This window comes from Ochotona princeps, chromosome X (assembly GCF_030435755.1).
Source record: "Ochotona princeps isolate mOchPri1 chromosome X, mOchPri1.hap1, whole genome shotgun sequence".
NCBI lineage: Eukaryota > Metazoa > Chordata > Mammalia > Lagomorpha > Ochotonidae > Ochotona > Ochotona princeps.
In genome coordinates this window covers 56,961,291-57,033,379 of record NC_080865.1, presented here as the reverse complement: position 1 = coordinate 57,033,379, position 72,089 = coordinate 56,961,291, and positions in this window count along the sequence as shown.

Sequence of the window (72,089 nt, the reverse complement as noted above, 5' to 3'; positions counted from 1 at the left end):
ACTTATTTTATTTATTTTTTGGAAAGGCAGATATACAGAGAGAGGGAGAGAAAGAGAGAAAGATCTTCCATCCGCTGGCTCACTCCCCAAATGGCCGCAACAGCCAGAGAGTTGAGTTGGAAGGGAAGTGGAGCAGCTGAGATATGAACCGTTACCCATATGGGATCCTGGCACATGCAAGGCAAGGACTTTAGCCACTAGGCTACCACACTGGCCCCTATTTTTTTTTATTTGAAAGGCAAAGTTACAAGAAGAGAGAGCGTGAAAGAGAAGTCTTTCGATTGCTGGCTCACTCCTCAAGTGACTGCAATGGCCATCACCAGACCAGGCCAAACTCAGAAGCTTCATTCACATCTCCATATGTACAAAGACTAACACCTATACCACCTTCTACTGCTCATCTCAGGCCATTAGCAGAGAGCTAGTTCAGAAAGAGGCAGCTGTGGATTAAAGCATTACCCATATGGGTTGCTGATACTGCAAGTGGCAACGTAATTGGCTACACCATTGCACCAGTCCCATTCAAATATAGTCTTACTTTTTGCTTTCTGACTTCTAAGAACTTTTGGGGGTTATAATTTAGATTTCATAAAATTTAATCATCTAAAAAGGTGCATTTCAATGTTTTTTGGTACATTTAAAGACTGTGCAAGCACCACAATCTAATTTCAGAATATTTTCATAACTCCAAAAGGAAATCTCTTCCCGAATTTAGCTCTCTCAGAATGTAACTTTTTAGGAAACATTTTCATGAACCCTTAATTATGGAATTATTCCAACAAGACACTTGAAATAGCAAATACTCATGTTTACATTTTAGTTTCTTCAGAAGAGAAATAAAGAATTTATGGAAAATTTATTTTGATATAATTAAAAATGAAACCAACCTGACACTACCATCTCTTGACATTTACAAATTGTGAAAAAGAATTCTTTTTTCTTAAAGATTTATTTATTTTACTTAAATGTCAGAGATACACAAAGAGAGGTAGAAATATCTTCTACCTGCTGGTTCACTCCCCAAAAGCCTGCAAAAGCTGGAGCAGAGAATACAGGATCCCAAGGCCTTGGGCCATCTATTGCTGCTTTCCTAGGCCATGATCAAGGAGTTTGATAGGAAGTAGAGTAGCTATGAACTGGTGCATATGTGGAATGCCAGCACAGCATGTGGTGGATTAGGCAATTATGTCACTGCACCAGCACCAAAAAGAATTCTTTTTGCTTTTTTTAAAGATTTATTTTTTATGGAAGTTCAGATATACAGAAAGAAGAGACAGAGAGGAAGATCTTCCATCCAATGATTCACTCCCCAAGTGAACAGAGCGGCCGGTACTGCGCCAATCCAAAGCCAGGAGCCCGGAGTTCTTCTGAGTCTCCACGCAGGTGCAGGGTCCCAAGGAATTGGTCCGTCCTCGACTGCTTTCCCAGGCCACAAGCAAGGAGCTGGATGGGAAGTGGCGCCCATATTGGAAAAAAAAAAATCCTGGTGCGTTCAACGGGAGAGCATCAGCTGCTAGACCACAGTGCAGGGCCCGAATTATTAATTTATAAATGAAAATATGCTTTTACCTCTTCAGAATGATCTTTTCATTGCAAGCTCAATAAATTACCCAATTATCACTTGTTCTCCAGAATCATATTGACACTAACTCATAAAAGAAAATAAGTTAATTATTTAAGCATTGGCATATATATCTTCTTAGATATATTATATCTACATTTCAAAAATTATGAAGTGCTTATTGCATATAATATGGTAAGCCCTTCCTTAATTATTTATTTTATGCATAGCATATTAATGGTTTATTTCAAATGTACGGCAATTCTCCAAATGGATGAATCTCTGACAGGTAGAATAAGCCTGTGTATTGAGCTTATTGTCTGTATGAGCCAGATTATTTGTGCACTCCACATATTGCCTGTAAAAGCAAGTGTAAGTAAAATGTAAAATAATTTGCCCAAACCACCACAACTAATAAAAACACCATGGAGAAAGAAGTCAGTGGAAAGAGTTTTTCATAGGCACACTTTGGAAATTAATTTTTATGGATACAACTCACTGAGGTCAAGCAATTCAAATGAATAAACACCCAATGGATGATTCACTTCGGCTCTGCTCTGCCGAACAGGCCTGCCTGCCTGCATGTTGGAACAATACCTCCTTTTTACCCTAAGGGGGAAGTCTGTCCTGGAAGTTTTGAAATTACAGTGAGTTGTTAGGTCCAAAATGTTTTTCCTCATCCACATCCACATGTGATCTCTAATCCACAATAAGAGAAGGGGTTAGAATTAAGCCAGCTAGTTGTGGGAATCTGATCCAATGACAACTAAATAATGGAATTCTGTTTGCAATATTTCAGTGAAACAAAAACAAATATTAGAGACCTTAACACTCAATTAAGGTTTCAAATACCTCCCATATTAGTGCGTGAATAAGTATATAAACAACTGTTCATGTATAAACATTTAATAAAGGTGCCTTGTTTGGGAAAACAGTGTATATGGCTAAATAGCTAGTAAATATCTTTTTAAAAATAGGTTATTTTCAAAAGAAAGTAGGAGCTTACATTGTGGCACAGTGGGTTAAACAGCTGCTAGAGACGTCCACAACCCATATTAACAGTATTTTGGATTAAAGACTTTTTCTACTTCCAATCCAATTTCTTGGGAGGCCTCCATAAATGATGGTTCATGCAGTTGGGTTCCTGCGACCTAGCTGGGGAACAGAGGTTGAAGAACATATTACTGACTTCACCCTGGCCTAAATCTGACTGGAGTGAGTATTTGGGGAGTGAAACAGCAGATGAAAGAAAACCCTCTCTCATTCTCATTTTTCCAACAGATGTAATTTTAATAAATGATAAAACAACATTTAAACTGTGCTTTCAAAATCTGTGAGAGTGACTTTACATGTGTAATGCATCAAAGTATTTCTATTACAGGTAAATTCATTTGGAATAATAAAAACTCTCATTTGTTTCCTGCTTTCTGGACTATACGGAGTACCATAAAAAATAATGACCATGTGACTCTTTTCCAAAATCATTTAGTAAAATTCAGCTGCTATGCTTCTGATTTGACTCACTTCTAGTACATTCTAGGAGGCAGCAGATGATAGCTCAAGCATTTGGACTCCCGCCACTCATGGGACATCAGGATGGAGTTCTGAGTTCCTTTCTTTGGTCTGGCCTAACCTTGGTTGTTGCAAGATTCTGAGAGCGAACAGCAGGTGGACAACATGTCTCTATCTGTATGACTCCATCCTTCTCTTGCTCTTCGCTTTTCATGTGAAATGAAAATAAGTAAATATAATTTAAAGCTGCAGATGGAGAATCCAAGTATGTGAAATCATCAGAATGCATACAAAAACCATGAACAAAATTTTTAATTTCCTGTGGAACTATATCTTAATGCCTGTTAATCTTCCTTCACTCTTCCCTTCCTGCTGCTTTCCTCAGCCTCTGATGACCAGGAGACCAATGGGTGTCAATTTTTTTTTCATTTGTTTGTTTTTTGTTTTTATTCCATGTAGCATAGAGAACATTAAGTACTTCTTACAATTTTTAAAATACACAACACAAATATAACAACTAAAGTAGCATGATATAGGCACAAAAGTAGGCATATAAACCATAGAACACATACATACAACCTATAATTACTTACAGATCTGTGCACTTACAGGTGCTTCTATGACATCAAGGGTGTGTATATATTTCACATATCAGAGAGAACATTTAGTATGAATTTTGGTGTATAGGATTATTTCAATTAAAATAAGGCTTTCATCCATTTTTTAAAAGAAAGATTTATTTATTTTTATTGGAAATGCAAGTTTACAGAGAGAAGGAGAGGCAGAAAGAACTTTCATCCATTGGATCACTCCCTAAGTGGCCACAATGGCCAGAGCTGAGCTAATCCAAAGCCGGGAAGCTGGAATCTCTTCCGGGTCTCCCATGTGGGTGCAGGGTCTCAAGGCTTTGGGCCATCCTCTACCACTTTCCCAGGCCACAAGCACGGAGCTGGATGGGAAGTGAAGCATCCAAGAAATGAACCAGCGCCATATGGGATCCCAGCACATGCTAGGCAAGGACTTTAGGCACTACGCTACTGCACTGGGTCTGCTTTTTTCCTTTTTGTGACTAATAACCTTTGGTGTATATTTTCCTCATAGTCTTTATCCATTTATAGGCAGATGGACACATAATTTGCTTCCATTTCTTGGTTACACATAATTCCATTTATCTATTTCTTACTTTGGTTTCCTCAGCTTCTGGGGTGTGACCCCAAAAATTCTTGCATCAGTCAATGTCCTCATGAAGTTTACTTATGTTTTCTTCTGGTAGTTGAATAGTATCAGGTCTTACATTCATTACTGTAATCCATTTTGAACCATTATTCTTTTTTTAACATAGAGAGGGAAAAAGTGTCTACATTCATTCTTCTGCATGTGATACTCTATTTTTCCAGCATCATTTATTATGAAAACTCTAAGGCATGGTCTTAGCACATTTCTTAAAGCTTAAGCCTTTGTAAATATATAGGTTTAGTTCTGGGCTGAAGATATTCTGTAGCTTATGTGTGTGTTTTCATGTCAATACCATGTTATTTTAATTATTATAGCTCTGCAGTATACTTTAAAGTAATATACATCAAGACTTTAATTTTTTCCTTCTTCCTCAAAATTTCTTGCTTATTTGGAGTACTTATATTTAGCTAAGATAAATATATATGCTATTCTGTTTTTTGAGAACAAAGAATAAATGAGTGCTGTTACAAGCTTTAAATTACATTTATATAACACTATGAAAAAGGTAACACTGTATCTGCAGAAAACAAACCAGTGGTTATACTGGGCTTAGTCAGAGGGAAAAAGAGGAGACACTTTATTGGGGAGAGATGTTGGACTCAGCAGTTAAGATGTCAGTTGGGATGCCAATGTCCCATATCAGAATGCCTGGGTTCTAGTCCCAGTTCTACCCTCAGTTTCAGCATCTAGCTAACGGATACTCTGGGAGGCAGCTGGTGATGGAGGAAGCAATTGGGTCTCTGTTACCCATGTAAATGACCCAGCTTAACATCCCAGTTCCTTATCTCCACCTCATTCAAACAGCCTTTGGAAACATTTGCGAAATTAATCCAACAAATGTGAACTCTTTCTCTCTATATCCCTCTATCTGTATCTCTGTCTCTTTATTCCTCAGAAAAAAAGATTTAATGAAAGAGGACATCAACTGCAACTGTCCATAACAAAGCCAAACAAAAATACAATTTAGCAAAATTCAGTTGCATGATTTGTAGATGACATGATCTTACATACAGAAAACCTGAAAAAAAAAAACGCTAGCAAGAATTCTTAGAAATTTAGCAAAATTTCAGAATACAAAATATATATACAGTACATATACAGCCAGAGTTTCATTTTTCCCTCAATACAAATTCACATGCATAAATAAGCCCTTATATACAAACGAAATAAACCCTATTTGAAGTAAACAAATTCAACAAATTGGCAATGCCTTGGACATGGTTTGTATGTGTCACACATGGATTCATATGTTAAAGGCTTGGATCATAGTGTAATATATCAAGTCATGGAAACTTTAACAGGTGGTACCTATGACACAGGCATTTGGCACAGTGGCTGTGATATTGATTGTGATAACCACATACCATGTTGGAGTACTCGGCTTTGAATTATGGTGCTGTTCCTGATCCTATCTTATTTGTTAATATGCACCCTGCAAGGCAGCACATGATGGCCCAAGTGACTGCTTTCCTACAACTCATGTGAGAGTCCAATTTAAGGATTCAGTCTGACCCACTCCTGTATAGAGGCCTTCAGTCTCCTAACTAAATTATAAATAGTTTTACATAAAGGTGGGACATAGTGGGAGAAAATCAGAACATTCAGAGAATCACCCTCAGAGGGATCAAGGCTGGTCTTGTAAAAACTTACTTCTTGCCAGAATGGGTTGCCTATAAAGGAGCAACTCTGCTCCCTCCTTGCCTTCCAACTTCCTGTTTCACCATATGACTTCTCCCTGTCACATTTTCCTGCCATGAGGCCATCTGCCATGTTAAGAAGTAGTCAGAAGGCCTTCACTAGAATCAAGCAATAGGGCCACTTTATCTTGGACTTTCAACATCCTAAACATTGAGCTAGATAAACCTCTGTCTTTTATATATCAATATGCCTCAGTTGTTTGAGGAAGGAACAGAAAATTGACTAATAGAGAAAATCGGTACTAAGTGGTGAAGTTGTTTCTGATAACCAGACCTGAAACGTGAAAGCAGTTTAGAAACTGGGCTAATGGTAGAGGCTGCAAGAGTTCGAAGAACAGGCCTGACAATGCCTATATTGCTCTAACTGGATTGCAATGGGCCATTCTGGTGTTGGTTTAAAAGGAGACTAAGGAAGTAGTCTTAGATTGAAATGACTATCTTGTTGGAAATTGGAGAAAAGGTCATCCTTATTATGAGCAGCAGAAAACTTGGCTCTCTATGCCCTGGAGCTGTACAGAAGGTAAAATTTAAGAATGATGAAAAACTTACACATCAAAACTTTGAATAGCAAATCATTCATTGGTTATTTTTAGCTCCGTATGATAGAATTCAGGGATAATGGCATCACCTAATGATGGAATTCATAATTAGCAGGACAGAGGAGTGGGGAAAAAAAAAAAAAAGAAAACCTTAGCCGAGAGGGAAGGGTGAGGCCAGACTGCTAAAGAAAATAGCATGGCTGTATGGCTACCGATTGCTAATAGTCAGGAAGTAGGACAGAGAACTGTCAGTTATTTCCAGTATTGCTGAGTCTGTCTCTTTCATCACATGCCCAGAGGCCTAGGTTCCATCAGTTACAAGGAATGGAATCTTAACACTCTTCTTGAGCTCATTGCCCAATGTTATCTCAGGAGTCTACTCCCTGATTTTTGTCAAAGAAATTGATGACCATTCTTGTTGTTTAAAGTGATCCCAGGCATAATTCATGCTGGTTGCAGACTTTGGTGGTATTCACTTGGTGCTGATCCTGCAGGTACAGAGAATGTAAGAGCGAGTGGGAATCTGACAGATCAGACAGAGGTTTGCTGCAGGGACAGAGCTGACAGCAATACTGAGTAGAACCATGGGAGCACTCCCATGCAGCCAGGACCTCCAAAGTACAGAGACCAGAATGATTCAACAGTTACCTTGGAAAACAGCAGACAGCAGTTTGCCACCTAAGAGGACAGTCATGTAGGGTGTAACCAGCAAAACTGCGGAGGGGCGATGCCAGATGCCTTGGGGACCTACCTTCAGTAGCAGTGGGAGCAGAACATCAGACTTACAAGTTTAGTGTCTAATATCTGCCTTGGTTGAGTTTTAGTCCAGTTTTGGACCTGATACTCTTCCCCACTTCTCTGTTACTTCGAATACATTTTTGCTTTTTGCATGTCTTACAATTTTTCTTATTGAAACTTGAACATATCAAATAATAAAATGTGGAAACTCCAGAATACAAGTTATCTTTCTCAGGGCCTGAGTTGTTGTCCCTGAATGTAGAGGTATCTTTTGTTTGATCAGTGGTTAAATAATTTCATTCTTTGAATTATTTATGCTTTGTCATGTATGGTGATAGAAGTTTCAACACAATTAGGTTAAAGGTCAGATTTCTTTTTTTTTTTTTTTTTTTTTTTTTTTAAAGATTTTATTATTATTGGAAAGCCGGATATACAGAGAGGAGGAGAGACAGAGAGGAAAATCTTCCATCCGATGATTCACTCCCCAAGTGAGCCGCAACGGGCCGGTGCGCGCCAATCCGAAGCCGGGAACCTGGAACCTCTTCCTCCAGGTCTCCCACGCGGGTGCAGGGTCCCAAAGCTTTGGGCCGTCCTCGACTGCTTTCCCAGGCCACAAGCAGGGAGCTGGATGGGAAGTGGAGCTGCCGGGATTAGAACCGGCGCCCATATGGGATCCCAGGGCATTCAAGGTGAGGACTTTAGCCGCTAGGCCACGCCACCGGGCCCGAAGGTCAGATTTCTTTAAGCAACCAATTAATCTCTTTCTCTCTGCATCCTGATTCTCTCTTCTTTTTTTCTCTTGCTGTGTTGCTTTGTATGTGTATTGGGGAATGTCTTCAATATTCTCTGAGGTAGGTCATTACTCTGCCTTAGCCTTCACTGCAGCAGATCAAGGTCTGCCAGACATGACGGTTTAGATCATTCTTACATCTTTTCAGATTGTGTGCACAGCCTTATATGTGTGTACATTCTGATACATCCGCTCTGAGGAACATGTCAAGACTTTTCAAAGCCCCTGCTGTTTCCTCTAACACTCACGTAACATCTCAGTGAAAGGTGCTATTACAATGTGGTTATAACTGTCTTAACAAACTAGAGGGAGCAGGTTTTTGTACTTGGTAAGCTCCGAGTTATTTTAAACATAGACAGCCTTGTTAGAGATTGCTGTTCCAACTAATCCTGAGAAAGAGAAGCAATGGCAATTCATTGAAAACGTGAATTTGAGAGTGCTTCACCTCTATTCCATTTACTGTTGTGGCTGTCAGGCTGTGCCACTGACTTCCATTGTTATTGTTTTTCAAACTCTTTAGGGGTGCTGTCTTTATGGAAGATTATTTTATTACTTCCTCCAACATCCTCCACATAGTTGAGCCTTGCTCTGTTCTTATTTTGACAGGCTATCTTTTGCTTGATGTATCTAAACCTTGTCTTTAATATGATTAATCAAAATTAATGATTAATCAAAATTAATAATAAATGTACTATGTGTTATTATATATAAAGTTGCAATCTTCCAAGGTGTTTTTCTATCTCTTCCATCCGGCATTTGTTTCTGTGCCCTTATGTTTGTATGTCGGTATCTTTCCTCTTAATTCAACTATTGGCTTTTGTCACATTCCTCTATTTTTTATTGTGTGTATGCTTGTTTATTTTCAATACACATCTTTAAAGTACTGATATATGCTATGAAATAATATTTTCCCATATTTGTTATAGTGCACATTGGAAAGAATATTCACAATGCCCTCTTTCCATTATTTATGTTATTGTCATGCCATTTTCTCATAGGCATCAGGTATTTTTCTCATCTCAAAAACATAATATCTACATACTTTTAACATTACACAGTTGTTTATAGTAACTGAAGATAAGGAAATGAATTTTATTTATCATATTATGCTATTGCCACTGCTTCTCAGTGTGTATGTATGTGTATTGATAAAGTTTCTGATAGTGTTGATTCTCTAGCAATGAATTTTCCCCCTTTTTAAAGTTTTTCTGAAAGCTGTATTTACTTCTTAAGTTTAGAATGCTATTTCAGTAGGTATGGAATTTTTGTCTACTAATGCTTCTGCCCAATTAGGATTTTAAGCTTGTCATTCTGTTGTCTACTTACTTATGAGGTTTCCAGCGAGAAATGTTCTGAATCCAGACCTTCATTCCTCAGAAAATGTGTAATTTTTTTTTCTGATTCTTTTTCATTTTCTGTTTCTCTTTGGGATTCAAAAGTTTGAATATGATATTCCTTACTGTGGTTGTTTTTAGCAAGGGAAAAACAATCTTACTTCAAGTTCTCTGACCTTTCAGTTGTAGATTGCTCTTAATTTTTTTAAATTGTTCTTGAAATTTTAATTTGTGCATTTAATCTATCCTATTATTTCTTTTGTTCAGGTGTACCACAAAGCACATACTGGACTATTTAATGTTGTACCATAGCTGTTGAATATACTCTGTTAATTATTTTCTTTAATTGTTTCTAGTTTAATTTTCATTGATTTTAAGTTCAATAATTCTTATGCTCAGTTTATTAGTAGGGGTTTTATAGTCATACTTTATTTCCCATTTATAGAAATACTTTTGGATTCTTATGGCTTCCATTTGTATTGTAAATGTACTTTAAAGATTATGCATATTGTTTTCTGTGAATAAATGCTAATAATGTATTCATTATACTTATTTTCAAATGACAGCTTTGAATATGCCAACGCTACATGAGTCTTGCTTTGTCTCTATTGCATGCTTGTTCCTAACTTATTTAAGTTCTGATTTCTTTTTACTTTTTTGTTTTTTAGATTTTTTTTTTTTAATTTCAAAGCGAGAGTAACAAACAGAAATGAGGAACTGCATGAGAGGGCATGAGAGAAAGAGATATCCTCTATCGGCTGGTTCACTCCTCAAGTGGCTACAACAGCTGGAGCAGGACCAGTCCAAAGCCCAAGCCAGGAGTTTGTTCTGGATCTCCCACAAGTACACAGGGGCCCAGGTACTTGGGCTGTCCTCTGCTGTTTTTGCAAGCCCATTAGCAGGGAGATTGATCATATGGGATGCTAAAACAGCAAGCGTTGGCTTAAACCACTACACTGCCAACTCCCTCCCTCATTCATTCATTCATTTTTAAAGATTTATTTATTTTTATGGGAAATCACTCCCAAATTGACCAGGGACCTGAAACTTCCTCTGGGTCTCTCACAGAGACGTAGGGTTCCAAGGCCTTGGACCATCCTCTACTTCTTTCCCAGGCCGCAAGCAGGGAGCTGGGTGGGAAGTGGAGCTGCCAGGATACAAACCAGTGCAAGGTGAAGATTTTAGCCACTAGGCTATTATGCCAGACCCACTCATTTATTTTTAAATCAAGATATCTTTTGTAGGATAGTGAATATGATACAGAACAACCCCGAAACTGATTTGAGAAGCAGTGATAGATTTCTCTCTCCCCAACAAAACAAAACAAAACAACCGGGTCAATTTAACGAACACACAGTGTGCCAGCAAAGGGTACTGAGGTGACCGAAGAAAGGAGGTATTGATTGAATAGCACAAAGGAGCAAGGTAACTACCACGTCACTCCCTAGCTCCCAGAGGGATTAGATGGGAAAGTTCTTACAGAGTAAAGCTGCAGCAGGGAGGGGAATGGGTTGTGTTCAAGTTGCTGCTTGGTTTATCCTTCTCATGGCTCTCCTGTTTGCAGGCAATATTGTGTCCTCTAGGGAATTTGATGACATCCAAGTAGGTACGAGGTCTTCTGAAACACACACACACACACACACACACACACACACACACACACACCTGGAAGGAAAGACTGAACATCAAAATGGCATCTATAGGGAAAGAAGCTACCTCCTGAGTCCAGTGATTAGGATCTTTGAAGGGTGAGCTACAGTACCCTCCATCAATTAAATGAGTTAATTTTACTAAGGCATTGGTTTGCAATTCTAAATGCTAGGCAAGGAAACTTTAAGCTAACAGAGGAAAGGTGGGACTCTGTGTGCTGTTCACACGATGATATGCCTGTAACCAAGATCCTGTATAGGGACCCAGTCTCAGAGGCAAAAGGCAATAATCTCTATGTGAAGTTGACACTTCTCAACTTTTGCTGTCTTTCGGGATTTGAATCATGCTACTCAGGATTGAACTCTTGAGTTTTTTCAGTTTTGTGGTTGCTGCTTGTCCTCACCGTGTCACAAGCTTTAAGTTTCTCCAGTGTTTACTTCTGTTTAGCTTAAGGGCTGATTCTCAAGAGACTTTTTTCAGCTTCTACTCTACCCTTGTTAGGAAGTGTTCCCTTTGCAATTGAACCTCAGGGACTGGTCCTGTCCCCCATTCAGCAGGTTCCCAAACTCTTCCCAAGCACCAAACTGCTATGTTTTTACTCAGAGCTCTTAGCAAATCTGGAGAGCAAGAGAGTTTTACCTGATACTGTCATCCTGCATTAGCCTTAGGTGGTGTCAACGTTCCTGAATTTCATGGTTGATGTCTCCCTAGTGATTCTATAGAACTACAGTGGTCAAGATGTGGCCATAACCTTAACCCTCTCCACATTCATTCTTGCTGGATTCTATTCTTTCTGCAGCTGGTAACGCGTCTCCAGCTGTGTTCTAATGAAACAATTACTTACTGTCCTTCACTGAGCAGCTCCTGTTGGAGGATCTCTGTGGTACTCAGTGCCTTTCATAAAACAATCACTCTTTGCTTCAAGCAGGGCCTACCACATGAAGGAAGCATTCGAAGAGCTTTAGTCTTGCCACAACCCAACTCGCAAAAAATTGCTGAGGTCCAAACTGAAGAGCCTGTGAGTACATATTAGTCTTTTGTGTATAATTCTCTATGACTCAATATTTAATTTCCAAACCACACTTGCTTTATAAACAGTTTAGAAAAAAATTATGCTTTCCTCTAACTATATTGCTCTATGTCCATTTTCTTGCATTTGATGCATCTAAATAATCAAGTGAACTCATTTAACAGGCAAATTTGAAATCTTGCTTGACAAAGTTGAGGTTGGTTGGCTTTTTTTAAGGCTACCCTCCCTTTGTCATTTTCTTAATCAACTGATGAACAAAGTAAAAATGATTATTTTTGTTTTCGCTATGAGGCCAAAACCTGTGCTACAAGGGCGGAACTCCATGTTTCATCTGTGTTCTTTAGGTCACAGTGTCCTTGCTTGTACTGTAACAAAGGATCCGCTGAATTGAAGAGGAGATCAGGTAGCCCTGTAAATGTCTAGCCACCAACTCAAGGAGTCTCTTTCTTTGCAGTAGGTAAAACCTTGTTGGCCAACATTGTCCAGAGGAGTTTGTTTAGGAAAATTCCAGTTACAGGAAAGAAAGTTCTAGGTCAGTGGCAGAAGGTAACTGCCACCTTCGTTACCTTTCTATAACCCCAGATCAACTGAAGCTCACCTGGCCATCATAAATTCCCTGTAGATGACAGCATTACCGAACAATCAAAGGAAGATCAGGGACATCACTGACAGGGACATCACTGACCAAGCAGGAACTTGAATCAAGCAATATACATTCCTCCCAGCCCCAACTGCAATCTCTAAAATCCTTTATGCCTAGTTTCGCAGGAAACTCAGGATTTAGGCGCATGGCTCCATACACTACACTTTCCAATCAATGCCTACTTTCTTCTACTACCCCAATGTCAGTGATTGGCTTTCTGGGTGCCTGGTGAGTAGATAGGTATGGGTTTCTTTAGCAGCACCTTCAACTAGTTTGCAGAGTTGTTCTGCAATAAATTTGTTTATTCTTTTCTAGCAAATCACATGGTATACCAGTTCATTGGTGTTTTTCAAGATAAGGTCTGTAGTTCTCCAGCATCCTTGGTCACCACTTTTTCCATTTCTAGGCCTTTTATTCCATGTGATTAATACACACTTTTTCTTACTCTTAGGCTTGTGTTTTCTGTTGGAACATTCTTATCTCTATGTTTCTGGCTTTTTGTAACTCATTCTTCAGGCATATTTAAATACCATTTCCTATACGAAGACACTCATCCTAGACTAGTATATGGCACAAAGTAGGTACTCAATTAAGCATTTATTGCATAACTGAACAAAAAAACCAAGAAACACTCTTGCAGATCACCTTATTTGAAAAAAGCTTAACGCACATATTACAGAGAATGGCAGTACCTTGCGGAGGATTCTGCAAACTTTTTTCCCTTTTAATATCAGGTAGTTTTTGAAAGCTTTTGTGTTTCTACAATGAAAGACATAGTCAAACTGAAAAATAGAACCAGACCCTATTCAGTTTCAGCCCAACAGGATCTCATCAATTTCATTCTAAAAAGCCTACCACCCAAAAAGTGTGATTCTCTTGAGCTCCCATGGCTAAGAGGTACTGTAAAGAAAAGGTGTTAATTTGCTAACACTTGTATAGTTAGGTCCTCTGACAAGGCATTACGCAAATACGGAGCACTATAATGTTACAGAGACCCAGCGTGTTGCATTTTCTACTAAATCACTGCCTTTTCTCACCTTGGTGGTTGTCCTTGCCTACTAAGTAGCATGAATGGTCACTTGTTATTCACATACTAAAGTGCAAGCAGACTGAATGCAGCTTTATGTGAATACTCATTAATGCACAGCTCTTTTGTGTCTGTCACTCTTTTAATTCATTTTGCCACAGTCAAGACACACACAAAAAGCCGAGTGGCACAGTATTCTGAAATACACTTAAGACTGACCAAATGCAATTTTGTCATTCATTCACAAATATGAAATACCAATATATACGAAATTGAAATATTTTCCTAAGTAAATCATTTTGTTTAGTTCTGTTCAGGTGTATGAAGTTCATGATTTGCATGGTAAAATACACACTTGATAAACTTGCTTTGAATTTCTAAGCACTTGTATTTCCATAACTGTCCCAGAACTGCAGGTGCACAGGATATTTACACCAAAGGCAGGAATAATGTATGAATTATTCCCTCTTCTAACTACTTCCCCTCTTCACTTCCCAGCCTGATAGTCTGATAGTAAATAGGACTATGTTCAAGAAAGAGAGAGAAGAAAGAAACTTTATAATTTGTGCCAAATGATTTTAATCCATCTCAGAACAGCATAAATTAATCTTCTTTGCTCCTACCCCCTCCAAGCATTAAGCTAGACACAGTATTTGTGTATTGGGACTTTTGGAGCTCTCATTCTTTACTGAATTGAAGGATATTTACTGAGTTTAACCACTAATTGGTTCAATTCACAAACAACGTATTTTATGGCTCTCTTTCCTTTTTAATGTAGACATAATGAAATATTTCTGTTTATGCATCTTCACACAAAAGAAGACATTCTATCAGAATTCTATGTGCCTAAAACAAAAGAAAGCAGACGAACAAGATCTAGACTTAATTCAAGCAGCTCATGAATTGTTAATAGAACAAATTGCTATTTAGTTACTGACACAACAGAATAAGCTCTTACATCAGTTATTTATCACATGATGATGTATATTCACTTTTAAAATATAAAATTTGACTGTTTGGCTGTAACATTGAATTGGTGTGCATGACTTTGTAAAGGATACAGAAGCATCCTTTCTGAGTCCAGACTGCTGAATTTAGGAATGGGGGAAGGAGAAAAGGAAGAAAAGTATTTTGTGTTATATTAAGAAATTTATGGATTGTTGAGTAAGACTGTACTCAAAGAATGAGAAAAATATGTTGCTGAATTTCTTCTCTTTCTGCTTACACAAAATATAAGCCCCTTTGTAAAGCTTACTTTAGGTTACAGTGGAGAGTCCTCACGTGTCCATAACACAGTAGATTTGAGCACAAAGACATACTTTTGTGTACCTTTGGAATTACCTGGTGAAAAACAGAGGGATGTATGAATGAATTCTACTTGTAAGTTTGTAAGCTGTGTGCTACAGAAGCAGCGAGCTTAAAAATGTTAACATTAGAAATCTTTACCCTACCTTTGCTTTTAATATGCCTAGTTATCTTGCTCCTTAGAGAAGCAATATTCTCTTGCAATGCAGCAGTGATTGTGCATAACAATTTAGAGAGCAAAATTTATTCTTTCTTACTATTATTTCGCATCACATTTATTCAAAAGTCAATTGGCATTCCTTGAAAAACATCTTAGTGTCAGGTTCTTTGTAAAATGCTGAGGATATATGCTGAGACATCATTGAGCTTAGAGTGTTTGGAGTTACAAGAAAGCAAATAGTTGATCATGTTTTTATTTCAGTGTTATTAATAGAACGTACACAGTTGGATCTGGCACGGTAACCTAGCAGCTAAAGTTCTCACCTTGAACGCTCCAGCATTGCATGTGGGCGCCAGTTCTAATCCTGGTGGCCCTGCTTAAGGCCTAGGAAAGCAGTCGAGGACAGACCAAAGCCTTGGGAACCTGCACCTGCATGGGAGACTCGGAAGAAGCTCTTGGCTCCTGGCTTCAGATCGGTTCAGCTCTGGCGGTTGCGGCTGCTTGTGTTGTGAATCAATAGATGGAAGATCTTCCTCTCTGTCTCTACTCCTCTCTCTATACATATCTTGTTTTGCAATGAAAATAAATAAATCTTTAGAAAAGAAGATGCACAGTCAGTATTTATTAACATGAGAATTTCATTCATTTAAGAGGTAAATAAACAAAAGTATATAGAGAGCTTCCAACCACTGATTTATTTTAAAAATGCCTGCAACAGATGGGGCTGCGTTCATTTGTAGCTTAGATATGGAAACTCAGTCCATGTCTCCTGTGTGGATGACAGAGGCAAAATTACTTGAACTTTCACTTACTACCTCCAGAGTGTCCATTAGCAGGAAGCTGAAACCAGGCATCGTAGCTGGGCATTGAACCCAGGCACTCTACTATGACATTTGAATATTTTAACTGCCTGACCCCAGGATATTTATTCTTTCTCTTATTTATAATTATCTTTTTGAAAAGATAATTGTAATGCACCTTGGTCTTCCAGTGGGCATGTTAATCTTGATGAGTTAATAGCAAAATGAGAAAAAAATACTGTGTATATTTCAAAGAACAGAACTAAAGATAAATAAGGACTCCTGCCATTGTGAAAGTTATATGCTAAGATTCATCATGTTCTATTTTTATCAGCAAGAAATTTATTATACAAATTTCATTCTGAAGACTAAAATTAATGCTTATTGTGAGAGTGAATGAATAAGCGTTCTTTAGAAAGTTTTAAATCTTTATGGAAAATGGATCATCTTGTTATGTTGGAAAAATTTTGCTATGGAAAGGCAATTATCAGACACACAATTCTATTCCTTTACTAGAAACATAACAGAAAAATGAATTAAGAAAGTTTTCATAGAAGATAATACCTATTTCTTCTCTCACAGCAAATGTTTGACAAGTTTTCCATGTAAAATATTTATGTATTATATTTGAATTCTAACTTTGTATAATTTGTCTATATTTTAATATCTAGGAATATTTTTATTTGATGCCAATTTGAAATATATAATCATATTTGTTACTGGCTGTCAAATGGCAGACCTAATCCATGTGCCTAAAATACTGTGTAGAAACAAAACAGTACAGAAAGTCACGCTGATGCCCAATGACAGAGCCTTAATTTAGTTTTTCATAGCACAGCTTCAGTGGTATTCTCAAAACCTTATTCTTTTAAGATCTTCTGTTTACATCCAAGGGTAACAGAATTCTACTAAAAAGGGAGACTAATCAATATGCAGTAAATTCTTCGTCATTTCTGGATAGCTGGAGGGAATTTTTGATGATGTTGTTAATAAAACACTTGATCTATGCCTTAATGTTTTATTTTCATTATTTTTAAGTGCAATGATTGTACTGATTAGAAATGCAATAAATGCCTTGAGCTCAATTAATTCACCTTGAAAGCTGTGCTTGCAATTATGGGTTACTTGTGATTAATATGTCTTTTCTTAAAGTAGTATTTGGTCAGCCATAGATTGTGAAAAGCAGGCTCTTTCAGAGATGAGTCAAAAATTTTTCAAAATAAAATTTAAAAATATTTATTATTATTTCTTCATTAAAACAAACATGCTTCCTACATAATTATTTGGCAAAGATGCTATAAAATAATTACAAACGTTTATGGTAGCAGATGAGAATCATAAAATTTGGTTTAGGAAGGTGAAAGTAAAAATAAATAAATATGTCAGGATGTATCTAATGTTTAATTTCCTTTGAAAAAGTACTAGCAGCAAATTGTTATGGTTATTTCTATGCATTCATGTGGTAAAAGAAAAAAAAGGACTTGGGCCATCTTCTATTGCTTGTCCAGTCATGTAGGGGGCTGGATCAGAAGCTGAGACTGGAATGGACCCATGGGGGATGCCGGCATTCAGGTGATATCAGCAGCTAGGTAACAGTGCCTATCTTCAAAATATTTAATTGGTAAATATGAGATAGTTCTCTTTTATTTTTTACCAGACACTTTAGCAATTTATAATATGTCTGATAGAATTTGGAACATATCAGAAAATACCTGTCTGCCCATATACTCTTTTTGGCATGAAAGTTATTTTCCGTGATCATTTTAAGGAACTATGTCTATAAGGAAGCTTAGCCTACCACTCTTTGGTAAGGGAAATTTATAACTGTGAAGGAAGTCTCCATTTTGGTGGTGTTCTTTTAGCACTAGGAAGAGAAGGAAATATAAATCATCAATAAAAAGAGAATAAATTTAATAAAAAGAGAAGTCACAGATTAAATCAACCTAACAAACCTTACCTCTCTTTTGCTCACCATCTTAGTCAGCCTTTCTCCTTAGCTTCTTTCTTTGCTTCAAAGAACAGTACTAGTTCACATTTAAGTAATATTTAATTCTGACATTTAGCATAATCTGAAATCAGGAGGTATACGTGTACTAAGCTTCTGTTTCTTTTTCCTTTGTGAATAAGTTATGTGTCACAGGAAGTCCCAGCTAAGAACTCAGGAAAAATGGGGAAGAAAATTATTTTTTCAACCCTACGTCGCCAACGTTGAATCTGTGCTTCCAGCATAATATCAACGTTTAATTCTACTTTTATGCTCTTGTCCTAAGCCAAAGAGGACCATTTTGCATTTGCTTCAAAATTCTCCATTTTAGAATATACATTTTGGATGGGAAGCACACGTTTTGCAAGTAGAGTGAACAAGATAGATGCGTTACCACCACCTGACTTTGTGACCCTGGAAAATAGTTATATTTTTCAATAATCTGCTTCCTTATATTTCTGATTTGCAAATCAGAGATGTTTTGTTTGTTGTTTTTGGAGTGTATCTGGATTGGAGAAACTTTAAGTGGATAGAACGTACTTTCACACAGAAAAAGCCTGCATAAACTTTGCAATTCAATTTCTCTAGATCTTCTTTATTGTCACACACTGACGTCTCTTTGACCCTGCTACATACCTGTCTCACACACACACTCATATCTCCTTTCCTTCAGTTCCAACACTTTTGCCTTAACTCTTACCATGAAATTACCCATTCAGGTTGCCCATGTGGATTTTGTGGCTGATGCCAAATGGAGTACAAGTTTTGGTGGGAATTCAACATGAAAGAGGAATGCAACCATGTTAAAAATTGAGTTAGTCTATAAGAATTGTGATTCTTTTTCAATTACCTTTCAAAAATGTGTAACTCCACTCTTGTCTATAATTTTATAATAGGGATTTTGTTACCCCTTATTAGCATCCTCATTTGTAGTGCTCTAGGCCCAGTAAACCCTGTTAAGCTTCTCTACCTATCTCAGCCTCAAAGGTCAGTATATGCACCAATTATTGGCTTTTGGCACATTCACTGCTATTGTTTTATTGGATTCATGTAATATCCACAATAAATGTTTATAAACATTGATGACATTAAACTAAATGATGAATAATTTTGTTAGTGTAAGATTTTAATATTGTTACTATTTGTATACGAATTACCATTATTAGTTATATTTGCTCCTAAATTGAATCTTGAAAAATACACTCCATGAGGAACTGTACTGTGAAGTTCCAAATTCCTTAGTGTGTATAAATTTGGTAAGTTTATACTAATTTATTCATTTGATCTTTATTATGGTTGTCATCTGCTGGTGTCCCAAGCAGCTCAAAAAGTTTTTATTGCAAATCATTTAGATTTCAAGAAACTGCAAACTCCTGATGTTTTCCAAAGTCATTTTTGTAACTTTGGAGAGCATCAGGTTTTCAGTCACAATCCAGGAGTGGTTCAATCACCAGTCACTACAGACTGGTCCATTGCCTACTGTATCACCTATGCAGATGAGTCAGAAAGTGTCCAATGGTCACCCTTTGCTTCATTAGAAGTACATCTATACCACAGGAAAACCTTAAGCCTTATTACCATAAAATAACATGTGTTGACGCATGTTCCTAAAGGTATTTCTGTGTGGATTTGTACCCCCACTGTATGTGATGATCAGAATTTCCCCCATTGCATATTCAATTCCCCTCATAATAAAAGATGGACATTTTGCCTGCTAGGGGAGACATGCTTGCAGCTTGAACTCTTCAGAGATTATTCCTGCAAACTCTTTGTTACAAATAAATTGTTCCACATGGCAACTCCTGCCACATTTCTTAGAATTTTCTAGGAAATAGGTCAACTATATACATGTATAATATGCTCAGTTTAATAGTACTTAGGAGCTATGATGCTACAGGTTTTTTGTGTGACTTGTTGACAGTATTGGCTAAGATCCTAAATATTGTAACTTTTTTAGTGATGCAGCCAGTTGCTCTGTAATCATTGTCATTACCTGCAATTTCTTTATTTCTTTTGCTAGACAGAATAAAAATATTGTCTTTGTAGGAAATAGAAATTAGACTAAAACATCATTTTTTGTTACCATTAGCTTAATAAACCATATCTTAAATAATGAAGTCACTGATTATAATATTATGTAGTGTATATTAGGAGCAAGTAAATAATTCATGTAATCATTTCAAATATATGAAAACAGTGGCAGCTTTATGAACTTTATGCTACTGTATCAGTCATCTTGGCATTACCATCAAAAATATCTGAGACAACTATTGCCGGAGTCCAGCTCCAGCCGAGTTTGGAACTCAAGAAGGGTGCATGGAATAGGCGTAGAGAAAATAAGCGGGCCACTACAATTTCAGGATCATAATGGAAAATGCGAGAAAGCTGTCTGCTTTATACAGAAGCAGTCACAAGCTCTGGCACATACTTATTATGTCACAGTCAAGTGGGTGTTTCTAAGGATAATTCTGCCATTTGTTCCACCTGAAAGCAGGATGTTATCTATCCTGACTTCCTGGTCAGGAAGTTCTCAGTAGATGGTGCATATCAATCAGTAACGCATTCCTACTGCAATCCTCATTCTACAGGTTAATCTTGAATTAGTTAAGGGAGGAAATGCATCACAAAAGGAGGGAGCTAAGATCAAGGATGGTCAATGGGGGCAGCAGAAACAGAGAGAGACAGCATGAATTGTAAAAGGCCCTTTTGTTAAGATGTTATCAACAGCATCAACTTCCAAGCTCACATTGATAGTAAAGACCAACTCAGCAGAGGCAGACAATGCCTAAACAGATTACAGAAACCTCACCACGGTTGTCTGGGTGTCCATGCATAGGGAGGTGGAAATGCCTTCAGGTGGACGCAGAGACATCTGCTGGGTCCTACCATGCAGCAGCAAATTTCTTGCAGCCCTGCCTGAAATGGAACAATACTCTTCGCACCTTCGTATCTTCCACATCCACCGCACGGACCCCAGCAAACTACTTTATAAAAAGTTACTTTAGCTCACAGTTTCAGTGGTTCCAAGTCCAGATCTGGAAGCCCTATTACTTAGACCTCTGAAGAGAATGAGTGATGGTAATGGCAGAACAGCATGCAAGAATAAATGTTCACATGTTTAACAGGAAGCAGAAACACAGAGCACACGGTTCCACAATCCCCTTGAAGTGCACACCCCTAATGACTTGAAGATCTCCCATAACTCCTCTCACCTCTTTGATATCCCACCACTTCCTCATAACAACCTCTAAAAGCAAGTCTTTAACACATAGTTGATTGAGGAACACCATAATCGACATCTAAAACATAGTAATTACGTTAACCACATTTTACCATGGTTCTTGCTTTATTCTCATAAAAATTATTTATTCCCTGTATTTTATCCAATAACTCAATACAAATAAATGTTCTAAAACTTCAGTTACAAATGTTCCAGTAATTTTAAAAAGTTGCATTGAATAAAGAATTCTTTACTGTAGCAAATACACACTGCCAGTTTTATTTTGTCATTTTATCCTGGATATTTTTTTTAAGATTTATTTGTTTTTATTGCAAAGTCAGATATACAGAGGAGGAGAGACAGAGAGGAAGATCTTCTGTCCGATGATTCACTCCCCAAGTGACTGCAAGGGCCCATGCTGTGCTGATCTGAATTCGGGAGCCAGGAATTTCCTCTGAGTCTCCCACACGTGGGTGCAGGGTCCCAAGGATTTGGAATGACTGCTTTCCCAGGCCACAAGTGGGAGCTGGATGGGAAGCAGGCTGCTGGGAACCAGCGCTCATATGGGATCCCGGCTTGTGCAAGGCGATGACTTTAACTACTACACTATCGAGCCAGGCCCTATTCTGGGTATTGTAAAATATGTATTCAGAGGTATAAGATAAGAAAATATTTTGGAATGAAGTGATTTTACAAAGAATAATGATTTTAGGTCACCAAATAATGGTCAAACCAACTCTAGATTTTTTTTAATATTATATGGTTAAGAGAATGCAATGCCCTTGAACTTGGAAACTGCCTTCGGCGTGGAGCTGAGGAATTAATTGTGTACTGATACCCATTAAGCTTTCCAGCTAATGAATTTGTGGAATACTTAAGAGTGGAATCAGCTGCATGGAGTTAACTGAAGTTCTCATGCATGGGTGCTTAAAGACTGCAAGGCTGTATCTGGACTCTCCCTAAGCCACTTAGTGACCCTGAGATTTTTTAAAATTATATATTTTTGGAGTACAGTGTGATATTTTAATATGCATATATGCATAAACATATATATGCAGTGCTTAATGAAAAATTAATGGTAATTAGCTTTTCAGTCTCCTTAATTTTTTAAAGTGATTAACATATGGTTATTGTACTTATGTCCTGGTTACAATGTGATATTTCAATACATTTATACAACATATGCTGAGAAAATCATAGTAATTAAAATTTTCATGTCTTTTTAATTTGAATACTTTGAGCTCTTATTATATTATATATAAAAATCATAAGTATAGATTTTTCTAAGTTGCATATTCGGCTTATGCAAGTAAAACTCAGCCTCATTGCAATTAGCATTTATCATCAAATTGGTATTCTTTCAAATTAGCACTTACCTGTAATTTTATAAAGTGTTCTCTAAAAAAAAGCACCAAAAACAAAACAAAAAAAGCATTTAAGCACAAAAATGAATAGTTTTGAAAGATGCATTTGACATTTTACAAAACTCAAGCTACTTGCAAAAATACTTAAGAGATATTCATTTGGTTAAAAATATTGACTGAGAGTTTGGGAGGGGTTCGGGCCTTGGGTTTGGGGGCAAGTGCCGCTCCTCACAGTATGGCGGCTGTGGGGGGTGCCCCTGCTGGGTCGGACCCAATGCTGGGGGCTCACTCCAAAGACACTGCCACAAGGCAGTGAACGAGTCCTCGGCCTCCCCCAGGGCGGCCAGTGCACCATGTGGTGCCAGGCTTTGCCTGCTGGCTGCCCGGCAGCAAACTCTGGGGTTTTTTAAGATATGTTTGCTGCCTGGGGACACCCATGACTAAGTCCAATTTTAGTGTAGGTGAGTAGTGAATCTTGGGTGATTCCCAGTGACAGGGTCATGAAAGTTTCAGGCATGCGTGGGGACTGAGACCTGTTGGTTTGGAGGGAAGTACCCAGGAGACAATTACGGTTAGTTAGATACACCAACCCAATTCGGAATACAGAAATGGCCTGTTTGCCTAGAACATCACTGATAGTCACAGATAGCCCACACCAATGCTATGGATGGGGGCCTCTTTGGCAGTGATGGGTACCATTACCATTACCCAACTGTTTGGTGGAGTGGTGGAGTGGTCACATTTGTCAGGGTCAAGAGTCTATCCAGCACGCGAGAGAACTTGGTCTGGGGGTAGAATCAATGGGGTTGTGTGGGCCCAACCCTGTGGAAATACAAGTTCCCCTGGCTACCTTGCAAGCTGGGGTTGGGATGGACTAAGCTAGATGTGACCATGCCACCTGACATCACACACGGGTGCAGGAACCCAAAACAGCGCAGGTCAAGGCAGCAGCACCTGAAAGTGCATCCCTTAACAGGATGTGGGGTGGGCTGTGCTGCCACTGGAAGGGGACAGAATGGGCAGGGCTGAACAAACCTTAACTCACAAGAAACAACAGAAATCAGGTTGGAGCACAGGTCATGCCAAGTAGGTCCTTGCACCTACTGATCTGCGTAAGACAGGGATGCTAAGCCACAGCATCTAAGGGGACAGGACAAGAGAGAGGCTTTACCAAGTTGAATCAGAGCAACCACTGGCCTTCACAAGATCTAAGGCTGGGAATAGGCCCAGTTGGGCAGCTAAGGGGATACTCTAGCTGGGTTAAGTTTCCCACCAATGAGTACATGGGCTGTAAATGGGCTGCGTTCCGATCAGGATACGAGTGTAATCCCACTTGGCACAAGTGTGGACTGGGAATGGAAGCACCAAGCCGGGCCAGACTCCAACACCATCCGGTGCTCTGCAGGACCAGGGGAAATGTATGACAGACTAGGCTAGGTCTCAGCCCTTACTGAACCATGTGTAAGCTGTATGTGGATATGGAAGAGCCATGGCTGGGTTGAAACATCCAACAATAAGAACCAGATTGGGCTGAAGAACAGTCAGGAAACACCACTGTTCCTGCTAGGACAGGAGGTGAACTGAACAGGGCTGGCTCATGGACCCACTGGTATGCGCGAAACCTGGCACTGGGAGAGTTTCTGATGGAGGAGCCTGAGCAACTCCTCTGGCAGGACACAGTTCCTGCAGGTAAGCGCAAGAAGCACAATAGGAAACAGCCCAGAACAGGCTATGGAAATTATCCCACTGGTATACACATGGCATGGATTGGGGCAGACCAGGCTGAACCTGTTCACATCACCCACTGGTGAGTCCGAGCGCCAGAACAGAGTGTGGGTCGAGCCAGGTTCAGTTGCGACACATACTAGTACACAATAAGGAATGCCAAGGTGAGATGAGCCATACCAGATGTGGTTGCAGTGCCCAAACACCACATGTGATAATCAGGGGGAGGAGGCAAAGCTGACAGGGGAATGTGGGCTCCCCTGCTGGACAATTACTTCCATTGGTACATTAAAAGTTAAATCTTTTATCTCTATTTTTTCCTCCAAGAGTTGGTGTTATTGAGGAATACATCATGGGGGGTTGGGGGAGAATCGCAGGGCCTATAAAACCATGTCACATAATGCAATGTAATCCAACAACAACAAAACAAAACAAAAAAAAAAACAGAAAAATGTAATACAGCAACAAGGTGGAGGAATACACCATGGGGGGAGGGAGCGGGGAGGGGTTGGGGCATCCCCAGAGCATATGAAATGGTGTCACATAATGCAATATAATTAAAAAAAAATTTAAAAAAAGAGTTGGTGTTATTAAGCTTTTAGGTATAATGGAAATCTTTATTTTTATCTTATTTTCAGATATAAATAAGTTCATATTTCCTGAGTATGAATTTTAAATTTAATTTTATTTTTAATATTATTTACATAATTTAAAGGGATACACATTCATGTGGACCTCCAAGTATGGCCCAGTTTCCAGAACAGAGGTAGGTAGGACAGATGTTCCAGTACATTGATTCTTCTGGTCTAATGGCGGGAGAGAGGAGGGGTGGGGATAGGACCACTCCTTGTTGCCAAAGTACTTCAGCACCTTGAGATGGGGACCCATGATTTGATGACACTTTAAAGATCCTGATGTGGGGAAGAATATTCCAAGGGTATTACTTGTGTGGTTTTGATAGTTCTGGGACATCGACAGCTTCGTTGCAACAGGCTTGAGAAAATTTTTCCAAAGTCTATTGGCTGACCACGTCCACTTTTATACAACCATTGACCCAGGCACTTGCTGCAAAGCTTGAACAAGGAAGTTGTCCAAATCGTTCTGCTTTCCATTCTCTGGTGAGGCACTCAGCATCCTCTGCTGAGCTAGATGAGCTAGCCATCACATCCCATTTGTGCATCTGGATATGCTGCCCACTGCACAGGCATCAGCAACTTAGGAGACCCAGTTCTGATATATGCTCCCCAAGGCCAGACTATATATCTTGTGATTTTCCTTGTGGTAGGGATTTGAGTCCAACAATCTAATTATGGAATTCTCCAAGAAACCTTGCCTAGGGTAACCTCAAACTTGACTCGTGTGTGCCAGCCAGTGCAGGATGAAGCTTGGTCTGTCATCTGCACCAGCCAATGCACATACCAGTGGATACAGCTGCCTGGTCTGTTCTGTCCCAGCCCCATAACCTCCACCAGGTCCTCAACCAGCCCCAGTTTTTCCACGTGCCAGCATGTGTTGGTGGCCTAGCCTAGTCCATTGTGCATCCCATCTCACTATTGTGCATATCCACTGGCAGCTTAGCTCAGCCTGATCTACTCTCAGACACAGACCACATATATGCCAATAGGTGCAAGCGCATTGACTAGCCTGGCCTACCCCCAGCTCTGGCTCTCATGCTCACCAGAAGAAGCTGCTACCTAGTATGGTAGTGCCTACAGTTTCCCTAACAGGCCCACTCCCAGCCCTGGCTCTTGTGCCTGCAAGGAGTTACTGTGGTCCAGCCTGACATGATTTTACTCAGTCCCAGCATTTGCCAGCATATGCTGTGACCTAACTCAGCTGGCCCTCATCCATTCTGGCTCTCCATCATGTCAGTGGGTACAGCAGACTTGTCCAGCCTGGCCTGCCCCAAGACCCAGCCCAGACGCCAGCTGATGGGTGCTGCAGCTTAGTCCCAGTCCCGGCTCTCATGCTCACAAGCAGAAGCAGTGGCCCAGCAAAGACTGCAGCCAGGTTCAACTTGGCCTGTCTCCAGTCCCAGGTTTTGCTGGTAGGTGCAGCAGCCTTGCCCAGCCTGCCTCTCTTTGGCTCCAGCTCTCATGTGAACTGACAGGTTTTGCGGTGTAACCTGGAGTGGCTTGCACCTCATCCTGGCTCTTGCTTGTGTCATGGTGTGCTGTGGACTGGCCCATTCTTGCCTGCTCCCAGACCTAGGGCACATGCATGCTGACAGGTGTTGCAGCCTTGCCCTGTCAGGTCTCTGGCTGTCACACTCACCAGTGGAAGCTGCCACCTAGCAGGGGAGTCCCCAAGTTCCCCTTACCAGGCTCATTCCCAGCCCAGTATTTTATGTGTGCTGGTGAGTGCTTCAACCTAGCCTGGCATAGCCCACTTGCAGTTCTAGCTCTCATTGGTGAGTGTTGCAGCCTAGCCCAGCCATATGCAACCAACATTCTGTCCTGGCTCTTGTGTGTTCCAGCAGGGGCTTTGACCTGATCCATCCTGGCCTGTCACCAAATCCAGAACACAATGGTGACTAATATTATAGCATTGCCTACCTGGACCAATCCCAGCTCTGCTTTTTTGTTTGTTTGTTTGTTTGTTTTGGTTTTTGTGCTTTCCAGTAGGAGCTGTGGCCTAGTAGGTGAATTCCCCAAGTTCTAATATGCCCACTCCCAGCCCAAGATATCATGTGTGCTGGTGGGTGTCGCATCCCTGCTTGGCATGGTTTGCCCCCAGTCCCAGACTTTGCATGTGCTGGTAGGTGATGCAGCCTGATCCAACCTGGCATCCTCCCAAGCCTAGCTCCCCTAAGTGTCAGGTGAATTTCCATCAGATGAGTTCTGCAGTGCAGGCTGGCCCATTCCATCACCACCCCCCAACTTCTCTGTGTAAACCAGCAAGTGCTGCTGTTCCATAGAGGAGATCCACCAAGTCCTCTATAGTACCTGCCCCCCCAGATTTGCTCTCATTCTCATGGATGCTGTGGCCCAGCTTGACACAGCCCACCCCTGCTCCAACAATCACAGTACTGTGGCCAAGCCCAGCCGGGCATACCTCACAGCCCCAATTTTGTGAGCACCAGTGTGTAACTGGTATGGGTGTTTTGCCCAGCCTAGGCCTCCCATGTAGGCAGGTGTCCTGACCTGACCCAGGCATTCCCTCCAATTTCCCTCCTTCTAAACCACCTTGTCTCAGCTTCCTCACCTACCTGCAAGTGAAGTGGCCTGGTGTGTGGAAGATCCTGGAAGTCGTTCCTCCATATTCAAACATACCCTCAGCTGTTCCCACTCCAATATGCATTAAATAGAGTCAGAGTCTCCATATTTCAATGTGCTGATTAAATTTCATTATATATTTTTCTTCACATTCTATGAAAGCTGTTATCTTTTATTTCATATAAATATTATAAAGTGGGATTTCAGATTGCATTTCTGAACATATTAACACAAACCTTAATGAAATAAATATTACTAAAGCAAAGAAAATATATGTGCATATAAATGCATGGTTACTTATGTTTTGTGTCTGTGTATGTGTTTGCACATTTAGAATGGAGTGCATGTTAAAGAAATTTGTAATAAATTTGGATGATAAGAACTGGGAAAGAGAATAAAAATAGAAAAGATTAAACAATATTAATCTTAGTTCACAAGTGTTCAAAATAACCATTCCAATTCATGTTTTATAAACTCAGGAAAGAGTTATGTCTAATAGTTCTGACATTAAATTCATTAAACTTCACACTGAGATGTTTATTTTTTAGTGCACTCCAAGGGCTTGAAAATATTTTTTGAACAGCATTTATTAAGTGTCTATATAGGCTATAAGTGAAGAATATGAAAATGCAAACTATGGTCCTTGCCATTTTTATTTCACACAAATGAAAATTAATAAAATAGTTGAAAAGAACTCTATTAGAGTTTTATACAAATCACTATTGAATCACATAAGATAAATATTCACATGTGTATTAGGAAGCATTTTTTGTGTGTAGAATTTTATAGAATGTGTTACATTTTATCAGGAAAAAGAGACATTCCAACTGAAGAATGGCAGATGGAAGAATCTTGAGAGCTTTATAGCCTTTCAGTTTTACCCCAGCTTTATATAAACACAATGAACTATGCATGAGAATATTAACATGCTGACATTACAAATCTTATGGGACTTACATTCTCCACCTTAAAAGATGTGTTAGCACCTGGCGCAGTGACCTAGTAGCTGAAGTCTTCACTTTGACCCCACCGGGATCCCATATGGGGGGCAGTTCTAATTCCAGAGGCCCTGCTTCCCATCCAGCTCCCTGCTTGTGGCTTGGGAAAGCAGTCGAGGACGGCCCAAAACCTTGGGACCCTGCACCCGCGTGGGAGACCCAGAAGAGGCCACAGGCTCCTGGCTTTGGATTGGTTCAGCTCCAGCCGTTGTGGCCACTTGGGGAGTGGGTCAGTGGATAGAAGATCTTCCTCTCTATCACTACTCCTCTCTGTATATCTGACTTTCCAATAAAAACAAATGAATCTTTTTTTTTGAAAGATGTCTTTGACAAAATAAAAATGAAATTTGATCTCCAAGCCCTGAAAAGGAGATCGATTGTCTATTAGCCACACAATTAGCTTAGCACATTTGATTCATCTGTGAAAAATTTGACTTTCATTTACTTTTTTTTCAAAAATTATTTATGCATTTTAGTTAACAAACTCTTTTTGTCTACTTTTCTTATTCAAAGATGATTACTTATGTTGTGAAGCTCTTCAATATTCCAAGAAATAGTGTATCTTCAAATGTTTTAAATATTTAAGCATGTAATCTAGTTCTTTTTTTTAAAATTTATTTATTTATGTTGCAAAGTCAGATATACAGAGAGGAGGAGAGGCAGAGAGGAAGATCTTCCATCCAATGGTTCACTCCTCAAGTGACCACAATGGCCAGAGCTGAGCTGATCCGAAGCCAGGAGCCAGGAGCCTCCTCCAAGTCTCCCATGCACCGTCCTCAACTGCTTTTCCAGGCCTCAAGCAGGGGGCTGGATGGGAAGTGTAGCTGCCGGGCTTAGAACAGGTGGCTATATGGGATCCCGGCGCGTTCAAGGCGAGGACTTTAGCCTCTAGGCCACGGCACCGGGCCTATAGTTCTTAATATGTCAAACTGCATGAAAGTATGCACACCAATTTTACTATGCCTACCATCAAGATGGAAGCCGTATCACTTTTTTATAAACAGTTTTTCTATGATTTGATACATTTATTGAGATAATTTAAAATAATTTCCTTCTTTATATATGTGGCTAATAATATTCCTTGATCAGATTTGACTTTTGCTAATATTTCTTGCAGTATATTACTTGTGCTTTCACTTCCTTAATGTCTTTAAAAATTTTTTTTTATTTACCTTTCGAGGGCAGAGGTACACAGAGAAAGCCATACAGATGCACATGACACAGAGAAAGCGAGATTTTGAGTTATGTAAAGAGAGAAATACTATCTGGTCATTTACTCAAAGCCAGCAGGTAGGAACTCAATCGAGGTCTCCATGTGTGTGGTGGGATCTCAGTTACCAAGTCATCACTGATGCCTTCTGGGATCTTCATTAATAAAAATCTGGAAGCAGAGACTTGAGCCAAGTATCAAACCCCCGTCCAATACGGGATTCAGGCATTCTAAGTGACCTCTTCACCTCCAGGCTAAACATTCACCCCCTCAATATTTACTTTCAAAACAATTAATAAAGACACCAAACTTAGTGTATTTTATAGGTACAATTATAAGATAATAAGCATTCTTCCTTTCTTCCTCCTTCCCTCCTTCACTCCATCTCCTTTCATCATTTCATTTCTTCTTTAATTTTTACAGATGTAACTTCTTTTTAATTTTATTTCGTTACACTTTTTTTTAACATTTTTAATTTGTTTTAGCAAACACAATATGGTATAGATACATTTCTAGGAATGTGGTGATAGTCCCTTCCTTCTTCCCTCTTCCTCCTCTTTCACCCCAAACCTTCTGTTTTCTCCCTTTCTTATTTTTTTAGTTCTTAAGAGAATGAATTTTAAATTTCCATTAAAAGGCCTAATATCTTGCAAAATACAAAGTTTAACAAGTAAAACTGAGGGCCTGCCCAACCCAGAAAGAGTCTTGATGTGTTGCCAGCAGCAGTTGCCTGTGAGTGCTCTGCTATGGCAGATCCCACCCTAGAGCCTGTAGAAGGCTGTGTTTGCTTAGCTATGTGTATAGTCTCGTGCCAGTTCCTTAGTCCCAACTCAATGTCTGTGGAGAGTGCAGATTTAGTATGCCTTTCTTTAACTCATGTAGTTTTGTCTCTATTTCTGCTTGAAATTATGATCATGCTTTTTAGCTTCTTTTGGTTTCTCCATATTTCTTCTTTGTTCATGTTTCTTATATATCTGTGTTTTTTTTTTTTAGGTGTTCTCGAAACATCTATTGTTATTCGCCGCTAATGGCTTTTACCTTTGTACTATGCCTCTCTGGCTTAGTGGAAAAATCAGCTCCTTTAGAGAATATTCAGTGGTGTATTCTGGCTAGGACCCGGGAACTCAGATCAGTGCTTGTGGGTGGGAGAAGAGTCCAAGCTGCCACCCAAGTTGAATGTGGTAGCTCTTCACTACTGTCAGCAGTGGGAAGAGTATGCTCTTGTCAGCTGAGGGGATCACAGCCTTATGATATCTCTGCTAAGGTGATCATTGCCCATCGTGAGCCCACAGTGGGAACATGCCCTGCCCATATAGGTACCCAAGCCACTCAGATGATCTGTGCAGTCCTCAATACGAGTAAAAAAGTCCCTCCATAATGGCCCACCACAGGGCACTGAGGGAACCCTGGGCCTCTGAAGCCACATCCAGTGACTGCCCAGGGACCCAACTATATATCCGACAAACTATTGCATAGTCACAGAATTCTCACAGTCATGAGATTTATTGTTTTTTATTGGAAAGGCAGATACAGAGAAAAGGAGATGCAGAAAGATATTCCATCCACTGATTCACTCTCCAAGTGTCTAAAATGACCAGAGCTAAGCCGATCTGAAATAAGGAACTAGGAGCTTCTTCCGGGTCTCCGACACAGGTGGGTGCAGGGTCCCAAAGCATTGGGCCTTTCTCTAATGTCTTCCCGGGACCACAAGCAGGGAGCTGGGAGGGAAGTGGAATAGTCAAGACACGATAGGCGCATGCAAGGTGAGGACTTTAACCACTAGGCTACCATGCCAGGCCCTAAATGTGCAGTTTTGACAAATGTACGTATATATTATGTATATATTGAGCTAATTAAATGTTGTTTGCATTAATATGTTACAGTACAGTAGTTGATATTCAGATATTAAGTCTATCTTTAATTATTGAGATAACACTTACCTGGTCAAGATATATATTTATTTTTTATATATTGCTGAATAGACCAGTAGTTTGTTGGGAGATCTTACTTCCATGTTCATTAGGAATATTCTTCAAAGAACAGAAGAAAGAAGATTGTAAGTCTCAAATTTAAAAAAAGTTATAGAGAAGATAAATATTATTGCAACTATATCAGTAACCACTTTGAATGTGAATGATTTAAATGCACAAAAATATAGCACTATCAGAATTGATACAAGAATTGATACAGAATCGATACACTTACTACAGATTATATAAAAAATTCACCTTAAGTATGAACATACAGCTATTAAAAGCTAGTAAAAGATAATCCGCACCAGAAATAATCAAAAGAAAGCTGGGATGGGTATATTGATTTCAGCTAAAACGAATTTTACATCAAGAAAAATGATCAAGGTTAATTATAGAGCCTTACATAATGATAAATTGGCTAAGAAGACCTAACAATTACTAATATATATGCTCTTAATTACAATTAAATGTATGAGGCAAAAATAAATACAGCTACAAAGAGAATAAGAAATAATTATAGTTGAGGATTTCGACATTTTCTCTAAGTAACAGATATACCCAGAAAGAAGAAAGTTAGTAAGGATGTAGTTGAACTGAACAAATGGTGTCTATCAAAAAAATTGATATGTGTAGAATAGTTCAACAGCGGAGGAGTAAATATTTTCATATTCATTAGTATCAACCTAATTTTGAACCAAAGTATTGTTTAAGGTATTTGAAAGAATAGAAATCATAAAATAAAATCTGTATTATAATGAAAGTAAAGTGGAAAACCCATAAAGACTGTGAAAAATTTTGAATTAGTCATCAATATAATCATGAATAACATACAGGTGAAAACGTTTCAAGACAAATTCAAAATTTAGATGGAAAAAATTAAACCAAATGCTATTTTTTTTAAGATTTTATTATTATTGGAAAGCCGGATACACAGAGAGGAGGAGAGACAGAGAGGAAGATCTTCCGTCCAATGTTTTACTCCCCAAGTGAGCTGCAACGGGCTGGTACGCGCCAATCCGAAGCCGGGACCAGGAACCTCTTCCGGGTCTCCCACGCGGGTGCAGGGTCCCAATGCTTTGGGCCATCCTCTCCTGCTTTCCCAGGCCACAAGCAGGGAACTGGATGGGAAGTGGAGCTGCCGGGATTAGAACCGGCGCCCATATGGGATCCCGGGGCATTCAAGGTGAGGACTTTAGCTGCTAGGCCACGCCGCCGGGCCCAAACCAAATGCTATTACGTATGATGCAGCATTTAAAAATATTAGCATTAACTACTAGTATTTGTTTCAGATATGGGTTTGACCCAATATAAAAAAATCAATGCAACGCTCTATATTAACAAAGTATATAATCCATTCATTAAATACAAGAAAAGTACTTGATAATGTTTTCACACCTATATATTAAAAATATCAAGCACAGTAGGAATATTATATAAATTCTTCATGTTTACAGAGGCTATCCGTGAAAAACCCATTACTCACCTCATGCTACATAGTAAGAGTCAGTGTTTTACGCATACTATCAGAGACTGCCCAAAGATATTTGGTATCATTGTTTCTGTTCAACATCTGGCTAAAATTTCTAGCCAGGAAACGTGGCAAAAACAAATAAATAAAATAAATAGCACTGAGACTGGATTATAAAGATAAAACAATCATGATTTAAAAGTAATACTGATTCTGTGCATTTAAAATTCTAACTAATTCACAAAAATTTACTAGCACTAATAATTGAACAGATTTAATGGACAAAACATAAATACACAATAATTTTTATCTTGCTACACACTAACAGTGGGCAATGTGAAAATAAAGTGCAGAAAACTGTTCCATAATCAATAATGTAAAAATAATAAAAATATTAAGTGCTAAGCTTAGTTTTAAAAGTTACAAAGATTGGCCCTTGGAATGTGAAATAAAAAGATGTAAGAAAGGAACAAAAACCTAAGTAAATGAAAAGATAACTCAGGTTTTTGAATATAAATAATTAATATTATTACAATGATAATACCCCTTACTGTGAAATACAGATTTGAGAACAAATTCTTATTAGAACCTCAGCTGTTTATTTATTTATTCTTGTACAAACTGAAGGTCATCCTAAAATTCATATGGAAATGCAAGAGCCCAAAATAGAAAAAACAATCATAAAGTGGAACAAAGTTAGGAAACTCATGCATCTTGATTGAAAATAAGCTATAAATCTGCAAAAGTCAAGACGGTGGTACTGACATTAGGCATATAGATCAAAGGAATAAAACTGAAGTGCCAGAAATAAACCATATGTCATAAGTTTGTTTAGTGAAGTTGCTGCCTCAGCATCTGTTTTTAAACCTGGAATAAGTTGGGCAAATCCAGTTGCACCCTGTCACTTTTGGCCTAATTCAAATGCTGCCCCCAGCACCGTGTAGTTGTGTGCCATGTATCATTTCTCTCTCATTTTACCCACAACTCAACACACTGCACAGCTGCTGACTTGTGATAAAATGTACGTAATGTTCAATGCCAGAGTAATATAAATTAGTTCTTCATTCATGTGTGAGTTTTCTTCAATCTAGACAATCCATATCACCTGTGAGAGTTTAAAATACGCACTTACAGACTTTTAATAAAAACATAATCACATGGATCCATTCTCTATGATAACCACCAGTTCACTGAACCCTTTCCTACCTTTAGAAGTTCCGGCTGGCCTTCTGTCAGTGCTACTAATCTATCTGGGATCTACCAGTAATATATTTCTTCTTCTTTATCAGGTATTTTAACTTTTATTTCTTCATTGTATTCCAACTGATATGAACTCCTGAAACTAGCTTTATTTCCAGTTAGGACTCCATTTTCAAGTACCTACCTTGGCAGGAATAAGCCAATCACAGCTGAAGAAAAAGCAGAGGACATCTGCAATTAGAAACAAGATTAATGTAAGAAATAAACTTTGTTATGGATAGGTTACTCAGGCACTTGCCTACTCCTGGGGATGAACAAGTACCCCATGAAATGCACACTAGAAACATTCATTAAAACTATGCTTGAAATTTTGGTCAGGGCCAGACTAGAACATTTGGCCAAAATAGAGAACTGATGATCATATTAGAAAAAAATCATAGCAACAGAAATTACAGCACCCTGCACTTACAGCTTACAGTCAATTGATTTTCAGTACTTATGCCAAGATAATCCAATACAAAAACAGTCATCTCTTTACAAATGAAGTTGGAGCATCTGGTCATTTGTACGTAAAAAAAAAGAAATTAGATCACTTGTTCTTATTAAACATAAAAGTTCAAGTATATTATGTATCTGAGCTAAAATAATGTAATTTTTAGAAAAAAGAGAAACTTTTTCAATCTCAGTGTTTCTTTGATACAACATAAAAACACAAGCAACAAAAGAAACTACTAGATTTTACAATGCCCAAATTAAAAATATTAAGCTTCAAAGATTTCCATAGAAAAGTGAAAAGTAATCCACGTTATGGAAAAACCTTATGAATCGTATTATCTAATAAAGGATGTTCATCTTAATATAACTCCTGGAAATCCACAATAAATGGACAAGTGTGTCAGTCTCTAAGATTGAGTAAAAAATTTGAATACATATTTCTTCAAGTAAGATTTTTAAATGCCCAATTATATATGAACAGACACTTAACATTGTAATTCTTTGGGAAAATGCAAATCTAAACTGCAGTGAATGATTGCTTCAAACACAGGAGATTATATGGAATTTCCTTTCACTGGTTCATCCAATATAAAAAACAATTTAGCAATTCATCAGGTTAAACATAGTATTACCATATGATTCAGCCATTGTTAATTCTAAGTATACACACATAGACATAAAGTATATGTCTTGTCTACACAAAAGCTTAAATACATATCATAGCAATTTGAACTGGAAACCACCTTGTGATGGTTAATTTTTAATCAACTTGGCTAGACCATGTTGCCAAATTGGTCACTCTAGATGCAATAGTAAGAGTATTTGGTCGAGGTGACTAATGTTTGCTCAAATAAGTTACTTTGAATAAAGCATGTCATCACTAATCATGTATATGGGCCTCATGGCATCATTTGAAGGTGTTAAGAGTCTGAGATCCTATAAGGAGGAAAAAAATTCTGTCTGCAGATGACCTTTAGAGTTAATATTGCAATACTAAATGCCAGCATATCATGCCTACAATGCCCTATTGAGGACAAGCTACTAAAGAAGGAAAGAAGTTTATTTTAGCTCAGGATTTTGGATGCTCTCTATTCATTATTTATTGGCCCCATTAGTTCACCATCTGGGATGGCATTCTTAATGGCAAAGTTGTGAATTGCCACAGAACGTGACATGGTAAGTAGAAGCTAATTTTTGTTTCTGGCTCTTATAATGCACCAAATTATCCTGTACTTTTCCTTTTGGCGTGGAGGGGTTAGGATTACTGATTTGATCTAAATATTTATTATGTGTCTGTTTAGGTTATATGAAAATCTTTTGTACCCTGAGTCATTCCCCAAGTGGCTGCAACAGCGGGAGCTGAGCCAGTCCGAAGCCAGGAGCCTCTTCCGGGTCTCCCACACAGCGGTGCAGGGTCCCAAGGCTTTGGGCCATCCTCAACTGCTTTCCCAGGCCACAAGCAGGGAGCTGGATGGAAAGTGAAGCTGCTAGGATTAGAACCGATGCCCATATGGGATCACGGCGCATTCAAGGCGAGGACTTTCGCCACTAGTTTACCATGCTGGGGCTATTTCTATTTAATTTATCTACACCTTGGTATTTAATACTTATTTCCTTCTGTTAATTTCAAATTTCTTCTCTTATTTTTCTATATCTTTGGGATGCATCTTCCTATGTTTTTGATGGAGTAACATGGCTGTAAAATTTGCTGTTAGTATTTTCTTTCTGCTTTCCATAATATGGCATGTTTTGTTTCAATCAACATGAGTGTATAATAATTGTTTTGCCTTTTAATTTTACTTTGAAGCAGTTTGGATGACACAGAGAAATATAAAAGTCATTTAATGAGCACACTTGGCTTCAACAAATGTTTAACATATTACTCTTTTCTGCTTCATGTTTCGATACGTGCACATACACACATAGAGTACTTTTCTGGGACAAGGCTGGGTGTGTTAATAGCATGTAATGTGAAATTCATGAAAAAAATCATAAAGTATTGAAAGGCTCTGTGTGGGGGGAGGGTTATAATTTTATGAAGAAAGCATTTATAGTTATCTATGTATTCAATAGTAATGTTTTAGTTTTTTTTGTTTTTTTTTTAATCTATTTTATTGTATTGTTGACAATCTTTACATAGATAATTACAGTTAAAGGAAAAAGAAGAAAAGAAAGAAAAAAAAAAGAAAAAAAGGTTCAGGGGTATAGGGAAGTGGGTAACGCTATTATGTCAATATTGTTTCCATCATGTATCTGTGGTAAAGGGGGATATTGAGGGAGAAGCCCCACCCGGTTTCCCGCCCACCCCAAGTCCCGGATGTGGGGCATGCTCTGAGATATGTGCTCAAGTGGTGTTAATAGTTCTCCAATTATGAATCGCTGCCAGTTTCGCTCGATGAGGTCGTCCACTGATTGATATGGTCCATCATAAAGTCTCCATTTGCCCCATATTTCACTGCCAACATATAGCTGAGATGAATGATTGTCCTGTTCTGTCTTCTGTCTTTTCTTGGTTAGAGTTCTGAGTCCAGCAGTTCGATTGGGGAGATCTCCAAAGAAACTTTGAGGTATTCCCAGATTAGTTTCTTGTATGTTCTAGCAAGCACAGGGCCCGGCACAGTCCATCACCCCGATCAGCTGGTGGTTGCAATTGCTGTGTTGGTTCTGTTTTCGGTCCCGAGTTGCACTGGAACCAATGGGTGTTTTGCAGTCCAGTCTGGTTCGGCCCTTACATCAACCAGTGGGATCTTCAGCCTAGTCGGGGCGACCCACAATAACCCCCACCAGGCCCGCCCCCTACCCTGGTTTGCCAGTATGTGTAGCAGAAGACCAGTCTGTCCCCCATCCCATTTGGCTCTTGTACTTGTCAATGGATATTAAAGCTTAGTTCTATCTAACCAACTCAACCATCCAGCCCTCACAGATGTTGTTGAGTGCCTCTCTATCTAGCCATCCCAGCCCCCGTCCTAGTTTTCATGCCCTCCCACGGAAATAGTGACCCAAGAAGGGGGAACCCTCTTTTCCCTCCCAGGTCTCTCTGTCCCGGTTTATGCACCCAGTCCCTGCAGGTAAGCACAAGAAGCATGATAGGAAACAGCCCAGAATAGGCCATGGAAAGTTTCCCACTGGCATACATTCGGCATGGGTCAGGAGCAGACCAAGCTGAATCAGTTCATGTCATCCACTGGCAAATCCGATCACCAGATCAGAGTGTGGGATGAGCCGGGTTTGGTTGCGACAAAACCAGTACACATTATGCAGTGCCAGGGCGTGGTTACCTGTACTGGATATGAATGCAGCACCCATCCAGCACACGTGAGATCCAGGAAGGAAGGAAGGGGCAGAGCTGGCGGGGGGATTAAGGGGCTGGCCCCCTTGCCGGACAGCTACTCCCACTGGAGAGCGTGGGCTGGGATAGAGACAGACCCGACTAAGCAAGGCTACAACACCTGTGCGCTGCATGTGGACTAGATCAGGGCCACAGTATCAGCTGGCAGAAACTGGCACTGGGGACTAATTCTGTCGAGTCAAATCACAGGACCACCTAAAGAGTGCATAAACCGGGACAGATGTTTTAGTTTTTAAAGGTGTGTATACATTGCATACAATAGAAAACATGTGGTATTAGTCTTTCTATGTTTGGCTAATTTTTACTTAGTATAAAGAACTCTGGTCCTATCCATTTATTTGTGAATGTTAATAGTTAATTTTTTATGACCAAGTGATATTCCACTGTGTACTGTCATTTCTTTATTCAATCATTCATTGACAGCCATCTAGGCTGATTCCATATCTTGCTATTTTTAACAGGGTAGTTCAGAACTGAGTTCAGAATTCAGTTTCTTTCATTGTTTTAACGGAAGTGAGATGACTCAATTATATGGTAGACATATTTTTAGTTTTTTTGCGAAATCTCCATAATTTTTCATAATGTCAGTATTAATTTTAGTTCCTACCAACTGTGCACTAAGGTTCTTTTTTCTGTTCATTGTTGCCAATTTTTTATAACAGCCATTCATTGGCATACTACCTCCTTACGATATTGATTCGCATTTCCGATTGCTTTTATACAACATTTTTTTTTCTATGTTTATTGGAGATGTGTATTTATTCTTTTGACAAAACCCATTTGGATCCATTATCCATTTAACTGGATTGTTTTTCTTGTGGAATTTCTTGAGCTTCTTTTTAAAGTAATGGGTACTAATCCTTTATCGCATGAATAGTTGGCAAATATTTTCTCTGCTGCTGTTGGTTCTCTTATTCTATTCATTACCTTTGATATACAGAATTTCTTAGTGTGATAATTTCCCATTTGTCTATTTCTGTTTTATTGCCTGTGCTTTTGGAGTCTTATCCAAAAATGTGTTGCCCATGTCATGTCTTAGAGTATTTCCCCTATGTTTTTCTCTGTTTACCACTTGATCTCTGTACCATATTGACTAGATTATTGTGTAACTGGGGGCCCGGCGGCGTGGCCTAGCGGCTAAAGTCCTCGCCTTGAACGCCCCAGGATCCCATATGGGCGCCGGTTCTAATCCCGGCAGCTCCACTTCCCATCCAGTTCCCTGCTTGTGGCCTGGGAAAGCAGGAGAGGAAGGCCCAAAGCCTTGGGACTCTGCACCTGCGTGGGAGACCTGGAAGAAGCTCCAGGCTCCTGGCTTCGGATTGGCTCAGCTCCAGCCATTGCGGCCACTTGGGGGAGTGAATCATCGGACGGAAGATCTTACTCTGTCTCTTCTCCTCTGTGTATATCTGGCTGTAATAAAAAATGAATAAATCTTTAAAAAAAAAAGATTATTGGGCCCGGCGGCGTGGCCTAGCGGCTGAAGTCCTTGCCTTGAAAGCCCCGGGATCCCATATGGGTGCCGGTTCTAATCCCGGCAGCTCCACTTCCCATCCAGCTCCCTGCTTGTGGCCTGGGAAAGCAGTCGAGGACGGCCCAATGCATTGGGACCCTGCACCCGCGTGGGAGACCCGGAAGAGGTTCCTGGTTCCCGGCATCGGATTTGCGCGCACCGGCCCGTTGCGGCTCACTTGGGGAGTGAATCATCGGACGGAAGATCTTCCTCTCTATCTCTCCTCCTCTGTGTATATCTGGCTGTAATAAAATGAATAAAATCTTTAAAAAAAAAAAAAAAAGATTATTGTGTAACTGTGAGGCAGAGAGCTTCTGTTTCAAATGCCTGAATGTGAAATCCAACACTACTTGTTGATAAGACTGTCCATTTTCTTGGGAGTGTATTTAGGATTTTTCTCAAAGCTAAATTGATATAGATATGTGAATTTAATTCTGTGGTTTCCATTATGATACATGTATTTTCATGTCTATTTTCATGGCAGTACCATTCTGTTTTGGTTGTAACACCCTGTAGAATGTCTTGAAGTCTGATATTGTGATCTTTCTAACTTTATTTCTGTTGCTCAAGACTACTTTGAGTTTTGGTGTCTTTTATTTTTCCACATAAATTTTGGGATTTTTTTTTTCTAATTCTGTGAAGAATGTCATGGTATTTTTATGAAATGGAGTAGAATTTGTAAATTACTTTGGATGGTATAGATATGTTAGTATTATTAATATTTTGATAATACTTAAAATTTCAGATTGATGAATATGAGAGGTTATATTTTTGTCTGTCTTCTACTTCTTTCATTGCTGCTTTCTAATTTTCATTGTAGAGGTCTTCCACATCTTTAGTTATATTTAACATAAGGTATTTAACATATTATAGCCATTGTGAAATGGATTGCTTTTGTAAGTTTTTATCTCAACAATATCTTTGTTGGCATATAAAAAAATGTTACTTTTTGTGCTCATTCCCTATATTGTAGAATTCCTGAATTTCGTTACCGGGTCCAAAGACTTTTTGGTGGAGTCTTTCAGTTATATTGAGATACTCATGTGACAGAATTCTATATGACATGTAGAATCACCTTATCTGAAAATGCTTTATTCAGCTTCCTCCATTACTATGTGTGTACATTCTATTTCTTTCCCTTGTCAAACAGCTCTGGCTGAAAACTTCCAAAACCATGCTGAATTAGAATGGTGAAAGTAGACATCTCTACATGGTTCCAGATTTTAGCGGAAATGTCTCCAGCTTTTCCCTGTTCAGTATGATGTTGCCTCTGGACTTCTCATATATAGCCCTTATGGTATTGAGTTGTTTTCCTTCTATACCTAACATTTAAAAATATTTTTATACAGAAAATTTGTATTTTATCAAGTTCTCTGAATCTGCTAAGATGATCAAATTTTTATTTTTTCTTTTTATATTTTTATATGTAAAATTACCTTGGCATTCCTGGGATAAACACCACTTGGTCAGACTGAGTGATGTTTTTGATGTAATGTTTGATTCAATTTGATAGTACTTTGTTCAAACTTTTGTGAGCACGTTAATCAGCGAATGGATTTGGGCTTTTTTAAAAAAACATTTGGAAATCTTCAATGTAAAGTATTTTATTGCTAACCTCCATATGAGAAGATGGTACTTATATAGGGATCAAAGCATTAGTTCAACAACATGTATTAATAATTATAAACATATGTACCTAATATTGTATCGCTCAATTTCATAAGAGAAGCATGATTAACACAGAATGTACCTTTACTGGTAAATTGAGTTTCTTGTAAGCAGCGCAACATTGAGACATTTATCCATTCAACCAATCTTCTATTTTCAACAAGACCACTTATTTATTTATATTTATTTGAACAGCAGAGTGACACATACAGATAAACTGACAGACACAGAGTACTCTTTCATTCACTAGTTCACTCCCTCAATTCTTACTGAGCAATATTTTTAAAGCTCTGTGTTCAAGTTCACATATTCTTTATTTTGCTTGACATAGTCTGATATTAAGACTTACAATTATATTTTTATTTGACTAATTGAGTACTTAAATTCTTCAATTTTTGTTTACTTTTTTATTTTAGGAATGTATTCATTTATTTGAAATTGATAGTAACAGAGAGAGAGGCAAAAAGAGGAACCTTCCATTTGCTGATTCAGTCTCCAGAAGGCCACAGTAGAGCAGGGAGCTGGATTGGAAGTGGTGCAGGCAGGACTTCAATATGAGCTCCGACGGAATGTTTTTTTTCTCTCTCTTTTTAAAATTTATTATTTTTAATTCATTAATTACATTGTATTATGTGACACAGTTTCATAGGTACTTGGATTCTCCCCACCCCTCTCCAAACCCTCCCACCATGGTGGATTCCTCCACCTTGTTGCATAACCACAGTTCAAGTAGAATGTTGACATCATAGGCAGTGGCTTCAACCACAATGGGGCCGGCATGGTGGTGTTCTAGGTTAATCCAGTGCTTGCAGTGCCAGCATTACATATGAGTGCCAATTTGACTCTCAAATGTCCCAATTCCAGTCCAGCTCCCTGCTAATGACTTGGGAAAACAGCAGAGAGTGACCCAAGGCCTTGAATTGCTACAGCCACCTGGGAGACCTGGAAGAAGTTCCTGGGGTTGAACTCACCCAGATATGGCTGTAGCAGCCAATGAGGAGTAAACCAACAGATAGAAGATATCTGTCTCTTCCTCTCTCTCTCTCTAGCTCTATAACTCTGACTAAATGAAACTTTAAGAAACTAAATGGAACTTTAAAACTAGAACTAAATGAAACTTTAAAAAACCAAAGCAAAGCAAAACAAAAGCAAACAAAAAGCTCCACTACACCACAATGCCAGCCCCTTCTTTTTTTCTTTTTTTAATCAGATAATCAGAGTTACAGATATAGAGAAGGCAAGAGTGAGAGAACCTCCATCCACTGATTGTGATGGCCAGAAGTGTACCAAGACAAAGCTAGATGTCAGGAGTTTCATCTGGTTCTCCCACATAATTGACAGGGCCACAAGAGTTGGGCCCCCTTCCACAGATGTCCCACAGGCATCAACAGGGAGCTGGATTAGAAATGGGTTAGCCAGGGATCTGTGAGATGGATCAGTGGCTAAATCCTCATGTTGCCTACACCAGGATCCTATATGGATGCCAGCTCATGTCCCAGCTGCTCTGTTTCTAATACAGCTCTATACTTGTGGCTTGGAAAACAGAGGAGGATGATCTTAAGCTTTAGGACACTGCACCTGCTTGGGGGACCTGGATGAAGCTCCTGGTTCCTGACTTTGGATTGGCTCAACTCCAGTCATTGTGGCCACTTCGGGAGTGAACCAGCAGATAGAAAGTCTTTCTCTCTGTATCTCCTTCTCTGTGTTTATTTGCCTTTCCAATAAAAATACTTTCAAAAAAAGGAAATAATCATCCAGCACTCAAACTGGAACTCATAGATATACCAGCATAACAGGCAGCAGCTTTACGCACTGTGCCACAATGCTGGGCACTATTTAGTTGTTTTTCAAAAGCTCTATATCTGCTGAATTTCCAATTAATAGTGGGCATTGTTTTCCTGATTTTATTTAATGGTCTTTCTGTATTTTCTTGTATCTTTTTGAATATCCTCATAATATTTATTGATTATTTGTCAAGCACTGTTTCAACCTCCTTTTCTTTTATGCTTTTCCTTGGGAGCCATGATATTGCTTTGCTTTTTAACTTATATGTTCCACATTGATATTTGTACATCTCGTAGATTAGGCTAGTTTTGTCAATTTTAGCAAAAAGCATTCATGGTTAAAGTGCTTTCCCTGGTTATGACATTCAAGTATCATAGACTATTTCCCGTTTGATGCTGTGGTATTATGTCCCTATACCTTCTTACACAGCAATTGGTGGCAGCCACAGTAAGAATGTGGCTCAGCCGACTTCAGTTCAATGTGGCTTGGGTCGCAGGTATAGAGGCTTAGAGGCCTGAAAGGGTCTCTTGTGTACCCACTTTTTCAGAGGCAAGCTGAAGATCACAGTAGTTCTTGCCTAAAATCTGGCAGATGCCAGTCCCAACCCCAGGTCTCTATGCAATGTTTAGAAGCTACTTATTGTTTATTCTCCCCAATATGTAATTACTATATTCATGTCAAGTTACCCAAGATTAGGGTACAAATGCAATGAGCAGCCCTGTGAGTACACATGTTAAAATAATGGATCATATATGGAGCCTAGAGTCAACAAAAACTGGTAAAGCATGGGTTAGGGTCAAGGAATACTTTAGTGGCTTGTGTGCTATAGAGGTGGACCTGGCATCACTGCAAGAAACCATAACAGTATGTAAGTCTGATTGATTGAGGCTAGATATCTCAACTGGAAACAGTGATGGTCCTGGGGCTCTTTCTGCAAGCTCTCACTTGGGGATAGTGGCTGTTATATTCTCCCCAATGATGTTTTCACTAGATTCAAGATACATTGCTGTGTTTACTTTGTTGTTCTACTCCCATGCAACTGGAGTCTTGCCATGTGTTCTGTGCTCACAGTTAGAGAAGGGGTGTGAAGTAATTCCTTCAGTCACCTTAGCTGATCGTAAGCTGGGCCGTAGCCGAATGCCCCAGGTAAAGAACCCTTTGCTATTTATATGGCTTCACATCAAACCCTCAAGAAGTTCAAGGGTGATTCCCAGCTGAAATGCATACCCATTCTACAAGGGTGCAGCTCTCTGACCGATGCTAGAGAAGATAAAAAATATGGTCTGTCCCACTGCCGCGAGGCATTGAGGGACTCCCTGGCTATCCTTCAGGCCCAAGTGCTACCGCCTCCTTCCCGGGTGAGCCCGCCATGGGGGAGCCTCGGAACGGGACTAGCTCCGCCCCTCGGCCATAAACTGGAGGCGGGGTGAGGTTGGGAGGGACTGTGAACCTTGGCCTGCAGGCGGCGGGCTGCTCCCCTGGGCGGGGGCGGCCCAGCCAGGCCAGATCCGAGAACCAGGACTCAGCATGCCAAGACCAATGCCGCGAGGCAGTGAGGGAGTCCCTATCTTTGGGAGGCAAGTGCACCAAATGGTGCCAGGCTCTGCCTGCTGGCCACCAGGGGGCAAGCTACAGAGTTTTTAAGATCAGAAAAAGCTGCTTTGCTAGCAGCCTTGGGGGCCACCTCAGAGCTAGACTAAAGTCCGATCTCTGCCCTGCTCCTATGTGTTGGGAGCGGGCAACTTGGGTGAGTTTCATTTTTAGGGTGGGGGCGAATTGAAACCTCGGCAAAGTGGCGGGATGCTGGGGGTGCCTCCATTCGGTGAAACTCAGCCGCAGAAAGGCGCCAAACCTCGTGGGCGAGTTCTAGGCCCCCCTCAAACACAGGGACGGCAACGGAGCACCCAGGCTAGCAACCATGGGGGCCACCTCAGAGCTGGACTAAAGTCCGAGCTCCGCCCTGCTCCTGTGCGTTTGAAGCAGGCAACTTGGGTGAGCTTCATTCTTAGGGTGGGGGCGAATTGAAACCTCGGCAAAATGGCGGGATGTCGGGGGTGCCTCCATTCGGTGAAACTCAGCCGCAGAATGGTGCCAAACCCCGCGGGCGCGTTCTCTGTCCCCCTCAAACCCGGGGGGGGGGGCAACGGAGTCCCCAGGCTGGCAGCCTGGGGGCCACCTCAGAGCTGGACTAAAGTCCGAGCTCCGCCCTGCTCCCGTTAGGTGGGAGCGGGCAACTTGGGTGAGTTTCATTTGCCAAACCCACAGCAAGGAGGGCGAGTCCTCTGTTCTGGGCGAGCTCAGAGATTTTTACAATATGGAAAGCTTATTTGGGGACACCCATCAACAGGACCAACTTTGGTATAGGGGAGACAGGATTCCTGGCAGTGTCCAGGAACAGAAGCTTGAATCTCTAGGACAACACACCCATCGCCCTTGTTGGAGGATGAACGGGATTGGAAAGTGGCGCAATCTAGGGCTCAGGGGTTCAAACCTCCGGCAACTGGGAAGTTGCCGGGGGGCCGCAGGATGGGTAGTCTTGCTCAGACCCTGACTCCAGCCACCAGGTGCCCAAGGTGAACTGTGCCCGGGCCTGCCAGGACAGAACACAGGTCAAGCCGAGTTGGACCATTACACCTGCTACTCTGCTTGAATCAAGGACGTGAAGCCACAATGTCTAAGGTTGAGGCTAGGACAAATGAGGGACTGAAACAAGCTGAGTTGGAGCAACCACTGGCAGGCATATGATCTACGGCTAGTAACAGGCCCAGTCTGGGAGCCAAGGGGATACCCTAACTGGGTTGAGGCTCCCTCCAAGGGGAGCGTGTGCGGGAATGGGGGCTGTGTCCTAACCTAGAAATAGTTGTAGTCTCCCAAGGCACTAATATGGGCTGGGATTGGATGCACCGGACTATGCCAGACCCCAACACTGTCTGGTGTCCTGGATAACCAGGGTAAACATGAGACTGGCTAGGCTAGGTCTCAACCCCCCACTGAGCCACTTGTGAACTGTACGTGGGTATAGACGAGCCACAGCTTGGCTGAAACATCCTATAACAAGAACCAGAATGGGGTGAAAGCCAGCCAGGTTAAGCCACTGTTCCTGCTTGGACAGGAGGTGAACTGAGAAGAGCAGGCTCAAAAAACTCCCTGGTATGCGCATAACTTGGCAATGGGAGAGGCTCAGAGGGAAGTGCCAGGGCAACCCCTCTGGCAAGATACAGACCCTCCAGGTTAGCGCAAGAAGCACAATAGGAAACAGCCCAGAATAGGCCATGGAAAATTTCCCACGGGCATACATTTGGCACGGGACAGGGGCAGACCAGGCTGAATCAGTGCATGTTGTCCACTGGCAAATCCAAATACCGGAACAGAGGATGGGTTGGGCTGGATCTGGTTGCGACAAAACCAGCGTACAATGTGGAATGACAGGGCAAGGTTACCAGTACTAGATTTGACTACAGCGCCCAACCTGCACACGTGAGAACCAGGAGGGGCAGAGCCGGCATGGGAATTTAGGGGCTGGTCCCTTCACCGGACTGCTACTCCCACAGGAGAGCATGGGCTGGTCTGGAGACAGACCACACTAAGCAGGGCTACAACACCTGTGCGCCGCATGGGTACAAGACCAGGGAAAAGCCAGGCTGAGCAAATTCTCCCCTGCTGGGGCAAGCCTAAATTAGAATAGATGAGGGGTGTAAGGACTTAGTTGCAACACCAGCTGGCAGAAGCTGCCTCTAGGGACTAATTCTGTTAAGTCAAATCGCGGAACCACCCGATAAGTGCATAAACCGGGATGGTGAGTGACCCAGGAGGGAAACCATGGGTTCCCCCCTTCTGGGTCACTGCTCCCGCGGGAGGACATGATAACTTGGAAGGGGGCTGGGGTGGATAGACAGAGAGGAACACAACTACAACTGTGGGGGCAGGATGGCTGAGCTGGTTAGTTAGAACGAAGTTTTAAAACCCAAGGACAAATACAAGAGCTAAATGGGATATGGGACAGACTAGACTAGTCTGCTATACACACAGGCAAACCAGGATAGGGGGCAGGCCTAGTGGGGGTTATTTTGGGTCGCCCCAACTAGGCTCCAGCCCCCACTGGTTGGTACAAGTGCCGAGTACGTGCTAGGCAAAACCAACCTAGTCTGCAACACCCACTGGTTCCAGAGCAACTCCAGTCCGAAAACAAAATCAGCCCAGGAATTGCACCTACAAACTGATTGTGGCGATGAGCAGCTGGACTCAGAACGCCAGCCAAGATAAGACGGCGGACGGAACGGGTCAATCAACCATCCCGGATATATGTTGGCAGCGAAAACTAGGCGAATGAAGACTCTATGATGGACAGTGTCAACCAGTGAACTCTACAACGACCTCATCGAGCTGGGAGAGGCGAGACTAGCAGTGATTCATAACTAGAGAAATATTAAAACCACTAGGGGTTGATTGCAGCTAAATAGTCTCCCCTAGAAGCTGTTCAATCCATCTGGACAATGAGCAGCTGGACTATATGCTTGGCATCTGTTTGCAGGGGAAGAATCTTGATTGAATTTGAACTGTAACGATGCAACGGGGTGGGGGGCGTCCACCGTGGGGGAGGGGCATGGGGAGGGGTGGGGGGAACCCCAGAGCCTATGAAACTGTCACATAATGCAAAATAAAAAAAAAATTTAAAAAATATGGTCTGTCATTAGGGTCCTTTGGGTTTTATTTGATCCTGGTCTTATCATGGAAGGTCCAGTCATCTGCTTCAAGGAAAAACCTTAATTTCAATTTTCTACCTTGTGTTTCAGTGCCCAGATAATTTTTCTGCTTCATACTGTGAATTAGGAGAAGGATTATAGATGTGGTCTTTTGACCACCTCATTCACTTGAGTTTCATCATTACCAGATCATAAAGCATCGCAAGATGTTTGCCAGGAGCCCGGCACAGTAACCTAGCAGCTAAAGTCATTGCCTTGAACATGCTGGAATACCATATAGGCGATGGTTCTAATCCTGGCTGCCCCGCTTCCCATCCAGCAAACAGCTTGTGGCCTGGGAAAGCAGACAAGGATGGCCCACCTCTTGGAACCCTGCACCCATGTGTGAAAGACCCAGAAGAAGCTCCTGGCTCCTGGCTTTGGATAGGCTCAGCTCTGGCCATTGCAGCCATTTGGGGAGTGAATCGGTACACAAAAGATCTTCCTCTCTATCTCTCCTCCTCTCTTTAGATCAGACTTTCCAATAAAAATAAAGAAATCTTTTTAAAAAATTGATGCCTGCCAGGCATGAAAAATGCTGGCAATGGCATAGGCTGAAGTGACTGATCACTAAGGAGCAGGCCTCCATCTGATGCAAACACTGGGCTTCAAGACGAAGTACTATGTTTATTTTCCTACCCCACTTCTAAGGACTAGAGTGGTGCTTCCCTATCCTCCAGAGGCTGGGGAGAGCTATTGAAGGTGTATCTTTGCCAGAGACTCGGTCTTCAAGTACCACACTCAGAGGTTTGTATTGAGTTTCAAATGAAGTCTATCTTTATTGCTTTTCCTTCTTCCAAGTTGGAAATATGTTTCTCCCACCTGCTTCTTAGAACTAGAGGAAGATTAATATATGACAAACTCCTTTCTTTCTGTTTTATTCAAGGCATTTTTTTTCATATTCTACAATCTGAAATTGTTCTTTCTCACCCATCTTCCTTTGTGCATATAGAGAAATAACGGTGGGTGACTATGTGTTCTAATTGATGTCTGTGTGACCAGCTTTCTGGATCATCTTACTCAGCTTCCACTTTGCCATTTTTCCTGGTTATTCTTAATTAAACTATAAAACTCCAAAAAAGGATAAGCTAAGGGATTCAAATTCTTTGTTCAAGTGTGGCCTAAATGACCTTAAAGTTTCTATGTCCCTCTGAAATAAACCTTTATCTCATTCAACCAAGAACTGAGATTGATTCAAACTAAGAATACAACACTGCAAATGGCTTTATTATAACACAAATTGTATTTTCAACCTTTTATAGCAACTATTATTAGAATGAATTCTCAGACTTACACCGTGGTTATTTTTCAGTTATTTGATGTGTAACAGGAATATACATATCTAGCAACTAATTGTTCACTGACATGTGGATTGATTTCAGGAAATGCCAAGTGAAAAATGGTAGAACTGACACAGCTATGAAAATAGCAAACATAGCAATCCTGAGGAGATCTAAGAACTTAATGCCACTGTTATAAACTTGGACGCTGGTGATTTCCTTTACATCTTCAATGAATTGGCCTCCATGTTCTCTGCTAAATCCGGATGTATCCTAGACAATGACAAAGGATTATGATAATCTCTACAATGCAATATCTTTATTTGTAGTTACATTGCTTTTAAAAATTCACACTTCTTCTCATACTTCAATTGTGTTTTTTCTCTCCATACCTACTGGCAAAGCTGGCAGTATACATTTATTGTCCTATCTCAGAGGTACAGTATTTCTTCAGTCCCGTGTTATAATTTACTTCACAATAAACTTGTTTTTCTCTTTAATGAAGCACCACACAGGTTCACTCATTGGTGGTATTCTATTGACTAGCCCTCATGAATAAGAATTAGTAACTACTCTTGATTCATTGATAGTAAGGTTGAATATAATGGGATAATGACAACCAACAAATATTTAGAAGCTCTTAGTGAAATTTCTAGGAATTCAGGCTTCAGTGTAGGGCTTGACAAAACACTTCGAGGGAAAATGATGACATTTTGTATTTGGACACTCCTGTGTCCAACAGAGAGTTACAAATTCCCAGTGATCCCATTTGAATTTTGGAGTCAGTATATCCCTTACTTGAATGTGTTTCTCTGACTCATTTGCTAGGTGATCTGCTTACTCCAAATCTGCTTTTGAATAGATTCAATAACAAGAGAAAGTTCTCCAGTATATTCACTCTGCTGTACAAAGTGCTGTAGCCACTGGACCATATCATCAACCACATATAATGATGCTTGAACTGTCAGTGGAAGACAGAGTTATTGCTTGGAGACATTGATGGGCTCTTTTATTGCATCATAGAGTAAACACTAAAGCTTTTGAACATGCTATTCTTTTTTTAAAAAAAGGTAGCTCTTTAGGCTGCTACTGGAGTTGTATGGACTAGGGACTGAACTGTTAACCACAGCTCAGTAGCTTACCATGCATCTTGAGAATTTCACTATGAATCTAATTTTACTTGCTCCATCAACCAAAAAGTTGAATGTGCTCAACAGTATTCCTTCATCAAAGGAGAGTATTAGGTAAATAATATAAACACATGCTGGAATTGAAAAAGTAAGTTAGAAGAAGTGGTCCAAATAACTATGATTCCCATTCTTGCGACATTAACTTCTCTTTCCTGTGTGGCCAGAAGTTTATAAAGTGTATTATTAGAAAAGTGCTTACATTAAGTTTTGAGGAAAAGACTGTTGTGAAAAATATACTATGTCTTATATGAGTGCTCACCAAGAAGTTACCCCAATAGAGGGGGGATTTAATAATTAAGTGGAAATAATGATCCATTTGGTGAATTCATTTCAACCTCTTTTATCAGTCACTTCTTCCATTGTCCAATCAGTTGATGAACCAAGAGGCAATGGAGGCAAAGATGGAGGTCTTGAATGAGCTCAGTCGTATTGTAGACAAAAAAGTGTTGTTAGGGCTGTACTTCACTAATTGATGAATCAGCAGGAGGTACCAACCCTGAGTCTGCAATATGCCACCATTCCCCATTGTGATCAACCAGCTACCTGTTGACAAACTGAATACTGTGGACAATTTCTATCGTAGAAAATAAAGTGTTATCTATTTACTAGGTTATATTTATAATAAAATATTATCTATTTACTAGATTAAATATTTAAAATGTGTATGTATTTTTCTTCATCAATGCAGTGCTTAGGCAAAAATTACCATTGGTAGATTTACTATGTGCAGTACATACCGTTGTGGCAATCCATTCTCCATTGCTTCTGATTGAGGAGCTTACTTCACAGCAAATAATGTGTGATAGCAGTACCATGTTCAGGGAATCCATTGCTGTTACATATACCCTAGCATGTATATGATCTGAATTTCTGTGCTCCTCTCAAGTCATGAACTGCAAGTTAATCATAAGTTTGATGGTGTTTGTAGGTTGTGTTTTGTAGAAATAATTCCATTATAAGAACATAACCCTCAATAAGGAGTAAGTACCTTTATTTAAAAGGCTTAAGGGAAATTTATTGTCTCTTCAAACATGAGAGAACACATAAGACACTACTTATGACCCAGAAAATCAGACACTCAATCTGCTGACAAATTGGCATTATTATTATAATTATTTGAAAATAACAGGGAAAGTAAGCACATTGTCAATATTCTTAAAAATGCAAGTGGCCAAGAATAAATGCTCTAATAGCTTGCTTTCATTTCATCTCTCAAACTAAATACTCTATTTTTCCTTAAAAATAAATAAAAACATGTTATTGTTATTAATACTACCATATGCCAAAATGCTTTCTTAATTTTTTTACAAATTGCTGTATATTTCACAATTCATCCTATGAGATAGGTACTATTATCATTTCTAACTTACAGTTTGGGGAAATAATATAGAATGGTTGAATACTATGGGAGATATTACATAGTAATATGTAGTGAAGATGAGGGGACTGGTGCAGTGGCAAAGCAAGCTAATATTGCCCAGGTGCAATATGTCTGATCCAGCACTCTGCTTATTGCCTGGGAAAACGGAGGAGGATGGCTTAAGTCCTTGGGCCCATGCACCCATGTGGATGATGCATAAGAAGCTCCTGACTCCCAGCTTTGCATGGGATAATTCCTATTTCAGTACTTTTAAAAATGATTTATTATTTAAAAAAATTCATAATAGAGTTCCTTAGGCTCAGGGATTTCCCCTTTCACCCTCTTCCTCCCCTTCCCCCCCCCCCAATGCTTTTCCATATAAGAACAGTATAGTCCTTCAGCAACAGTCACAATGCCATCATTCTTCTATTTAAGTGTATCACGACATTGTAGTTATAGACAATGGTGGGAAATCTAGCATTCTACTGTCAAGATATATTTAAAAGTTTCATTGAGAGCCAATCTTTTATTCAGAAATAGAGATGTACACTGCAATGTACATTCACTTTACAATATACTTACCTCCATTATACAGTACCTCTAAATAAATAAATGTATATATATGTTTACCTATATATATATTGATCTTATATTTTGTATGAAGGCTGCATTATATCAGATAGAACATATGATGTTTGTCCTTTTGAGATTGGCTTATTTCACTGGATATAATGTTCTCTGCTTTGGGACCATTTTGTCCTAATTGGTAGAATTTCATTCTTCTTAATGGCTGAGTAGTATTCCATTGAGTAGATGTACTACAGTTTCTTCATATATTTCTCTTTCAACAAGCATCTGGGTTGTTCCCATGCCTTTATTATTACAAATTGTGGTGCTATAAATGTAATATTGTAGATCACTTTCTCATAAGCAGACTTTATTTCTTTTGGATATATTTCCAGGAGTGGGACAGCTGGATCCAATGGTAGATCAATTTTCAGTTCTCTTAGCACCTTCCATATGGTCATTGTATTAGCCTGAACTCCCACCAATGGTAAAGTAAGGTACTTTTCTTCCCACATCTATGTCAGCAGGTGTTATTAGATTTCTTTCTGTAGGGTAATCTCATTGGAGTTAGGTGGAATGAACAGCAGATACTATGCAAGTAAATAAACATAAAAACAGAGCTTACACACAAGATCTGAGAAGCAGATAACACACAGTGATTAGAAAGCCGATCCCAGTTAAGTTCTTTACAGATTTTGCTCTCTTCTTAACTAAATTAATCCTCCCCAAATACACAAGCATGGTAAAAATCCCATGAAGACAATTGACCATAATGTAAGCATGAGTGACAAGTGTAAGACATTTTTCTTATTATAATATAAAAAGTTTGTCATCCAAATTAAAAGATTTTTAAAGCAATCTGCCTAGATTTTGTAAGAAATTAAGCATGATATCACAATACTGAATTTATTAAGATGATAATAAGATTCATATATCCACACCCTGATATTATTGGATACTACTAAATAATTAATTTACAGTAATGTTTGGAGCCATCATTATTTAGAGAGTGAATTTAATCTTTAAATTTAGATGCTAATTGCTAACTACTAGACTTTTTTCGATAATGCTTCAATCATGGAATATTGAATCTGGTACTTAACAAAACTAATCTAAATGATAAATATTTAAAGTTATCTTGAAGTTTCCTGCTACAAACAAAACCTGTTTACTTTTTAAAAAGAGATGTGTACTTTTATTTGAAAGGCAAATTTACAGCGAGAGAAGTAAAGATAGAGATCATCCATCCACTAGTTCACTCCCCAAATGACAGCAATATTCAGAGCTGAGCTGAGCTGAAGCTAGGAGCCAGGAGCTTCTTCTAGGTATCCCATCTGGGTTCAGGGATCCAAACACATCAGCTAGCCACCATTACTTTCCCAGGCCACTGGTAGGGAGCTAGATTGGAAGTGAAACAGCCAGGATTCGCATCAGTGCAGATTTGGGATGCCAGTGCTGCAGGTGGAAGATTAGTTTGCAAAGCCACCATGTCAGTCCCAAGTCCATGTAAAGAAACATTTGGTCTTCTTGCTTCTGTAAAAATAAGATGGAATAATTTATGGAAAAAGACAGTTATAACTAAAGTGTTACTCTTTTCAGGAAATATTGTTAGGGAATCTATCTACCTATATATATAAAGATCTATATAGATATATCAATATAGATCTAGATTACCTATATATATATCCATATCTATATCTCTATATATATGTATACACATCTGAAAGAGTGCCAGTGAATTTTTGATACCATTGTATTAAAATCTGTGTAGCTTATCCTTAGAATAAATCTCTTTTCCAGGGAAAACTTTAATGCCATTCATTGGTCACCTTGAAAATATTGGTGAGTTATGCAAAGCTTCCAAACACTGAAACATCTTTTACACATATTTTTCAGGCATACCAATCTCATGAGAAATGTCTTGTGTACTGGGAAGCTGTCAAAGTCACAGTGGTAGCTACAAGCTCACATTTGCAGATTTTGTTCTCATCATTCTAATTTTCACTTGGAAGCATGATTTTATCATAAGGAAGACAAAGCACTGATGGCAGTTTTTTGTTAAGTGACAGACTCATCCTGTTAATCTGTGAGAGTGTGTGTGCCAACCCAAGAATCAGCAACCATAATTTATCACTCAGTTATTCATTCAAGAAAAATGGAATTTCATGAAAAACTTCCCATTTCATCTCAATTTAAAATGTGGCACAAGTAGCATTCCTCATGACACAAAAGGTACCTTGGCATAATACAAAAGTACTTTATATATAGCTTGCATTTCATAAAAATGAAAAATAATAGATTACATTTGCTTTGGATATCATCAAAACACGTATATTCAGTTGTCAACATTTACTAAAAATTATTTTTATTCATCAAGTACATTATAAAATGAAACAGATTTTTCCTATGAAATGAAGACTAAAATGACTCATTGTGCATTTTGTTGTTACTTCTTTGTTTTCTGCTAAGGCATCAGCAGTTGTTTTGAATATGTCAAGACAGTGATAATATAAGCAATGTCAAGTATTTTATGCAGAAAGTTATGACTTCCCAGATCCTCTGAGAAGTGTGTTAGTCTTTCAGGTCAGTGGACCAAATCTGGAGAATTTCTATTTAACAGACATGTGAAGCTTTAGTAATGAATAAAGAGAAAGAGTCATGACTAACGATATAACTCACTTTAGAAACAAATATGCCCTATTCGAAGATCATTCTGAAAAAGAATGTATGGAAAAATACATGTACATTGTTTTAATGTGGTATTTTAAAAATAATATTTTAATATGAGAGTAATTCAGAAATGTTTAATGTGAGAGTACTTTGGAAATGTTATAGAGAAATGAAATTTAATAATGTTTACTTTCATACAAAAATTGCTATCCATGCTTAGCATTTTCATAATATGCATTTTTATATGAATCTTTGAAGATTGTATAGTTTTTTTGGTTTAACCAACAATGGACATATTCCAAATTACATACATCTGCCTAGGGGTATAAGTGTATTTTGAACTTCATTCTTAAATATAGAACAATACAACAGCTTTGGGTTGTCCAGAGAGATTGACAAAAAAGAAAACAAAATTTTTTTGTAGTTGATAGATCATTTGGAACAATGAAATTAATTATCAGTGCTGATTAGTAATTTTCTTCTTTGGATAAATGTGCATTTGTTTTTAAAGTTTATTTTTTCATTTATGACAACCATTGAAAATGTAAAAACAAGCTAATTAATAAAGCGTATTTCCATTATATATTTTAGTGAAGGCAAAAATACTCTCATTATTATAAAACCCAAAGTAAATATGTTTTTGCATTTTATGCCATTTCTTAGTTTTTTTAAGTGTTTGTATTTGTGAACAAGCATAAATTCAGTGGCATAACTATAATTGTATTATACATATGTATCTGTATATTACATACATATAAGACATAGGAATTTTTAAAAATTTGAACATTGAAGATTGTTATAGATATATAGATATAAGATACTTTACATTTTGCATCTAAATATAAAATGTTATATTTTTTGAAAAAATGTATTTTCATGTGAAAGGCATATTTCACAGAGATAAGAAGAGAGATCCAGAAGTTCTTTCATTCATTGGTTTACTCCCTAAATGGTTGTTACAGCCACAGCTAAACTGATCAGAAGCCAGGAGACAGGAGCCAGGAGCTTCTTCTGGCTCTCCCATGTGAGTGCAGGATCCCAAGAATTTGGGCCTTCCTTTGGTGCTTTCGCAGGCTGTAAGAAGGAACTGGATTCAAAGTCGAGCAGAATGGCAGGAACTTGTATCCTCATGGGATGCCAGTACCTAAGGGTGGAGGATTAGCCTGATGTGCCACCGTTTCAGCCCCAGATTGTTCTTTTTTTAAACAAGCATTAACCCATATGGTATGTTAGAAATAAGATGTCCTTGAAATATAGATTAAAAAGTAATATTTTTAAATGTTCAAGGCAAATCAAATTTATAAAAAAGTAAATGTCAAATGTCTCAAAAATACCGTACTAATTTTTGGTTGCTTAGTTTTCCTAAGCAGTGAAACTTTTATGTTCAATGAAATAAATCAATCCCCAAAAGACAAATATTTGTTTTCTCTGATATAAGGCAACCTGCATGCAAAATACAAAATATAGATATGTAGGTAAACATATAGATAGATAAACAGATAGATAGATAGATATTCTCATAAATGAACTATATAATGGAGTCTGGCATACCAGGAAGAAAAGATACCTTGCCATATGCATCTCTACTCCTGAATAAAAGATGAGACTCCCAATGAAACTGTTAAATATATCTTGAGAATAGGCTACTAGACTTTCTACCATTGCCTATACCTTCAATGTCAAGATACGCTTAAACAGCAGAACGATGGACTAATGACTGTTACTGAGGGACTATACTATTGTAATATAGAGGAAATCAGTGGGAGGAAGGGAAGTGGGACAGGGGAATGGGGGAGGAATCCACATACTTATGAACCATATCATGTTATATAATAATGAAAAGTAAAATAAAAAAGAAATAATAATTTTAAATGAAAATTTATAAATTAGAAAAAGTAGCACAATAACCCAGAACCATTTTAACAGAATTGGCAATAGCAATTCCTCAAGACAATGAACACTGGATAGTTTCTTTGAAAAATACTTTTATTTAGTCAGTATTGGAGATATTTTGTTAGAATACATTGGGCAAGTAAATTTCAGTAATACATTCATTGGGAACAAAAACAGGTTCAGCCAGTACTTATTTAAATGAAACTTGTGGTTTAAATTTCTCCTTAACATGTTTTATAAGTTTAAGAGCTTTGAAGCTTAACGAAAATTTTTTAAATTTTTATTTTAATTTTATTTGAAACAAAAACACAAACCCAGATACAAACACAAACCCACCTGCCATTTCAACCTTCAAATGCCTGCAATGGCCAGTGAGTCGGTGTGACTCCAGGAAGTTGGAGCTCTGTCTGGGTCTCCCACATGGACGGTAGGGACCCAGGTATTTGAATCATCATCTGCTGCCTTTCATGTTGTGTGTTAACAGGAAGCTGGGTTAGAATCAGCGGAGCCATCACTTGGATCAAGCATTCCAGTATGGGACGCAAACATTCCAGTTGGTGACTTAACCACTCAGATAAATGTTAATCCCAAGTATTAGCTTCTAATGAAAGAATTTCTATTATGAAAATTCAATACAGAAAACTGACAGAGGTTTAGAAGAATGAACAAGTCAACACCAAATACTTTGTATAATAGTGCATACTAAATGCAATTGACAGCACACGACATCATTGTGGTCAGGGGCCTGAAAAGTAAAAGCAGAAACCTTCAACTCAAATTAGGTAAAAGTGATGATTTTATCTTGAAACAGTACCCAGAGAGAATGAGTTTGTTTCTGAAACAAATCTAACACAGCAAAACAATGCTGGCAATTTCTCTGAAGCATTTTATTCCTAAGTGTATTTATTTTCATAAATGGTAAAGCAGATGTAACACATTCTATCATCTCCCAAAGTGAAATATGAAGATTTTCTGAAATTTGTATTTCAAATTTTATGACCATTTGCCAAAGATCAGATCATCAACTTCCTCTTTTTGAGTAACCCTAACTATGTCTTTCCCCTTAGCATTATATCACTCTATATTATAAAGTATGTAGCAACTTTCCCAACTTACGTTGGCAAAACACAAAGGTTGGTCCCAGAACCAAGCGTGGTAGTGCAGAAGGCACTTATGGTCTTGAAAAGGAAAAGATAATAGCTCAATCCCTTGGGCCCCTGCATCAACATGAGAGATCCGCAAGAAGCCGTTGCAGCTATTTGGGTGGAGAATCGCTGGATGAAAGATTGAGCTCTCTCTTGATCCTAGGGTTAGATATGTTCTGAATAACTACACTAATCAAAGTAAAATCCCATCTCATTGCTCTCAATATCTTCCTACTGGTGTAAAGCATAGAATATAACTTTCGTAAAGTAATTCTGTTAGCAATAACATAACATAAAAAGGTGATTGAGCAACTTCTCTTTTTTGACATTGTGATGAATTGACAGAATTCTCTAACTACAAACAATGAAAAACTTAAATATAATTTGAATTGTCTTTCTTTTTCCACAGGAAGAAGTGAAAAATACAACTCTCAATTCTCTTTATTCCATCCCTTCAGAAAATAACAAATGAGTAAGTATATATATAGAAGATGCTGTGCTGGATTACATGATTTCCAACTTGGTGAGGTAGAAAGAATGAATTTGCCAGAATCTCACACTCTGTGTTCTTATGGATTAGCCCTAAAGATAAACCTGCCCAAAATATGAAAAACAGAACTGAAACAATATTTTATTTTATTCTATTAGCAGTATTGTTATTGTGAGACTGATGGGATAATATACAATCGTGACATAGATGTGACAAGAAGGGCACTGCTTCCTCTGATGTTTCTTTACTTTTATGCAGCTCATATCATCAAATTTGGACCCTGAAAGATCACAACACCAGGCCCATTAATAGATGTTGACGTAGCTCTACCTATGATAATGATATATAACTGGGAATTGGGGGAGTTAGATGATAGAATTTTCCCGAGAAGAGACCACCAAACCCAGATGGTTTGCAAACAAGTTCTGCCAGATTTTCCAATTGGCATGTAAATACTATGCTAATTTTTTAAATAATTGAAAATATTTTTGAAATAAAACTAATTTTTAATAATTTTGAAACAATTCCAAACTCATTCAGTGAGGCTAATAGTTTATTGCTACCAATACAAGATATGAAGTGAAAAGGTCACTTATAGGCCAGACTTATTCAGGATTTACAAATGCAAAATTTGTGAAAATATGACGATTTGGGCCCAGCGCCATAGTATACCAGCTAAAGTCCTCACCTTGCACGTGCCTGGGATCCCATATGGACACAAGTTCTTGTCCTGGCAACCCTGCTTACCATCCAGCTCCCTGCTTGTGGCCTGGGAAAGCAGTAAAGGACAGCCCAAAACCTTGGGATCCTGCACCTGTGTGGGAGGCCAGGAGGAAGCTCCTGGATCCTGGCTTTGGATTGGCCCAGCCCCAGCCGTTGCGGCTACTTGGGCAGTGAACCATCAGACAGAAGATCTTCCTCTCTGTCTCTCCTCCTCTCCGTACATCTGCCTTTCTGATAAAAAAAAGTCTATCTTTAAAAAATATAATTTACAATTACGAAGAATCATTATCAAGGTGGAGTTTAGCATATTCAAAGCTAAATATGCAAAAAGTTAAGAAATTTTTAGCAAAATACATACAGTATAAACCAATATTATTATGAAATGAGTAGGAAAGATAAGAAACTGTCCCCCAAGAAATGCATATAATAGTTTGCTTAACATCAAAATTGCAATAGGAATCTTCATGATATTCAGAAAATTGATTCTAAAATTAGAGTAAGACTATTATGAATATAATACTAGCAAGTAAAAATTATTTTAAGCTATGTATTTTCAGGAGAAAAAATGTAAATTCAAATCAATTGAAGTTTAATGCCAAGAAACATTTACAATTTGAGGTATAATGTTTTCTGATTTTGACAAATATGTACACTTTTTAGGCATCATTAAAAACAACAAAGTAATGTTCAGTCACCCTAAAAAAAATCATCTCATGTCCTTCACTCTCTCAGGGTTTAGGCCTGCCAACAGGCCCCAAGGTCACCAAGGGTGAAGCAGACGGTGGCCTTCGGTAACAAGAACCACTGGAGACTAGCTGGTGAGGAATGTCCCCATTATTACACACAGGTTACAGGTTTTCGAGGGTAATGAAGGGAAGGGCAGGAGGGAGCCTTCTGGCAGACCCCACGCCCAACAAAGACACTGTAATTGGCGCCCTAAGTCTTCCGGTGATGCCAGAGGTCATGTTCAGGTATACTCCCTTTGACCTTGTACCCATGTTGGATGTCACACTCTACATGTAAGCCTGAAAGCTGTGCCTCAGGCCAAGGGGAGGGTTAGGCTTAAGCCACGCCCCCTAGGCAGCAGGGCAGGGGTCTGGGGCAATCGCCCATGTCACTCAATGCAAACACTGATCTTTGTAAAACAGACTGTTAAAGTATGTCTTAGAAATGAAATCATGAAGAAAATAGGTTTTAAGTCTGCCTCCATTACCTTATTTTGGAACCGTATTCATGATTTTGAGTAAGTTTTTATAAGCTAACAGTTTTGTTTTTCCATTCACCTACTGATTAACATTTTATGTTGTTTCTAGATTTGGGTCACTACAAATAAAAGTCAGAGAAATATTTAATTGCTACTGCTAATACAAAATTTAGTTATTTGTTTTAAGATGTGAAGTCTGTGGGTGTATACATATATATATGTGCATATATATGTATATATATCCTTCTTATTTTTTCTGATGAGGGCTAATCTTTCAGCAGATTGTGCCTTTGGATCAAGAAAACAATAAAGGAAAATCGGTGAAAGCTGTGTCTTTTTAAAATCACATAGTAATCAATATGACTGATATGATACTGACAGGTTAATAAGAATAAGTGAATATCATCGATGACAGAGAGGCTATTGCTTTTAATCCAATGTATATCAAAGTTACAATTTAAAAAATTAACATGTTTATACATTAGATTTCCTAAGATAACTGGGCACATTCATTTGAAGGCACAATCTTCTGAAAGTGACACTGGAAGAAAAGAAAAAACGATTTACATTGACATGTATCAAAGAAACTGTAACAGCAACTTGTTGTCTGTTAACACAAAGTGTTAGCTGTTCTTCAGAAAAAAAATTAACATATTTAATCCAAAAATGTATGAACATTTATAAGCCATAGTAAAGTGAGGTTTATTCCAGATGTGTAAGGCCATATCAGAATTTGAAATATATAGTATAATATAATCCATCGTATCAACACAGTAAAGAATCAAAATCACATGATCATGTTAGTTAGTTGATACAAAAAAGCATTTAACCAACTACAGCAATTATTCATCAAAACATCTGCCAGCAATCCAGGAATATCGGGGAAATTCCTCTGTTCTATAAAAAGCACACCTGAACCTAACATCATACTTAATGGTGAGAACTCAGAGCTTTCCCACTAAGATCAAGGGCAAGAAAAGAATGACTTTTCTTAGCACAACTCTTCAACTTCAAGCTGGAAGCAAATAGCTAAGATAGTGAGACAAGAGAAGGAAACAGTACACTTGGTCTTAATCAAATGACCTAGAAGTGATCAGAAAAGGAAATAGAAAAATCTGAATTGGAAAGGAGGAAACATTTGCCTATGTAGAAATCCCTAAACAATTAACAAAAGAAAAATGATCTTTCCAAATTACTAAGTGATTATAAAATAATGTTAGGATTCTAGATTCATAATAGAAGTCTATATTTCTTTCTTATAATATCAGCAAGGAGTAATTTGTATACAGAATTAAAAAGTGGGCCTGATGCGGTAGCCTAGCACCTGAAGTCCTTGTCTTGCATACACCAGGATCCCATATGGACCCTGGTTCTAATCGCAGCAATGCTGCTTCCCATGCAGCTCCCTGCTTTTGGCCAGGGAAGGCAGAGTAGGAGGGCCTAGGGCCTTGGGACCCTGCACCTGCGTGGGAGATCCGGAAGAAGCTCCTGACTCCTGGCATCAGATCAGCTCGCTCCAGCGATAGTGGACACTTGGGGAGTGAATCAGCAGGTGGAAGATCTTTGTCTCTATTCTCTGTTTAACTGACTTTCCAATAAAAAATAAACATTTTTTAAAAAATAAAAAGTGAATGAATTTATCCTAGCATTAAAAACCCTGAAATATTTTATAAATTATTACAGTATTATTATAAATAATACTATGTATTATTTTATAAATAATACATAGTATGGGAAAAATATTATTTCTATAGTGAAAACTACAAAACCATGGTACATACTAAATATCTGAACTTAGTATTCTCAGAATGTGACTCCTACCCATTTGATTTACAGATTGAAGAAATCCCAATATGGTTTATAACAAGTTATTTTGTGGATATTACCAGGGTGATTTTAAAGTTTACATGAGAAAGCAGAAAACCCAGGATAACCAAAATAATTTTAAGGAAAACTGGCTTTATTATGTGGCTTTAATTGTTGACATAAAGCCACAGATATGAAAAACAGTGATACTAGCAAAAGAATTGTGAAAAGATTCAACAGAATATAATTGAAATCTCTATACTATCAGAACAAGCTGATTTTTAGAAAAGAAGCAAAGGCAATTTTACAACAAAAGAATGTTCGTTTTCAACAAATTCTGCAAAAATGGGTATCCGTGTGCAAAGAAAACATAGTCTAGACACATTCTTACACCCTTCACAAAACTAACTCAAAATGAATAATAGACCTAAATGTAAAATGTAAAGTGATGAAAGTCCTAAACCATAATGTGTATGGTAATCTCTATGACTGTGGTGTTAGTGATAATTTTCTGTATATGACACCAAAAGTATGATACATCAAGGGAAATATTAGTAAGTTGAACCTAATAAAACTTAAGGTATTTCTTGTTTTTAAAAAAACACACTTAAGAAAATGAAAAGACAAGTCATGTACTAGAAGAAAACATTAGCAAAACATACATATTAAACGACTGGCATTTAAAATATATGAGAAATAATTAAGCCATCAATTAAGGAAAAATACCAACCTATCTTTTAAAAAAATGGGCTTCTCTCCCCTCTTTCTTTCATCTCAAATAGCTGGGAAGGAGAGTGTTGTGTCTGGTAGCCCAGGCTGATAACCCTATAAATGGTCAAGCATACAAACTGACACATCACCAGAGTTGACATAATGGCATAAAAGCATTTGAAAAACTTTTAGTATCATATATTATTAGGAAGTTAAAATAATATGCTAACACTACACAGTTATCAGAATGGTCAAAATCCAATGGCCTGAGAACATCTCATTATAAGGGCATGGAGCAAAGGGGACTCTGATTAATTGCTGGTATAAATGCAGAATACAGACATCTGGAGACAGAGTCACAAAACGTAAAGCACAAAAAGACATTGGAGAAACCTTTATCTCACATTGTTAAGTGATCCAAATCAATGTGAGAAGTTCACACCCTGTATAATTTCAGCCATATGACACTGTAGAAAGAGTAAAATCATGGAATAAATAAAACATTGAGTGACCAGCATTGTTGCACAGCAAGTTAGGTGACACCAGCATTCCATACCGATACTCCACTTCCAACCCAGCTTCCTGATGACATGGCTGATTAAAGCCAGTGGCAGATGGTCTAAGCACTCAGAGAGAAAGAGAGAGAGAGAGAGAGAGAGAGAGAGAGAGAGAGAGAGAGAGAGAGAGAGAGAGAAAGTATCTTCTACCAGCTGGTTCAAGCCCTAAGTGATCACTTCTGTCAGGACTGGGCCAGGTGGCATGCACTTAAGCACTTAGGACATCTTGCCACTTCCCTAGAGGCAATTAAGAGGGAGTTGGAGCAGAAGCAGAGTGAGCAATTGGTACTCCGGTACAGGGTGCAGATATCAGCAACATAAACTTAAAATGCTGCACAATAAGAACTGCCAATCCGGACATTCTTTTGAAGGGAAAGATAAATAGTGGGACACAGGGGCATTTAAGGAAGTAAAACTATTCTGAGTGACAATATGAGGATGGACACATTACTATCATACATTGGTTCAAGCTAATAACATGCATAGCACAAAGAATGAACTATAATGTAAACTGAGGCATTTTAGTTAATAGTAATTACCAATACCGGCTCATCATTTGTAAGGAAAAAAATAGTTTTTTTTTTTTTCAATGCCTTGAGAGTAAAGAAAGGGTACCTACTGATAAATGCTACTTGATGTGGAATAATCTTGAAAAGTTTGTTCTAAGTCATAGTTTTCTCCCAATATATAATTTTGGTGGATTTGATTACTATGAAGCATATTGTGAAAGAAAATCTACGTAGACAGAAAGTAAATAGTTATCAAGGGGTTGCTTGAAGGAAAGCATGGGAAATTGACTGCTAGTGTGTAGAGTTTCTTTATAGAGCAATACAAATGTTTCAAAGAGACCAGTGTTATGCCAAAGCAAGTTAAGCCTCTACCTACAAAGATGGTTTCCTTTCTCTGAGAGTTGAATTCCTTGTACTCTACTTCTGATCTAGTTTCCTGGCAATGTGCCTGGGAAAGCAACATGCCCCTCTAGCTTGTCTTCTTTCTGTTGCTTTGCCTTTTAAATAAAGTATATATATATATGCATATATATATATATATATGCATATATATTCTTTTTAAATGGTTAAAAAATTTTAAAAAAATGAAATCTAGGTAGTAGTAACTATTGCACTAATTTGTAGATATCCTGAAAATTTAACACAGACTGAATTGTATGTTTTAAGGAATGGGTTCGAGATATGTGGGTTATATGTTCCAAAAGATGTTAATCAAAGAAGGCAGGGAGGAAGGAACAATAAGAAAAAAAATGCCAAAAAGAATGTACACATGTGATCCTGTTATTTCCCAATGAGAACAAGGGTTAGCAGTTCTAAAACAACTGAACTGGAATTGAACAAAGAAACAAATTGTTACTGGTTAATGTAAACCACCATTTTCTTTCTTTTTTTTTTTTTTTTTTTTTTAGGATTATTATTATTATTGGAAAGCCGGATATACAGAGAGGAGGAGAGACAGAGAGGAAGATCTTCCGTCCGATGTTTCACTCCCCAAGTGAGCCGCAACAGGCCGTTACGCGCAAATCCGATGCCAGGAACCAGGAACCTCTTCCGGGTCTCCCACGCGGGTGCAGGGTCCCAAAGCCTTGGGCCGTCCTCTCCTGCTTTCCCAGGCCACAAGCAGGGAGCTGGATGGGAAGTGGAGCTGCCAGGATTAGAACCGGCGGCCATATGGGATCCCGGGGCTTTCAAGGCGAGGACTTTAGCCGCTAGGCCACGCCACCGGGCCCAAACCACCATTTTCAATGTTGGAGTGAGAGGTTACAGATAAGCAAGGGCAGTTGTCTAGAATGGAGATTACAGTACTAACCTACAGTTAATATAAATGTAAATGCCAAGTTTTTCTTAAATGTTATTTTTATTTTATTTGTAAGTCTGAGAGACAGGATGAAGAAAAATCACCCATTGCCTGAATCACTGCCTGAATGCCAGCAACATCCAGGGTTGGGCCTGGGCAAAACCAAGAGTGTGGAACTCAATCTGGGTCTCTCACATATGTTGCAGGGACCAAAGGAAATGTACCACATTCAATTTATCAGTAGTGGCTTAACAAAGCAACTGCAAATAATCAGACTGATGTGAAAATATGCTTAGGTATGTGTTTGTACATGGGTGGGAATGTATGCACTCTTCTAACTTTGCTCTCTGTGAGGACCTAAAAACATTTTAATACACAGATTTGTGATTTTAGTTTCAAATACAATTTTCTAATAAATGAAACCAGCAATCACTGAAGAAAAGACTGATTCTGAACTACATAGGAAATTTATAGGATTTTCCTCAAGCCTCTTATATTGCCAAAAGTACCTAGATGAATAAAACCCAGATATGACATAATGAATAGCACTTTATAACCATAGTTTTCTTTTATAAAACCCGCAACCTCAGGCTAGCCATGAGAAAAATTTCAAACAAGCACAATTTGACACTCTATGAAATGCCTGACCAGCACTCCTCAAAAATCTGAGTTGTCAAAAACAAAGTCTGAGAACTGTCACAGACCAGATGGGGCTAAGGAATATTTAAATGTAATGTCAATTCTGGTTGGAATCTGACAGAATGACAGTAGAAAATAGCTGGTGAAATTCAAATAAAGTGTCAAGATTGGTTAATAGTTTTTGTTGATATTGATTCCTCAGCTGGGAGAAATATATAGGAGTAATGTAGGAAGTTAAAAATAGAGGAAAATGTTTTGAGGTTTTAGAGAACTCACTGTACTGTCTTTGACACATTTCTGTAAATTTAAAACTAATTAAAAATGGAAATATAAGTAGATTTTAACAACATGATAAGGCAAATGTTAATGCAATGGTGCCAATTGAGAAAAGTCAGCAAGAAAGCATTTGAAGTTCTAGAGTATGACTTCCATTATACAGAAATAAGCAATTTTAATCTTTCGACTAATGCATGAAATAGAATGTTTTCCTCAAATGAATATTATTAAAACTACATGCCCATACATAATTGTAATCATTATTTCAAAGAGAATGGCACGTATCCTGTGCACAAGCACTTGTAACTCCTGCTAAAGGACTATACTGCTGTAATAACAAAGGGGAAAATGCTGAGAGGAAGAAAGGGGAGGGAAAAGGGGGAATCACTATGCCTACAAATCTGTATCATGAAAAATAAAAATAATTTAGATAATGTTGTTTGCTAATTAAGAACCTATGCAACTATCAGGAGAACATTGCCACAATTCTATGAAATCAGTTTCTTCATAAGAAACAATGCTATCTGGAATGTTATGATTCAGTAGGAAGCATTCTTGTGAGACCATAAATATTTCTGGTAGAATCACTATGCACAGGGAGGGCAAGCCCAAACTGAAATGATAGTTTATGCCAGTAAGGACAATGTGCTGACATTTCATCATGGAAGTTGTCTACTTCTCACCAACCTGGCACCACCAGGCTGGCTCATTTCTGGGGTATGGTGACCTAGGGATTCAGTGCGCTCCATTACTCGCAAACTGGGTATTCAATAATGAATGCAATCGGGTGGGACCTAAAGAATGGAAGTTGATGTTATTGAGCTCATGGATAACCTCCACCTGTGTCATCATTACAGCTTTTATTTTTTTTTTTATAAGCTCTTAGGCAATTGCAGAAATTTCTATGAAAAGAAGCTGACATGTAGCTAAAAAATGGTTCATCAATCACCACTTAAATATTAAATCTTCCTTTTCTTTTTTTTTTCAAACCACTCCACCCCACTCCATGTTTGTGGCTTTTGTTTTTATAAATCCTACTACTCTGCACATTGGTTTGGAGAGATGCCTGGGGCATGAACCCACGACCACTGCCTGCAATAAAAGATTTTCCAAACTTACCCGTGTGTGGCACTCCTCTGTATCCGCTCACTTGAGTACAATACAACCTGCATAATTTGACAAGATATATATACGTGTGGTATAATTATGTATCTTCTTTACTTTTTGATTTATTTTGTCTTGTAACGAGAATATTTTATTTGAATGCAGGCTCTACAGTTTACGAGGAGGTCTTTATAAATTCAGGTTGATTTCTAGTTTAATCATTATTTTATTATTATCCATTATGCATTTTTATTTTTTTATTGAAGATTTTATTTTTATTACAAAGTCAGATATACAGAGAGGAGGAGGAGAGAGAGAGGAAGATCTTTCGTCCGATGATTCACTCCCCAAGTGAGCCGCAACGGGCCGGTGCTGCACCAATCCGATGCCAGGAGCAAGGAACCTCCTCCAGGTCTCCCACGCGGGTGCAGTGTCCCATCGCATTTGGGCCGTCCTTGACTGCTTTCCCAGGCCACAAGCAGGGAGCTGGATGGGAAGTGGAGCTGCTGGGATTAGAACTGGTGCCCATATGGGATCCCGGCGCGTTCAAGGCGAGGACTTTAGCCACTAGGCCATGCCGCCAGGCCCTGCATTTTTGTTTTTAAAGGTTTATTTCTATTGGAAAGGACAAGTTGCAGAGGGTGGGGGCGGGGAAGGCAGAGAGAGAGAGAGAAATCTTTCATCTGCTGGTTCAGAAACACTAGTGTGGGGCTTGATTCATATTAATGAGCTTAACATTAATACATGATTATTGACCAGAATAAGAAGCAGGAAGTCAGTAGCCTTCCAGAAATAGCTGCCTTGTACTTCCTATCCTGTTCTATAAAAAGTAACTGTTCTCTTGAATTCCAAACGATAGGATAATTTTGTCTGTTTCTTTTCTAACACAAATGCAGTACTGAATATGTATCTATTTGAATCTCATTAGTTTTTCTCAGTTATATTTGTAATACCTTCTTCTGCTATTTTTATGAAAAGTTTTTATCCATTCTCAATATTTCATCTAAAATAAAGACACTACAAAATATAAGTCTCTTTGGAGTTTGAAGGCAATGCATTTCTCATTTAGGTTTACAACTCTGATATATTTAGCAAGGAACCTGAAAAGTTTTGAGAGGAACCCAGAACAAGAGAAGGTGGTACAACAGGTGCAGGTTACCCTTAGGCGATCAAATGGGGCTTGGTGATCAGTGTGGAAGATAACAAACATTACTTAGAACCTTTGATAGGCCTCAATAAGGGCAACATAGTGCAGGCCATTATGGTTTCAGAGCCAGGTTATTGCTGTTTTGAGAAATAGCATTTGGTTTGCTGTTGAGTATAAGACAAATGTACAGCCAGGGCCTAACAAGCTGCTATGCTTTCTGAGTTGTCTCTCTTAAACTGGATGTTGCTTTACTCATCAAACCATAATGTTGGGGATTCAAACCAGCATAAGGCCATCAAATTGAAGTGCATATAGTAGCAGATTAGGATCAAGTTATATTACATGAGCGTATTTTTGGTCCTACAGTATTAATATATGTTGAATCATTGTTGAATTTCAGAGATAACTCTCACCTGGCCATCATAGATAATTTGTTTCATATTGTTGCTGGATTCAATCTGCTAGCTAAGGATTTCTCTGTCCATAATTTAAGCTCTAGGGTTCCATGGATTATTTGTTTTGTTAATGATATTCAGGTCCGGCTTTGGAGCCTGTGTAATACTGGTCACATACAATGAACTATGGAGTGTTGCCTCTTTCTGTGTTTTAGAATAATGTAAAGCATTTCTATTAAATACTCTGTAGATCTTTAGCACAGATCTCCAGGGAATTTATTTGGAATGCAGCTATTAAAGCAATTTCAAAATTTTATATAAGCACTGTAATTTCTCAGCATAAAATTATACAGAGTATTCCTACTTAATCAGTTTTTAAAATTTGGTAAGACTGAATAATATTTAATGACTGAAGTTTTTTTTTTAACTTGTTGTATCTAAATATAGATATAGATTTACCTTTAAAGTTTTGATGAACAGGTTGTTGGAGACTTTTTAAAAACTACCTTCGTATTCTTGAAAGGCAAAGTAAGAGAGAAAGAAGGATACGTAGGGCAAGAAAGAATGAGGGAGAGGCAGAAAGAGAGAGGGAAGGCCAGGTGATGGGGAGAATCCTCAGTCTGATTGTTCATGTCCTAGATACCTGCAAAACCCAAGGCTGGGCCAGAATGAAGCCAGGAGTCCAGAAGTTCATGTAGCACTCCCACATGAGGAACCAAGGGTCTAAGAATTTGAACATCAAGTTCCACAGTACGCTGGATCAGAAGCATGGAAATCAGGCACAATGATTTGGGTCCAAATGGTGGCTTCACAATGTCCAGCTACGATGTTGCATGATTTGATATTTTTAAAGATTTATTTGTTCTTATTGGAAAGTCAGATATACAGAGAGGAGGAGAGACAGAGAGGAAGATCTTCCGCCCGATGGTTTACTCCCCAAGCGGCCGTTACAACTGGAGTGGAGCCAGTCCGAAGCCAGGAGCCAGGAGCTTCTTCCTGGTCTCCCACGGGGCTGCAGGGTCCCAAGGCTTTAAGCCATCCTCAACTGCTTTTCCAGGCCACAAGCAGGGAGCTGGATGGGAAGTGGAGCTGCCGGGATTAGAACCGGCGCCCATATGGGATCTTGGGGCTTTCAAGGTGAGGACTTTAGCCGCTAGGCCACGCCTCCGGGCCCATTACTAGTTTTTTTTTATATAAGTATTTTTTTATATAAGTATTTTGTAATTATCCTTTTGATTTCTTACTAATTTGTGTTTAGAAGTAAATTGTTTAACTTCCACATATTTACATTGAAGTCTGACTTTCATTGTGTTCTCATCAGAAAAAATTTTTTGTATTAATTGAAGCCATTTCATTTTGCTGAATCTTGTTGTATGGCATATGTTGAATAAATGTTGCAAGGTGCGAGTGAGATTACACCAGATAAATCTAAGGCGTATTAAGCTTTATTAACCAAGCTTGGTGATAACAGGGCCCACTAGAAATAGCAAATCACAAATCCATATCGTAATTCAGCTAATCAAAATCCCAAGCGGAACAAATGGACATTACCCTAAAGTCCATTCATTAAGCTGATGGCAACAATATAAGTTATTCTAAGAGACATGCAGTGAATAACCTGGACACACTTAAAAAGCTGCAGACATTCACCTTTTGCTGGCTTCTTGGCCCACATTCCACTACTGCTAGGCCTCACTTTTCCTGGAACACGTTAGAAATACAAAGCGTCTTAGCATTAACATCTTCACTGTCCTGCCGAAGCAATAAACAGAGAATGAGGAATGCAGACATACAGCACCCATGCTCAGGGACTAACTGTCCTCAGAGTGTGTTCCTGCGAAGCCAGAGAGCAAGCAGGCACTGGAGAGGCCAGGAGTCACAGTGCTAGAGCAAAGGAAGCACTGAAGCAGGGGACCAAGAGAGCGAGTCCCTCCTTATGGGCCTTTATAGGGGCTCTTGAGGGGAGTGGAAAAACAAATTCCTCCTGGCTCCTGATTTTACCATAAGAATACAGCTGGGCAGCTAGATGGAAGCCTTATTGGAATGTAAATTCCACCTTCCCAGGGTTTCCAGTTTTATCACAAAATAGCAATTGAAGAAATCTCTTCCAGGGAGTACAAAGGGCCAGTGTCCCCAAAAGATATCTTTAAACTGATCAAAATGTCAACATCCATTTCTTAGTTTCTATAATTAGGAAGCAAGGAGACAGCGCCTGAGATTTCAGCTTATCATGAGAACAGGTGTGCCAGGCAGCCAGTTATACCCTTCGGATGGCTGTGTTGGTTTCAGTGAGGAGCTCCACAGGATGAACGCCTTTTGTTGTGCTTCCTCCCTACCATTTACTTGATCTATTTTTGGTTTTGGTTTTTTTTTTTTTCATTCACCAAAAATGTGCCTAGAAGACAACACTTGAAATAGTCCTGATGTGGTGGCAACAGGTTTTTTATCTTTAATAGGTTTCACCTTGGTCATTGAAATTTTCCGCATAAAAAATTGTTCTTTCAAGGGAGGCAAGAGCCAAGGTTGCCTTTTGTTTTTGGCATAGAAATTACCCACAACAATATTCAAGTGTTGTGTTTTCTTGTTGACCATCTGCCTATTTGCTCTATTGCTTATTGAAGGTGAACAATTGAATATTCTAGCTATTATGGAGCTAGCTATTTTTCACTTTTGTCAGTTTTTGTTTTAGGAATTCTGGTGCTATTGGTGGATGCATGTATGTTTATAATTATTTAATCTTCCAGAAGAACAGATTGCTTAACATTTATGAAACATCCATCTTTAACTACCTTTTTTCAGATGTTACTGTAGCCTTTTTACATGTTGTTTTCCCATGTCTCATAATTTTGTTCCCCATTCACTCCTTACTCTTCCTTGGGTGCACTGTATGAATGATTTCCACATGGGTGTTAGGATTGAAGTATTTAAGCCATCATCTCTCGCTTCCAAAGTGCATTATAAAAGACCTGGAAGGAAGCAGAATAGCTAGAACTTGAACTAGCACTCCAATATCAGATGCTGGCACCACAAGTGCTAGCTTGACCTGATTGGCCACAGCAGTAGCCTCAAGTGAATATTTTCTAAGGTATCATTTTCATTGTTTTAAAAATTCTTCAATATTCCAAATCAAAGAAAGATTCCCAATGAAACTGTTGGATATATCTTGACAACAGGGTGCTGGACTGTTTGCAATTGTTT